General features: G+C 35.9%; 7 protein-coding genes across 7 annotated transcripts; 2 read left to right on the top strand and 5 right to left on the bottom strand.

Moving 5' to 3' along the window:
- Positions 1–2,786: 2,786 nt before the first annotated feature.
- Positions 2,787–5,941, bottom strand: GCK72_013135 (uncharacterized protein; the record flags this gene model as incomplete). The annotated part of the gene is made up of 10 exons (XM_053729671.1): positions 2,787–2,819; positions 2,863–3,009; positions 3,175–3,200; positions 3,374–3,787; positions 3,999–4,113; positions 4,394–4,520; positions 4,597–4,651; positions 4,700–4,773; positions 4,871–5,030; positions 5,908–5,941. The coding sequence occupies 10 exons, from the start codon at positions 5,939–5,941 to the stop codon at positions 2,787–2,789; spliced, it is 1,185 nt and encodes a 394-aa protein (XP_053584443.1).
- Positions 5,942–9,709: 3,768 nt separating this feature from the next.
- On the bottom strand, positions 9,710–13,216 carry GCK72_013136 (uncharacterized protein; the record flags this gene model as incomplete). Its single annotated transcript, XM_053729672.1, has 11 exons — positions 9,710–9,818; positions 9,931–10,088; positions 10,449–10,598; positions 10,696–10,792; positions 10,855–10,928; positions 10,973–11,280; positions 11,452–11,988; positions 12,527–12,647; positions 12,697–12,959; positions 13,003–13,140; positions 13,183–13,216. The coding sequence occupies 11 exons, from the start codon at positions 13,214–13,216 to the stop codon at positions 9,710–9,712; spliced, it is 1,989 nt and encodes a 662-aa protein (XP_053584444.1).
- Positions 13,217–15,482: 2,266 nt separating this feature from the next.
- Positions 15,483–26,355, bottom strand: GCK72_013137 (uncharacterized protein; the record flags this gene model as incomplete). Its single annotated transcript, XM_053729673.1, has 21 exons — positions 15,483–15,597; positions 15,807–15,868; positions 16,008–16,157; positions 16,252–16,338; positions 17,611–17,760; positions 17,855–17,941; positions 17,986–18,132; positions 18,233–18,324; positions 20,033–20,446; positions 20,626–20,752; positions 21,259–21,385; positions 21,463–21,517; positions 21,566–21,639; positions 24,239–24,396; positions 24,537–24,686; positions 24,784–24,870; positions 24,915–25,061; positions 25,149–25,240; positions 25,359–25,772; positions 25,922–26,048; positions 26,320–26,355. The coding sequence occupies 21 exons, from the start codon at positions 26,353–26,355 to the stop codon at positions 15,483–15,485; spliced, it is 2,898 nt and encodes a 965-aa protein (XP_053584445.1).
- GCK72_013138 (uncharacterized protein) lies at positions 22,000–23,248 on the top strand (the record flags this gene model as incomplete). The annotated part of the gene is made up of 3 exons (XM_053729674.1): positions 22,000–22,011; positions 22,926–23,021; positions 23,144–23,248. 3 exons carry the CDS (start codon positions 22,000–22,002, stop codon positions 23,246–23,248), a joined length of 213 nt encoding a protein of 70 aa, XP_053584446.1.
- Positions 26,356–26,434: 79 nt separating the features above from the next.
- On the top strand, positions 26,435–27,555 carry GCK72_013139 (uncharacterized protein; the record flags this gene model as incomplete). The annotated part of the gene is made up of 4 exons (XM_053729675.1): positions 26,435–26,527; positions 26,933–27,028; positions 27,146–27,232; positions 27,391–27,555. 4 exons carry the CDS (start codon positions 26,435–26,437, stop codon positions 27,553–27,555), a joined length of 441 nt encoding a protein of 146 aa, XP_053584447.1.
- A 9,042-nt stretch (positions 27,556–36,597) lies between these two features.
- GCK72_013140 (uncharacterized protein) lies at positions 36,598–39,126 on the bottom strand (the record flags this gene model as incomplete). The annotated part of the gene is made up of 1 exon (XM_053729676.1): positions 36,598–39,126. The coding sequence occupies one exon, from the start codon at positions 39,124–39,126 to the stop codon at positions 36,598–36,600; it is 2,529 nt and encodes an 842-aa protein (XP_053584448.1).
- Positions 39,127–39,219: 93 nt separating this feature from the next.
- GCK72_013141 (uncharacterized protein) lies at positions 39,220–47,222 on the bottom strand (the record flags this gene model as incomplete). The annotated part of the gene is made up of 9 exons (XM_053729677.1): positions 39,220–39,246; positions 41,090–41,665; positions 42,827–42,939; positions 43,051–43,190; positions 43,361–43,561; positions 44,416–44,840; positions 45,172–45,290; positions 46,336–46,456; positions 47,043–47,222. 9 exons carry the CDS (start codon positions 47,220–47,222, stop codon positions 39,220–39,222), a joined length of 1,902 nt encoding a protein of 633 aa, XP_053584449.1.
- Positions 47,223–51,396: the final 4,174 nt, after the last annotated feature.

The following is a 51,396-nucleotide window of genomic DNA, read 5'->3' on the forward strand; positions in this document are numbered from 1 at the left end:
GTTCGCGCCTGGGAATGGGTAACCTTCCAGAGTATTTAGAATCTTTCCAAAAATTAGTGGAATATAGCTGGTCTCAGGCAGTCAAATCCCGATCAAAAGCCGATTACGTCACCTATGTCAAAATATCAAAAAGATTCCGGAAAAAACTCTATAAATACCGTAGTAATTTGGAAATTTCTATGCTCAAAGAAAAAGGGCCTAGCAGGTTCTCAAATTTTGCAAAAATGGTTCTGAAACGGTCATCTAACATTGTTCCGGACATTAAAGACTCTCATGACACTTTACATATTTCGGATGAAGAGAAGTGTAAAGCGCTGGCGGCCCACTTCCAGGCTCAATATAAAAATAAGTACGATGGTAATTTTTCTGTTCCCGCGTATCACCGTTCTTTTCAAGACATTATATGTGTGACAGATGATGAAATCTTTAAACTTTTAAGTAAAATCAAGGGCAATAACACTTTGACTCCTGACGGAATTCCAGCCAGATTTTTAAAAATCATAAGTGCATTTATTGCTAGCCCCATAAGCCAACTCTGCAATTTTTCAATGATGAATGGAACGGTCCCAGATAGATGGAAAGAGTCTATAGTGTTTCCGTTGAAAAAGCAGGAAAATCCTACAAAAACTGTTCATTTTAGGCCAATTAGTCTTACCTCTATAATTTGTAGAGTCTATGAGAGGTGTATCTTACGTAGAATTTCTCATCACCTAGGTTCAATAAATTTCTGGAGTCCCGGGCAACATGGGTTCAGGCCTCAACGTTCAACGACCACATGTCTTCTCGAGTCCATGAATCAGTGGACATCTAGTTTAGAAAAAGGCGAACAAGTCGATGTAGTCTATTTCGACTATTCCAAAGCTTTTGATTCGGTGCCCATTGATCTTCTTCTAGTTAAACTTACCAGCATTGGTCTTAATGCATGTCTATTAAATTGGCTTCATTCTTTTTTAACCGGGAGGTCGTTTAAAGTAAAAATTAACTCTTCTTTTTCGGAGGTTAGAACAATATCGTGTGGGGTTCCTCAAGGTGGGGTCCTCTCCCCAGTTCTGTTTTGTATATACGTGAACGACATAGCTACTGTAATACCAAAATCTGTAACAGCTATGCAATTTGCTGATGATTTAAAAATTTTCTCATCCTTCCCAAAGCATAAAAACACACCGGATCTACAAATTGCTATTGATGCCATATCTAATTGGTCGAATTCTGCAAAACTTGAGCTGAACGTGGCTAAAACTCACTGCTTATCGATCGGAAAATCTCCAAAACATTATAATTATTTCCTAGATAGTAATTTGATAGATAGAAAATGCTGTGTACGAGATTTAGGATTTCTGGTTGATGAGAAGCTCACCTTTAAAGATCACTGGAGTACAGCAATACGAAAAGCAAATTTTGTCGCTTTTTCAGTATTTAAATCGTTCCATAGTAACAATATCCGACTTCTAACCCTGCTTTTCAAAATATTTGTGCGTCCAATACTGGAATACGGCACAGTTGTAACTAATCCAGGTAGTTGTAAAACAATTAAAAACATAGAATCAGTTCAAAGTAATTTCACGCGTAGGATTATGTTTAGAACCTGTGGTAAAAGAATACTGAGAACTGACCCAAAGTACGTCCAGGCAAACCAACGTTTAGTGAATTATCAACTTCAATCTTTATCTTCCCGACGAGCCGGATTTGATAAATTCTTCTTCGGTAAATTATTAATAGGAAAAATAGATATTGACTATACCAATTATTTTCAACTTTCATCTCACAATACCAGACGAGGCCACCTCTATCATTGGAAAACTCCAAGATCTAAAATTCGTGAGCATTTTTTCACTCACCGCGTCCTCAGTAAAATAGTTAGTCCTACGGCTCCATAAAACATTAAGCTTTCTCCAGTATTGCGGTACAACTGACATGAATAAGTAGTCGCCCATCCAATAACATTAACAATTCATTTACCTTCCACGTGTTCACTATTCTCCCTCTATTTCATTTCAAGTTCCCCCCCCCCCCCCCCCCCTATTGACCTTGCCACGTACTCTCACGTACGTATTTTAAATAAATAAATAAATAAATAAATACGAAGTGAACACCGGCCTGCAAATTATGTATTTTAAAAAGATATAGGTTTCAGGTAGGAATCAAAATTATTGTATTTTTTCTTAGTAATTGTTTGTAACAGCATTGTCAATATAACTTTTCCTCCATACCTGAAGAGGGTGGGTGTCCAAACTTTTGACAAATTATTCGAATTCATGACGGTCTTTGGTGAACATGACACTTTTGCAAGATGTTTGACTAGATACCGGAGAACTGTTTAGTTTGAATGGGGCAGGTGAGATAGGGCTTCACGGATTCCGTCGATTTTCTGAAAAAGGGGAAAAAAGTGAATCAGGAATAATCGGAATAATTGATTTTGTGAACAATTAGAAACCGAAAATGTCAAAATAATCCGTTTCACGTACTTCCTTAATTTTCGAAATCTAATGTGATGGACAATGGAATAGGCGTCACCTCCTTATCATCCGCAGCCATCATAACTTGTTTCCACCTTGAATGATAATCAGTTGGAATCAGAGATTCTGGAAGACAAGAGAAGAAACTTTTGAGGGGCAGGTGTATCGAATGAGGAGACGTCAAATTCGCCCTGGAAATATATATAATTGAATACATTTCAGTTTCAAAGTTGTTTTGAAAGGATCGATACGTTAAAATCATATTTTTTCAACTCACACTTTTCAAAAACCTCTTCTCCACCTCGCAAGATGTGCCTGGTTTCCAGGTACTCAATATAATCCTTCTTGTTCGAATCCTCCGTTCTGAATTTCAATGATCAGAATTGTTTAATTCTGGTAAGCTTACATTCTCAATGAACTCAATGCACTTCTCCAAGTAAATCGGAATTCCAGAAGTGGAAGTTGAGCATAACAATTCCAGATTCACATTCGATGCAATCACTCCTTGAGTACTGGTACTGGCTTGTGTGTAGCTAATTAGAGAGGTGCTTAGCTGGAATAAAAAAATATAGCGACAATCGTTTTCAGATTGATAAAGTTCAGAAAAGACTTCTTCGAGAAACTGAAAATTAAATGAAAATGGCAAATTACATCATGAGTTGCACTCTTATTCTTCATCAGTCGTTTTGAAAATGTTTGACGGGAGCCATGATAATACATTCGACACTTTTTCAGTCGTACTGTCTGAAATTATTCTGGATTTTAATGGTACAGAAGCGAATGCAATGTTGTGCATTGTTGAACTTAAGGCGTTTGTCGAAATATTTGAAATTCGAAACAGTTACTATTTCAGATTGTTCTTTTTCTCTTGCTATCAATCAAGGTTTAATTTCACACTTAATTAAATAATTACTCACTCAAAGACGAATACAACTTTGCTTTCCTATCAGTTCTCGGTGACTGTGGCAGAGATCTCGTTGCCATTTTCTCCAGAAACGAAGAGATTTGTTCAGGAGACGTTGTCACTGAGCTCTTCTTCTTATTCTCCTCTTTACTCTTTTTCTCCTCTCCATCCGTTTCCAACAGGTTTTTTCTCAGCCGGAATGACGTGGCAACTTTACGAACAAAACGATTTTCTTTCTCTTTTTCTGGAACTTTTGTTAGAGATTCAATCGAGAGGGATTTTTGTTTTTGTTCAGCTGTCATTGCAGTTTCTGGATGAAGTTGGAATAGATTTGATGTTCGATGCAGGCGATTTATGGAGTCAGTCGACAGAGAGACACACGAGGTACGGGAACGACGGGAGACATCAGCGGATACTGCTCGGGGTGCTGAAATACGTGAAGCAGGATATTACAGAATATTGAGAACATATCCCGCTCAATTTCAAAATAAGTTGAAACACATTATGAAGAAACAGTTTTACAGTTTCAGCAGCATTTAATCAAGAAAAACAAACACACTCCATAGTTCGTTGTATGTAGAGCATGGTTGTAAGAAGCGTTCCGTGCTAACTATCCATATAAAATTACGAAATCTCACCTGGACTCGATCTGGAAACAGTAGACGTCGTACTCCTTGTCTCCAGGGATGACTCATAGTTATGGTGGTAACTTGGCGGTGTCTTTGGAGATGACCCATTCACTTGGATTACGTCCTGAAAATATAATAGGTATTTCAGTTTCATACTATTTACAATTATTGAAAATTTCAAACAAGTTTACTCCGTGTTCCATAATCCATAATTTCTATACCTTCTTAACCTCACATACACTGGTTGTTCTATGCTTTGATGAAGAAGGTTTCTTCTCGCATAGGTACGAACCGGCAGAATATAGTTTCTAACGCGGATAACTTTTTTCCACACGCATTCATTATCTACTGTGTGAATTATACCTACTTTACTATGTTAGTGCTTTTTATGTGTGAAAACTCACATTAACCAACGAATAAGAAGGTGAGAAATCGACAGCTTCCGGTGTTGTCAATGGTACTGGTTGAATTTCAATAGGGGAACTATAGAAGTGTGACATGATTAGTGGATCTGTTCTGGTTACACGATTTCTGAAAATGCGACGACATTAGAACAAATTTCAAATCGAAGTGAATGATTTGTCAAGAGTCTGAAACTGTATCAAACCTAATATTGGAATTAACTGCTTTCTGTCGTCTACTTCGATTTGTAATGTCGGGTTCTGGAAGAAAAAAAGAATTATTTTCACTAATTAAGCTTCATTACTCACTTGTTAACAATTGTATTCCAGAAGTTGTGAAAGACGGTGCGAGTATTGAGGGTCGGCCATTTTCCAAACTGCTTCTGAAAATTAACAAAAAATTAACCCAGTTTCAAGTAGCTAACGAAGATTTAAAAAATCAAACGAATTCAGTTATGCGGATTTTTCTGTGTTACTCACATTTCCGAATTCGAAGTAGAGCTAATTGGTTGTACTTGTCCATCCAAAACATCGTGAAGAAACTCCATTAGTTTTTGGTTTAACACATTCGCTTTATTCTTTCGTTTTCTGAAGTCAATCACAGCGAACCGTGCACCGATGGATATTATTCCAAATCGAGCTGAAAAAGGTTTTCTTGGGATGAATGTACTTAGTGCGAAAATTTTCGAAGAATAGTTCATATCGGTTCTGTGAAACATAAAATTCATTGTGACTGAGGTGAGACAGAAAAAAAACACTTTTCTGACTTTCCAACATGCAAGCTACGAACTGGTCGTCTTTCTACGGTTTCAAAAACTGTATATTATATTCAGAGGGAGGAGAAAACTGATGTCTCTACGCCTGAAAAAGTAAAAAATCAGAGGTATCACCGACCTCTAAATATTGTGACAAGGAATCCGAAAAAAATTAAGATACTAAGTAAGACCACGGTTTCTATCAATCTAGTTTTTAGACGCAGCTAACAAAATCTTCTGAAAAAAAATCAATTTCCTTTTTACTGTGAAAAAAATAGAGTTTCGACAAGGATTTTCAAAAAAAATTTTGGCGGGAAAAACACTTTAGTTCGCAAATGCACTAAAGTGTTTTTCCCGCCAAAATTTTTTTGAAAATCCTTGTCGAAACTTTATTTTTTTCACAGTAGAGTAACGCACTCAAGAATTTCTGTTTTGTCTATTGTATATAAAGATTATATTCTATTTCCACCGCGTAACAACTAACATCTTCCAGTCAAAAACTTTACCTAATCTTTGAAAAAAATTGGAAAGTTCCACCAGATATCCTAAAAAATGAAAAGTACCATCTTTTTGCTATAGTTCCGTAACATTGCACCTGAAATATTTATGTTTTATCGACTGCTTATCAAAATCCGATATTCTGTTTTAAACAATTATACGATTATGTTTATACACCTCTTCCAGTCAAAAACATTACGTAATCTCCATAAGTTCTACTGATTCAAACGACATTCTTGAAAACTTATATTTTGTGATACTCACTTCTTTCCACGTACTCCTTCTTCTCATTCTTCATTGGACTGGAGTCATTGGAAAGAGGAATACTGATTGATTCTCTCTGTGTGTGAACTTTGTGTCATAATCATCTTACTTATTTTGAAAGAATTTCAAATTTTGAAAACGAAAAAAAGAGAAATAAAAAGTTGTTTTTTGAAATTTTGTGGGAATTGTTCCAGACTATCTTCCGTTTCTTAGAAGGTGGAAATATTTTAAGGCATAAGTGTGAAGACGATTCCAAAAAACGGATCGGAAGAAATGAATGCACAAATAATAAAGTTTTTTCTACTATTTTGTCATGTTAAAACTGATTTTTTCGGTTGCACAAAGTAACTTTGGGCGAAGTCAAATGATTTCAGGAATACCTTGATATAATACCAGTTACCTACTAAAAAAGTTTCTCGGTAGGCGTCTTACTTCTTGTCTCCGAGGGATGATTCATAGTTAGGTTGGTAACTTGATGGTGTCTTCTGAAGCAGCAACATATTAGTTCTGTTTCATATTTTCTATGTGAAACGGTTCATTTTTTCAGAAACCGTTCGTCGATGATTAAAATATCTGGGTGACTTGAAATCGGCAGCTTCCGGTGTTGTCAATGGTGCTGGTTGAATTTCTATAGAACAGTGACATGATTAGTGGATCTGTTCGGGTTACACGATTTCTGAAAATCCGGTCAACATCGGAACAATTTAAAATCGAGATGAATATTTTGTCAAGAGTCAGAAACTGTAACAAATCTGAAATAGAATTTAGGTGCTTTGTGTTTTTTTTTCTTCGCCGTGTGGGACCGGGAATTGGAAATTGAAAAAAAGTGCATTATTCAGAATCAAATGTTTCAAGAACCACTAAAATATTCAAGTTCCTATGGTATTGAGAATGTGTTGATAATTTTTTGAATTAGTTTGAGGAAATTTGAAATTTACCATAATACTCACTCCAATAATCAAGTTTCAAGTCATCTTTATTTAACATTAGATTTGCAAATTTTATTGCAGAACATGCAGCATGATATTAGCCGATACTGCTCGGGGTGCTGGAATACGTGAAACAGGATTTTGCAGAATATTGAGAATGTATCTTGCTCAATTAAAATACTATTTGAAACACATTATGAAAAAAAATTCTATAGTTGCACCATCATGCAATCAAGAAAGACACACATACTGCTATAATTCGTCTACCACCTGGCTGAAGTAAAATTTTAAAACTTTCGAAAATATAATATTTCAGTTTCATACTTAGCACACATATTAACCAATTTGAACACGTTTATTCCGTGGTCATTTAGCAAATGCTAAGAATAGTATTTAACAAGTTTTTTTTTCGCATCAGCACCGATACATAAAATTATTGCGTAATCCAGGCCCGTCAACCCGGCCGATGAATGCGAAATGGACAATCATTCTGGCAATCGTCATTCTTATCGTATTCACCGTTCTCCTTCTTCTCATTCTTCATTGGACTGGAGTCATTGGAAAGAGGAATAATAATTTATTTTCTGTGAGTGAATTTTGTATCATAATCAGGGTGCTCCACCGATACTTCAAAACCGATTAAAATCGGTTATTGGTAAGAAAATCGGTTAAAATATTCGTCGGTTTTTAGAAAAATAAATCGGTTTTTCTCCGGGGAAAAATCGGCAAAAATCGATTTTCTTCGATTGTGTTTTGAAAAAAAACCGTTCGGTTTCGGTTTTCATCGGTTTAGAAACCGGTTAAAAAACCGATTATTCTTCGATTTTTACCGATTTTTGCCCATTTTCATCGGTTTTTTCTTAAAGTTCAAGTTCTACAGTAGTTTGTCACGTTTCTATCATATTTTGCACTGTTCTCAATTTAGATTTTACGTTAAAATTGATAATTTCTCATCTTTTTTCAAATTTTCAATAAAAATAGAAAAAACGTGTGAAGTTATTGAAACGTGACAAACTGCCGTAGAATTTGAACTTTCAGAAAAAACCGATGAAAATCGGCAAAAATTGGCAAAAATCGAAGAATAATCGGTTTCTAAACCGATGAAAACCGAAACCGAACGGTTTTTTTTCAAAACACAATCGAAGAAAATCGATTTTTTCCGATTTTTGTTCGGTTTCAAACCGGTTTTTGTTTTGGAAAAACCGGTTGAATTTAATCGGTTGAGGAAACGATTTTCACCGGTTGAAAAAAACCGGTTTTCTTTGATTTTACCGCCGGTGGAGCACCCTGATCATAATCAACACTTATTTTTTGAAAATTGTTTAAAAAAAGAGAAATATGAAGTTCTTTTCCTGAAATTTCATGTGAAATTTTACAGACTATTCTCCATGTCTTAGAAGGTGGAAGTATTAGACTTTGGTGTGAAGACGATTTTCGTATGAAGCAAAAAAAAGAATGCGCTAACACTGAATTAGATAGTTCTGAGAATGAAATGAAACTCAAAAACTTCTACTATTTTTCCTTGTAAAAACTAACTTTTCGGTTTCAAAAATTGAATTTGAACAAAGTCTAAAAATTCTAGGAATTATTTTTTGGAATACGCAAATAACCTACTTCTGTTTTTATCGAAATATTCAGCTCAGGGTTCACGTAACTTATTTAAAAAATCTCACCCGGACTATGCCGTAGTCGTCCCACTTCTTGTCTCCGGAGATTACTCATAGTTAGGTTGGATCTGTTCGGGTTACACGATTTCTGCTAACACAATCATAATGTGAACGATTTCGAAATAAATTATTTGTCTAGAATCAGAAGCTGCAACAAACCTAAAATAGAAATCAGATGTTTTCCGTTGTCTCCTTCGACATATGGAAACGAGTATAGGTACTTGAAAAAAAAACGCATTATTCTGAATTCAATGTTTTATAAGCCGCTAAAATACTCAAGTTTCGAAGGTGTTGATAATGAAATGATAGTTTAAATGGTTAATTTGAGGACATTTCAGATTTACTATTAGCATAACGAGCGTAAGAAGTGTATGCAACTTTACTAAATAAAGTTTCAACATCAGTTTTTTAATATTTACTGTTTCACGATGCTTTTGCTTTTTAATTTAGTCCAATAATCAAGTTTTTAGTAATATTCATTTTACATTAGTTTTGCAAGCCTTATTGCTGAATACTCAGTATGAAAATTGAACAACAAGCTAAAACCCTAGAAATTTCGATCCACCAAAAACATCCTATTATGCACCGAAGACTCCTATTATACTATCACTTTTCTCTCACAATTCACAGAACTAAAATGCCAGAAAAGTCTATTCCCTACAAGGTTTGTGGAATATTTAAATTTTGGGGCAGTTAAAGTTATTTGGGTCGTTCTAGCTTGTATCGTTCATCAAAATATAGGAAATGGGTGTGATGTTCTAGAATTGCTATCGAGTTACATTCATACTTGTATTTTATTTTTCAGCACGTCAGAATTATTATACAAGAGATAAAGAAATTGTTTCACTATCGATCCTCCAAAAACTCCTGGAATTATGGATGAAACTGAACATTCTTTTCACTTTTAATGGGAATGCAATCTTTTATTATTATACAGTCTTCATGAAAAAAATATTCAAATCTGAATTTTTGAATTGTTTTATGAAACTGACGGTTTCAGAAGTTTCGTATTTGATCTACCAACTGGAATTTCCTAATTCACGAACGATATCTAAAATAAAAATTTAGCATTGCAAGCCAATATTGGCAAACATTTTCCATCCCCTCTTCATCCTGTTTTGAAGTCAAAAATTAACAAATTTATCATCAAAAGATTCAACAAATAATGCATAAGAAAATAATGGGCCCGAGTTTAATCGAATCACTTCACAGAAGCGTATTGAGAGAGAAAAGTGAATCGGAATTGATGATGAGTAGTTCCAATGCCAATTGAAATGCAATTATACCAGATGATAGTTCTTCATACCACACCGGTCTGAAAAATACGTATTTAAAAAAATTTAGGTTTCAGGTGGGAATCAAAAATATTTCATTTTTTCTTAGTAATGGTTTGTAGCGGCACTGTGAATTTAACTTTCCCAACATACCTGAAGAGAGTGGGTGTCCAAACTTTTGACAAATTATTCGAATTCATGACGGTCTTTGGTGAACATGACACTTTTGCAAGATGTTTGACTAGATACCGGAGAACTGTTTGGTTTGAATGGGGCAGGTGGGATAGGGCTTCACGGATTCCGTCGATTCTCTGGAAAATAGATCCATGTAAAATTTACAAATTAGTGCAAATTAGGAATCATAGATTTTATGAGCAATTAGAAACTGAAAATGTCAAAATAATCCGTTTCACCTACTTGATTTATTTTCAAGATTTTCTATGCCTTCTAATATTTCAATGATACTATATCTCTTACTTTCTCCACGGATTCCGTCGATTTTCTGGAAAACAGATAAAGAGTTGATGATGACGTATTAGACTTATTATAAATCATAGATTTTGTAAAAGATTAGAAACTCAAATGTCAAACTAATCCGTTTCACCAACTTTTTTTATTTTCAAGATTTTCTATAGCACCTAATATTGCGACCAAATATAATAACCGCTCACCTCCTTATCATCCGCAGCCATCATAACTTGTTTCCACCTTGAATGATAATCAGTTGGAATCAGAGATTCTGGAAGACAAGAGAAGAAACTTTTGAGCGCTGTAGCTGCCACGTGGACAGGTGTATCAAATGAGGAGACGTCGAATTCGCCCTGGAATTTTATATGATTGCATACATTTCAGTTTCAAAGATGTTTTGAAAGCATTGATACTTTAAAAGCAATGTTTTAACTCACACTTTTCAAAAACCTCTTCTCCACATCGGCTAGATGTGTTTACATGGTGAGAATCAACAACTAAGAGTTCTCGACGTCTTATATAGGCAGATCTTCTTGCCACGTGTGACCTCAGGGTTGGACGTTCACTAGGCTAGGCCATTGCTAGTTCACGCCACAACAGTTCAAAAACCTCTTCTCCACATCGGCTAGATGTGTTTGGTTTCCAGGCACCCGATATAATCCTTCTTGTTCGAATCCTCCGTTCTGAATTTCAATGATCAGAATTGTTTCAAATCAGGTAAGCTTACATTCTCAATAAACTCAATGCACTTCTCCAAGTAAACCGGAATCCCAGAAGTGGAAGTTGAGCATAACAATTCCAGATTCTCATTCGATGCAATCACTCCTTGAGTACTGGTACTGGCTGGTGTGTAGCTGATGAGGGAGGTACCGTTTTCAGATTGACAAAGTCCAGAAAAGACTGCTTTGTGAAACTGAAAGTTTGAATTGAAATAGAAACTTACATCATGAGTTGCACTTTTATTCTTCATCAGTCGTTTCGAGGATTTCGATGGAAGCCATGATAATACATTCGACACTTTTTCCGTCGTACTGTCTGATATTATTATGGATTTTAATGGTGCAGATGCTCAACAACTGTTGAAATGAGATGTTTGTCAAAAAATGTGAAATTCGAAACAGTATTTTTACGTAATTGTTTCAGATAGTTTTCTGTTTGTTTAGCTAAAAAATAAGCTCTAATTACACTCTTCCGGGTAGAACTCACTCAAAGACGAATACAACTTTGCCTTCCTATCAGTTCTCGGTGACTGTGGCAGAGATCTTGTTGCCATTTTCTCCAGAAACGAAGAGATTTGTTCAGGAGATGTTGTCACTGAGCTCTTCTTCTTATTCTCCTCTTTACTCTTTTTCTCCTCCCCATCCGTATCCAATAGGTTTTTTCTCAACCGGAATGACGTGGCAACTTTACGAACAAATCGATTTCCTTTCTCTTTTTCTGGAACTTTTGTTAGAGATTCAATCGAAAGGGATTTCTGTTTCTGTTCAGCAGTCATTGCAGTTTCTGGATGGAGTTGGAATAGATTTGATGTTCGATGCAGACGATTTATGGAGTCTGTTGACAGAGAGACACATGAGGTACGGGAACGACGGGAGACATCAGCGGATACTGCTCGGGGTGCTGGAATACCCTCTCCCGCGTAGTGATGTTGATATTTTTGGGTAATTGTTGTCAGACCACTTCCTAAGCCACCGCAATAAGAACCTTCCTCATCAAAACATTCATTGGATAAAGTGAAATTTGCTAAACATACAGCCATAAACAAACGACCAAAGAAATATGTACAATAGTGATCAGATATAGAAACTATGAAACATACCATTCCTCAAAACATAACTATCCTCAATATTTTGAGCCTATTTTCGTTATTTGAGTTACTATTTCCCAAAAAAAAAAACACGGAGTAAAGGTGCTATAACTTTTAAATATATGTGAATAGTATGAAACAGAAATATTGCATTTTCAGGACGCTGTACACACAATCATCCAAGTTAATGGATCATCTCCGAAAACACCGTCAAGCTACCACCATAACTATGAGTCATCTCCGGAGACAAGGAGTACGACGTCTACTGTTTCCGGATCGAGTCCAGGTGAGAGTTTTAGAATTTTACCAGTTTACAGCGGACATTATGGTAGAAATCTATTATTATTATTTTGTATGACGATGAAACTGTTAATTTTTTCATAATGTGTTTCAACTTATTTTGAAATTGAGCGGGATATGTTTTCAATATTCTGTAATATCCCGCTTCACGTAAATTGATTGTAACTGACACACGACATTTCACGCATTTTTCTCGTTTTTCCTTCTTCTTGCATCCACAACGGTTACAGTAGTAATGTGTTTTCCGAATTAGTGATTTTTCAACATGACCAATTAGCCGCAAAACATCTTTTTTCTGAAATAAAACATGAATACTTCTTTTTTCGTTCGGGTTGTTGGGTTACTGTGAAAATTGGCGATGATCCATATAAAACGGTCATCAAATTATCCAATCTATCAATGGACTCATTAGAAAGTTTTTCCTGACACACGAAATTGACGTAACATCGCAGTCGATAGTCCGCTTCGTCCACTTCGTCTACTTTTTCTTCTGACCAATTCCCGTCCAAATTGATATCATCGTCAGCTATTCCTATCGAAACCATTGTATTCTCATGAACACTCGCGCTCCTCTCTTCATCCCATTCTTCCCAATATTCATTATTATCTGAAAACATACAGTAATTCAATGCTGAAGTTTTTCGAATTACCTCCAGTTTCGTTCTCTTCTTGACTACTGTGATAAAAATTTGTTGAATCATTCACGTCCGATTCGCTACCGTCATCTTCCTCGAGGCTTGGATCACGCATCTCCTCGTTATTTAAATGATTAACTTCACCGAACAACTCTGATAAATTGAATTATTTATTGTAAAACTTGAACCACTCACTTATTCTATCGACCTTCCTACTTGGATCCTTCATATCGGAAATATTTTTATTCGAAAAGTTGAATGTAGTAGATTGCGAGAATAAATGAAGAAAGAGATGATAAGAATGAAAAAATACTTTAAAAGTTTAAATGAAGAATTTGCGCGCAATCAACAGGATCGGTGCCAAAAGCTGATCCTTTGCGCCTGCCGTTTAGCTGCCACCTAGCCGCCACCTAGCCGCCACATAGGTGCCGTTTAGGTGCCACCACCTAGCCGCCGCATGGGTGCCGGTTAGCTGCCAAACGCCACTTAGATGCCAGATACTCCCCGACTTGACCTTATTCGCCGTTTCGATCCCATTTCGGTGCCACACCGGCTAACTCCCATTTACTTCGGCTAACTGCCATTTTTCACGGCTAACTGCCGTTTCCAGCGGCTAACTCCCGAAACTCGTGGCTAACTCCCAGATAGGTGCCACCCACGCGCCAAAAATTACGTGAGTATGTAATTTGAAAATGTTTAGGTTTCAGGTAGGAATCAAAATTATTTCATTTTTTCTTAGCAATATTTTCTATTTCGCTTTACATGTTATACTAAAATTGATCTAATTGTTCAACCAATAGGAGAAATTACCAAAAGTGGAGTCTTCCATCGACACACTATAAGTGATTGAGTTCACAACTTTGAGAAATGTGATTTTTCTGTAGTTAAAGTATCACATACTAAAAGACCATATCAACAGGAGTTGTACATTCTGTGAGTTGTAGAGGAGGAGTATTCATTCCAGTCTTTCTGTGAATTATCAATGACAATCCACACTATTTAATACCACAGTCGAAAACTTTTTGAAATGTGTTGGCAAGGATGAAAATTGTGACATGAATTCGGCATCTTTTTCCGAGTTAAACCTTCAGCGAAGGGTAGTTCTGCGACTTCAATTCCTCTGTTCGCCTCCAAATTACAATTGATTTAACCCTCGTTTAGTTTTAACAGGAAGTTGGTATTGTACAGTAATCACCACAGAAAAGTCAAGTGACTCGGCCTAGATCGAACCCCAGCAGACATCGTCGAACGAAAACGATGACAAATGAAATTTATGCCTTCCCTGCACAACGTATATAACTGGAATCTTCTAGACAAAAGCAAAACTATGATCTAAAGCTACTGCTATTTCAATATGCAAAAAAAGAAAGCTATTCGCGAGTCCTCAGCTCCACGCGGTCAAAAAGTCCACCACCTCCATGATGTTGCTCATCCGCATATTACACAACCGACAACGTATATTCTCACTTATATTTGCAAAATAGTTCCTGCTCAGATAAATTTCAGCTGTAACCTTCCTCTAACGAATTATAATACATTCGGGGTAATCCAGCGTGTTACCGCTGAACAGGACTTCGAAACTTGAAATCAAGTCGAGAAATGGGTCAAAGTTTATTTTAGCTTGTAATAACCGGAGTTTTGGCAGGAGGATATCGGGAACGTACCCAGTAAACATCAGACTGATGTGTACCAAGATAGTCACTACGTATGCTATTGGGCATGCTTTCTGTCTGAATAGGAATGACTTGAGTTATGGTCAAAAACTTTCTTGCCAACCTAATACATTCGATACTTTTTCAGTCGTACTGTCTGAAATTATTCTGGAGATATTCCGAATCGAGCTGAAAAAGGTTTCGTTGGGATGAATGTACTTAGTGCGAAAACTTTCGAAGAATAGTTCATATCGGTTCTGTGAAACATAAAATTCATGGTGACTGAGGTGAGACAGAAAAAACACTTTTCTGACTTTCCAACATGATAACTACGAACTGGGTTCTTTCTACGGTTTCAAAAACTGTATATTATATTCAGAAGGAGGAGAAAACTGATGTCTCTACGGTTCCAATCAATACGTTCCCATATTTGTAGTTTCAGTTTCAACACTCCAGAATTACTGCACAAACGACAAAGAAGCCCCTATCGATCATCCAACAATATACTGGCATTACGATTGGGTTGAAACTGAACATTCTTCACATTTTTAGTAGGAATGCGAACCAAATATTCTAATCTGAATTTTCGAGTTGGTTTACAAAATTGACGGTTTCAAAAGTTTCGTATTTTATTTACCAACTTGCATTTTCTAATTGACTTCGGCCGGATAATTCAGATTTAAAATGTGGCAAAAATGTTTTTTTCCTAAATGTTTTTGGGACGGGAAACAATATTCAAATCAAAATTTAACGTCAGACTATAAAAAAGTAACAAATTTATTATCAAAAGATTCAACAAATAATGCATAAGAAAATAATGGGCCCGAGTTTAATCGAATCACTTCACAGAAGCGTATTGAGAGAGAAAAGTGAATCGGAATTGATGATGAGTAGTTCCAATGCCAATTGAAATGCAATTATACCAGATGATAGTTCTTGATACGAAGTGAACACCGGTCTGCAAATTAGTTTTTGAATAAAAATTTTGGTTTCAATTAAGAATCAAAATTATTGTCTTTTTTCTTATTTTAGTAATAGCAATATTTCTGTTGTCAATCCAACTTTTCCTCCATACCTGAAGAGGGTGGGTGTCCAAACTTTTGACAAATTATTCGAATTCATGACGGTGGTGAACATGACACTTTTGCAAGATGTTTGACTAGATACCGGAGAACTGTTTGGTTTGAATGAGGCAGCTGAGATAGGGCTTCACGGATTCCGTCGATTTTCTGGAAAATATGGAATTAGGCATATTAGGAATCATAGATTTTATGAGCAAGTAGAAACTGAAAATGTCAAAATAATCCGTTTCATCTACTTCTTTTATTTTTAAGATTCTCTATTTTATCTAATTATATGAGCCCTCACCTCTTTATCATCCGCAGCGATCATAACTTGTTTCCATCTCGAATGATAATCCGTTGGAATCAGAGATTCTGGAAGACAAGAGAAGAAAGTTTTGAGAGCTGTAGCTGCCACGTGGACAGGTGTATCGAATGAGGAGACGTCGAATTCACCCTAAAAATGTACATGATTGAATGAAAAGCAGTTTCAAAATTGTTTTAAAAGCATTGATACTTCAAAAATAGTTGTTTGTCAGTTGAAAACATACACTTTTCAAAAACCTCTTCTCCACTTCGGCGAGATGTGTTTGGTTTCCAGGTACCCGATACAATCCTTCTTGCTCGAATCCTCCGTTCTAAATTTCAATTTTAAGTACAATTTCAGTTTCGGTAACGATACTTTTTCAGTCGTACTGTCTGAAATTATTCTGGAGATATTCCGAATCGAGCTGAAAAAGGTTTCGTTGGGATGAATGTACTTAGTGCGAAAACTTTCGAAGAATAGTTCATATCGGTTCTGTGAAACATAAAATTCATGGTGACTGAGGTGAGACAGAAAAAACACTTTTCTGACTTTCCAACATGATAACTACGAACTGGGTTCTTTCTACGGTTTCAAAAACTGTATATTATATTCAGAAGGAGGAGAAAACTGATGTCTCTACGGTTCCAATCAATACGTTCCCATATTTGTAGTTTCAGTTTCAACACTCCAGAATTACTGCACAAACGACAAAGAAGCCCCTATCGATCATCCAACAATATACTGGCATTACGATTGGGTTGAAACTGAACATTCTTCACATTTTTAGTAGGAATGCGAACCAAATATTCTAATCTGAATTTTCGAGTTGGTTTACAAAATTGACGGTTTCAAAAGTTTCGTATTTTATTTACCAACTTGCATTTTCTAATTGACTTCGGCCGGATAATTCAGATTTAAAATGTGGCAAAAATGTTTTTTTCCTAAATGTTTTTGGGACGGGAAACAATATTCAAATCAAAATTTAACGTCAGACTATAAAAAAGTAACAAATTTATTATCAAAAGATTCAACAAATAATGCATAAGAAAATAATGGGCCCGAGTTTAATCGAATCACTTCACAGAAGCGTATTGAGAGAGAAAAGTGAATCGGAATTGATGATGAGTAGTTCCAATGCCAATTGAAATGCAATTATACCAGATGATAGTTCTTGATACGAAGTGAACACCGGTCTGCAAATTAGTTTTTGAATAAAAATTTTGGTTTCAATTAAGAATCAAAATTATTGTCTTTTTTCTTATTTTAGTAATAGCAATATTTCTGTTGTCAATCCAACTTTTCCTCCATACCTGAAGAGGGTGGGTGTCCAAACTTTTGACAAATTATTCGAATTCATGACGGTGGTGAACATGACACTTTTGCAAGATGTTTGACTAGATACCGGAGAACTGTTTGGTTTGAATGAGGCAGCTGAGATAGGGCTTCACGGATTCCGTCGATTTTCTGGAAAATATGGAATTAGGCATATTAGGAATCATAGATTTTATGAGCAAGTAGAAACTGAAAATGTCAAAATAATCCGTTTCATCTACTTCTTTTATTTTTAAGATTCTCTATTTTATCTAATTATATGAGCCCTCACCTCTTTATCATCCGCAGCGATCATAACTTGTTTCCATCTCGAATGATAATCCGTTGGAATCAGAGATTCTGGAAGACAAGAGAAGAAAGTTTTGAGAGCTGTAGCTGCCACGTGGACAGGTGTATCGAATGAGGAGACGTCGAATTCACCCTAAAAATGTACATGATTGAATGAAAAGCAGTTTCAAAATTGTTTTAAAAGCATTGATACTTCAAAAATAGTTGTTTGTCAGTTGAAAACATACACTTTTCAAAAACCTCTTCTCCACTTCGGCGAGATGTGTTTGGTTTCCAGGTACCCGATACAATCCTTCTTGCTCGAATCCTCCGTTCTAAATTTCAATTTTAAGTACAATTTCAGTTTCGGTAAGCTTACATTCTCAATGAACTGAATGCATTTCTCCAAGTAAACCGGAATTCCAGAAGTGGAAGTTGAGCATAACAATTCCAGATTCTCATTCGATGCAATCACTCCTTGAGTACTGGTACTGGCTGGTGTGTAGCTGATGAGGGAGGTGCTTAGCTGGAATGGATAATAATGAAATGAGATCGTTTTCAGATTGACAAAGTCCAGAAAATATTGTTTCGAGAAACTGAAAGTTTGAGTTGAAATAGAAACTTACATCATGAGTTGCACTCTTATTCTTCATCAGTCGTTTTGAAGATTTCGATGGAAACCATGATAATACATTCGACACTTTTTCCGTCGTACAGTCTGAAATTCACGGCGTCGCCACAACGACGGTGGCCGCGAAAATTGCAAAAGTTTGGCCACCACTGTTAAGCACATGAAATTTCGTACTTTTTTCTCTCGCGATTTCTCAAAAAGTTATTAGTCAAAGTGAGATTTTCAAGCATAAATATGTTGATCAAAACACGAGTAATCCAAATATGGCAAAATTGACAAGGGTTACCGACTTCGTTTTTGCGCTGTTGCTTCGAGAAAAAAGCTGATTTTCAGCGCCAAAAGGAAAATGCGTTCAGATTTGATCATCGATATCTCGAAAAATTATTTGTCAAAATTATTAAAAATCATATAAATTTGTAGCTTGAAGCATACTGAATCCAAAAATGTAAAAAATTGTATAGGCTGCCAATTTCATTTTCGAGATCGGGCCGTAACAATCTTAGCTATTTCCCAGTGAATTCTACTAAACAGTGCAAAAAGTCAGAGTATTAAATAATGGATTGTAAACATTTCCGAAAGCTAGAAATGAAGATATATACTGATTATGTCACAATAAATCGATATTTTGGAAGAAGAATATATTTTTAGCGTTTCGTTTTTGCGAATCCGGCTCAAATTTCTCAGCGAAATTTCGAAATCGCAACAAAATTGAGTGTTTTGAATGTCGAATTTCTCAAAAAGTTATTAGTCCAGATTTTATTTTTTGGTGTTAAATAAAAGATAAAATCACGCTAATTTTGAATTTATAAAAATATATGGGTGTTGCCTACTTCGATTTTGCGCTAGAGCTCGACCAAGAAGTGCAACTTTTTAATGCTGTAACCGACAGTTTTTACTCAAAAAATTACGTTCGTGACATGAAAACTGGCTGAAGAGATATTGTAAACCTAATAAAACTGTTTTATGTTTATTTATTGCGTTTTGCGACTCTAATTTCGAGAAATTCGGTTTTTTGGCAAAAATTCTGCAAAGAAAGTTATGCGACAAAGTCGAAATTCTTTGAAAACTGATTTCTCGGTGCTTCTTTTGTCTAACTCAATGAAATTTTACCGGAAGATAGAAAAAAGAGTGCTCTAAGTTTTGGAATAAAAAATTATAAGTGTTTACGGCTTAATTTTGGAGCTTTTGTGAAAAATATCTGAAAAATTCAACAAAACTGCTGCGCGTCGGTAACACGAAAATCGATTCTTTGAAAAACTCGGCTCAAATTCTGAAAAAGCTTGTTTATATACATTTTTGAGCATTTTAAACACGTTCCAGCAAAAAAAATACACGAAAATGTCTGTATTCTTGAGATATCAGTTGTTGAATGCACAAATCTCTTAATGCTCATTTCCCTGTTTTTTGTAAATTTTTCACAAATGTTTTTTTCATCAAAAAATCAAAATTAGTGTTATCAACGTTTCTAGTGGAGCTTTTCATCAAATTTCATTCGAAATTCGGAGATCGACAAGCTTTTCGATACTCGAAAAAATATTTTTTCGGGTTACTGTACTTTTCGCTGCGTACCTCCGCTGAGTATCTATCGCACGATTTTTCTAGTCCCTCGTCGTTTTGGCGACGCCGTGAATTATTCTGGATTTTAATGGTGCAGATGCTCAAAAACTGTTGAAATGAGATGTTTGTCAAAAAATGTAAAATTTGAAACAGTATTTTTACGTAATTCCTTCAGATAGTTCTTTGTTTTTCTAGCTAAAAATTAAGCTTTAATTACACTCTTCCGGGTAGAACTCACTCAACGACGAATAAAACTTCGCCTTCCTATCAGTTCTCGGTGAATGTGGCAGAGATCTCGTTGCCATTTTCTCCAGAAACGAAGAAATTTGTTCAGGAGACGTTGTCACTGAGCTCTTCTTCTTATTCTCCTCTTTACTCTTTTTCTCCTCCCCGTCCGTTTCCAACAGGTTTTTTCTCAGCCGGAATGACGTGGCAACTTTACGAACAAATCGATTTCCTTTCTCTTTTTCTGGAACTTTCGTAAGGGATTCAATCGAGAGGGATTTCTGTTTTTGTTCAGCAGTCATTGCAGTTTCTGGATGGAGTTGGAATAGATTTGATGTTCGATGCAGGCGATTTATGGAGTCAGTCGACAGAGAGACACACGAGGTACGGGAACGACGGGAGACATCAGCGGATACTGCTCGGGGTGCTGGAATACGTGAAACAGGATTTTGCAGAATATTGAGAATGTATCTTGCTCAATTAAAATACTATTTGAAACACATTATGAAAATTTTTTTAACAGTTTCATCATTATGCAAAAAAGAAAAACATACATACTACCACAGTTCGTTAAGTGTTTGAAGAAATACAATTTCAAAATCTCACCTGGACTCGATCCGGAAACAGTAGACGTTGTGCTCCTTGTTTCCGGGGATGACTCATAGTTATGGTGGTAACTTGTCGCTGTCTTTGGAGATGATCCATTCACTTGGATGATTGTGTGTACAGCGTCCTGAAAATGCAATATTTCTGTTTTATACTATTCACACATATTAAACTTTTTGAACAAGTTTACTCCGTGCTTCATTGTTAGACGTAGTAGCTCAAAAAACGAAACTTGGTTCAAAATATTGAGGATAGTTATGTTTTGAGGAATGGTATGTTTCATAGTTTCTATATCTGATCACTATTGTACATATTTCTTTGGTCGTTTGTTTATGGCTGTATGTTTAGCAAAATTCACTTTATCCAATGAATGCTTTGATGAGGAAGGTTCTTATTGCAGTGGCTTAGGAAGTCGGTCTGACAACAATTACCCAAAATATCAACCTCACTACGCGGGAGAGGGAAACATTATACCAAACACGAAAAAAATCTGTTTCATAATTTCTATACCTTCTTAAAGTCGTACACGGTTACTTGATCGAGTTTCGCGATAAAAATAGCTGTCATACATATTCAATAATTGCTTACTACTCTTTTCATAAGTTGATGGCTCAACCATGAGAAGAAACTCACATTAACCAACGAATAAGCAGGTGAGAAATCGACAGCTTCCGGTGTTGCCAATGGTGCTGGTTGAATTTCAATAGGGGAACTATAGAAGTGTGACATGATTAGTGAATCTGTTCGGGTTACACGATTCCTGAAATTTAGCTCATTAGAAAAACTAATTTCAAATCGAACTGAATGAATTGTGAAGAGTCAGAAACTGTAACAAACCTAATATTGGAATTAACTGCTTTCTGTCGTCTACTTCGATTTGTAATGTCGGGTTCTGGAAGAAAAAACGAATTATTTTCACTAATTAAGCTTCATTACTCACTTGTTAACAGTTGTATTCCAGAAGTTGTGAAAGAAGGTGCGAGTATTGAGGGTCGGTCATTTTCCAAACTGCTTCTGAAAATCAACAAGAAAATTAATCCAGTTTCAAGTAGCTGATAAAATCGAAAAAATCAAACAAGTTCAATGGTCCTCTGTTCCTAGCTATAACTCAATTCAAAGTAGAGCTAATTGGTTGTACTTGTCCATCCAAAACATCGTGAAGGAACTCCATTAGTTGTTGATTTGACACATTCGATTTGTTCTTTCGTTCTCTGAAGTCAATCACTGCGAACCGTGCACCGATGGATTTGCAGAGCTCTGCACCTTCTGTGAGATATTCCAAATCGAGCTGAAAAAGGTTTCGTTGGGATGAATGTACTTAGTGCGAAAATTTTCGAAGAATAGTTCATATCGGTTCTGTGAAACATAAAATTCATGGTGACTGAGGTGAGACAGAGAAAACACTTTTCTGACTTTCCAACATGCAAGCTACGAACTGGTCGTCTTTCTACGGTCTCAAAAACTGTTCAGAGGGAGGAGAAAACTGATGTCTCTACGCCTGAAAAAGTAAAAAATCAGAGGTATCACCGACCTCTAAATATTGTGACAAGGAATCCGAAGAAAATTAACATACTAAAGTAAGACCACGGTTTTTATCAATCTAGTTTTTAGACGCAGCTAACAAAATCTTCTGAAAAAAAATCAATTTCCTTTTTAAAGTAACGCACTCAAGAATTTCTGTTCTGTCTATTGTATATAAAGATCATATTTTATTTCCACCGCGTAACAACTAACATCTTCCAATCAAAAACATTACCTAATCTTTGAAAAAAAAAATTGAAAATTCCACTAAATATCGTAAAAAATGAAAAGTACCACTTTTTTACTATTATTCCGTAACATTGTACCTGAAATATTTCCGTTTTATCGACTGCTTATCAAAATCCGATATTCTGTTTGAAACAGTCAGACGAGCGAATAACCAATAACCATTGTTGTCAAGGCCCGGCCAAATCATTTTAAATCAAACAAAAAATAATCATTTTATCCCAAATTTGAAATTTTATGTGGCCATTTTTGATGCTTTTTCAGAAATTCTTCTACTTCTGAGTGATAGTCGAAAATTTGACTTTTTCGCGAAAAAAATTCAAAAATTCGAAAAAAATTAGAATGTTTGAATTTGGCGCCAATTTTCCGGGCCGGGTCGGGCCGGGCTTTGTCAACTATGCCAATAACCAAAATCTTCCAGTCAAAAACACGTAATTTTCATAATTTCTACTGGTTCGAACTGCCTTCTTGAATACATATAAATTTTGTTACTCACTGGTTCGAAGAATTGTTCCTAAACCCATTTTTTTCAGTCAATTGAGAACGATAACAGTAACAGGATAAGCGGCAATGTCCAGCAACAAGAGAAAATGCAGAATTTGAGGAATCAAGTGGATTCTGTTAAAGCGGTTAGTTGGATGGAATTCTGAATCGTAATACTAGCTTTTAGATCTGAATACTCCAGTTTCAAGTACTTTTTGAAACAGTGGGAGCAAAAGAAAAACAATTCTAGTTATCCTTTTAATTCCAGGTGATAGTGGACAACGTGGAACGAATTCTGGAACGAGGAGAACGATTAGACAATATCGAGAGAAGAACAGAGCAGTTGAATGCAACGGTTTGTGTTCATTTTTAGTTTCGAGAATTCCAGTATTGTATAAAATGAAAAGTATCACCTTTTTACTACTGTTCCGTAACATTATTATCTGAAATGACATTTTAACGGAGCAATGTTTGATTTTCATTGCCAATTTCAAATTCACCGCCCGTAAAGTGCAACGAAAGTTCTGTATGTTGAATGCGAAATGGACAATCATTCTGGCAATCGTCATTCTTATCGTATTCACCGTACTCCTCCTTCTCATTCTTCATTGGACTGGAGTCATCGGAAAGAGGAATAATCTCTCTGTGTGTGAATTTTGTGTCATTATCGTACTTATTTTGAGAAAATTGTAAAAAAAGAAAAGTAAAGAGTATTTTTTCTGAAACTTGATGGGAAAATTCACAGACTATTCTCCGTTTCTTAGAAGGTGGAAATGATTTTGATCTAGGTGTGAAGACGATTCCACCACATCACATTGGCTAGTGAAAAAAAGAAATGCACAAACAATGAACTTCAAAAATAGATAGTAGCTACGAACACGTGGTAATTATTAGTTTGTAAATATAGTAGAAACTCAGCTGGAGATAATTCACTCCAATAAGTTTCCAGAAATCTTCATTAGTTATTTTTGTATTTTATTCGTCTTATGGACGTTCCAACAACAAACTAAAACCCTTGGTGGCTTTGACTGAACTTTGATACAGCAAAAAAATCATTCATAATAAATTTATTACCGTAATGAAATTCAACAAATAATGCAAAAAAAAATAATGGGCCCGAGTTAATCGAATCACTTCACAGAAAGGTATTGAGAGAGAAAAGTGAATCGGAATTGATGATGAGTAGTTCCAATGCCAATTGAAATGCAATTATACCAGATGATAGTTCTTCATACGAAGTGAACACCGGTCTGCAAAATATGTATTTAAAAAAAATTTAGGTTTCAGGTGGGAATCAAAAATATTCCATTTTTTCTTAGTAATTGTTTGTAGCGGCATTGTGAATTTAACTTTCCCAACATACCTGAAGAGGGTGGGTGTCCAAACTTTTGACAAATTATTCGAATTCATGACGGTCTTTGGTGAACATGACACTATTGCAAGATGTTTGACTAGATACCGGAGAACTGTTTGGTTTGAATGAGGCAGGTGGGATAGGGCTTCACGGATTCCGTCGATTTTCTGGAAAATATGGAATTATGCATATTAGGAATCATAGATTTTGCGAACAATTCAAAACTAAAAGTGTCAAAATATTCCGTTTCACCTATTTATTTCATTTTCAAGATTCTCTATTCCATCTAATCAGGAGAGATCCTAACCTCCTTATCATCCGCAGCCATCATCACTTGTTTCCACCTTGAATGATAATCAGTTGGAATCAGAGATTCTGGAAGACAAGAGAAGAAACTTTTGAGAGCTGTAGCTGCCACGTGAACAGGTGTGTCGAATGAGGAGACGTCGAATTCGCCCTGGAAATATATATAATTGAATACATTTCAGTTTCAAAATTGTTTTGAAAGCATCGATACTTCAAAATTAATAGTTGTTTGTCAGTTGATAACTCACACTTTTCAAAAACCTCTTCTCCACCTCGGCGAGATGTGTCTGGTTTCCAGGTACCCGATACAATCCTTCTTGCTCGAATCCTCCATTCTGAATTTCAATGATCAGTACAATTTCAAATCCCGTGCGCTTACATTCTCAATAAACTCAATGCATTTCTCCAAATAAATCGGAATTCCAGAAGTGGAAGTTGAGCATAACAGTTCCAGATTCTCATTCGATGCAATCACTCCTTGAGTACTGGTACTGGCTGGTGTGTAGCTGATGAGGGAGGTGCTTAGCTGGAATTGAATAATGTCTTGAAATCGTTTTTAGATTAACAAAGTCCAGAAAATACTGCTTCGTAAACTGAAAATTTAACAACTTACATCATGAGTTGCACTCTTATTCTTCATCAGTCGTTTTGAAGATTTCGATGGAAGCCATGATAATGCATTCGACACTTTTTCCGTCGTACTGTCTGAAATTATTCTGGACGTTAATGGTACAGAAGCGAAACAGTTACTATTTCAGAATGCTCGTTTTTTTCTTGCTAACAATTAAGTTTTAATTAAACATTAAATTGGTTAATAACTCACTCAACGACGAATACAACTTTGCCTTCCTATCAGTTCTCGGTGACTGTGGCAGAGATCTCGTTGCCATTTTCTCCAGAAACGAGGATATTTGTTCAGGAGACGTTGTCACTGAGCTCTTCTTCTTATTCTCCTCTTTGCTCTTTTTCTCTTCCCCATCCGTTTCCAACAGGTTTTTTCTCAGCCGGAATGACGTGGAAACTTTACGAACAAATCGATTTCCTTTCTCTTTTTCTGGAACTTTTGTTAGAGATTCAATCGAGAGAGATTTCTGTTTTTGTTCAGCAGTCCTTGCAGTTTCTGGATGGAGTTGGAATAGATTTGATGTTCGATGCAGACGATTTATGGAGTCTGTTGACAGAGAGACACATGAGGTACGGGAACGACGGGAGACATCAGCGGATACTGCTCGGGGTGCTGAAATACGTGAAGCGGGATATTACAGAAAAGGATATTACAGAAACACATTATGAAAAAATTAACAGTTTCATCGTCGTACAAAATAATAATAATAGATTCTACCATAATTCGTCCGCTGTAAACTGGTAAAATTCTAAAACTCCCACCTGGACTTGATCCGGAAACAGTAGACGTTGTGCTCCTTGTCTCCGGGGATGACTCATAGTTATGGTGGTAACTTGGCGGTGTCTTTGGAGATGACCCATTCACTTGGATTATAGTATGTACAGCGTCCTGAAAACATAATATTTCAGTTTCATACTATTCACAACTAATAAACATTAGCTTAGGAATAAGTTTTGACAAGTTTTTCGAATCTTCACCGATACACAAATGAGATTCTATTGATTTCATAATAAATACAGCTAAACTCATATTTACCAAGTTTTTATTGCATAGGCTTAGGAAATTCGTCTGAGTACAAATATTCAAACGTATCAACCTCGCTACGCAGATGAAGTTACAAATATATGTACCAGAAAGTTATGTTTCATAATTTTTATACATTCTCAATGTCGTGTACACGGTCACTTGATAACATATTAACCAATGAAGAATATTTTGAGGAAGGCTTCTTCTCACATGGTATTTAACGCGAAAAATAATACTTTTATCAGTCAATGGGGAACGACAACAGTAACAAGAAAAACGACAATGTCCAGCAACAAGAGAAAATGCAGAATTTGAGGAATCAAGTGGATTCTGTTAAAGCGGTTAGTTCGTCTGGGTAGTACTCAATTCTGAAATTATCTGTTTCAAGTAGTCTTTGAAACAGTGAAAAAAAAAGAAAAACCAGACTTGTCACGGGCCGGTCCGAAATCAAACATATTCTCGGGCTGTTTTGAAACATTTTTTGAAACATTTTTGAAAGTTTGATGTTTTTTTGGAAATTTTTTGAAAAAAAAGTTTTCGAATAAAAATGCAAAATTCAATAGAAAGGTAAATATGTATGATAATTTAAGCATTATTACTCTAAATTTTCGAAAAATTTCAGAAAATTATGTTACAAAATGAGTACACATCTTTGAATCCGGGGTGACGGGCGGGCCGGGTCGAGATAAATTTCGGCCCGGCCGGCCCGATTTTTGACAAGTATGCTAATAACTACTTTTTTCCAGTCAATGGAGAACGACAACAGTAAAAAGAAAAACGACAATGTCCAACAGCAAGAGAAAATGCAGAATTTGAGGAATCAAGTGGATTCTGTTAAAGAGGTTAGTTTCTTGGAAGCACCACTAATAGTTTTTATCTCTGAGAACTTCGGTTTCAATGTACTTTTTGAAACAGTGGGAGAGAAAAAGAAAAACAATTCGAGCCTTTTCAAATTCCAGGTGATGGTGGACAATGTGGAACGAATTCTGGAACGAGGAGAGCGATTAGACAATATCGAGAGAAGAACAGAGCAGTTGAATGCAACGGTTCGTGTCTATTTTCAAAAAAAGGGCCCCTGAGAAAAGTGCTGAAAAGCAAAATCAGTAAAAATTATAGTAAAAAAGAAAAGTAGCACATTACTGTTCCGTAACATCTTTGTCTGAAATGATATCTGACCTAACCAGTTTTTCATTTTCATTTCCAGAGTGCCAATTTCAAATTCACCGCCCGTAAAGTGCAACGAAAGTTCTGTATGTTGAATGCGAAATGGACAATCATTCTGGCAATCGTCATTCTTATCGTATTCACCGTACTCCTTCTTCTCATTCTTCATTGGACTGGAGTCATTGGAAAGAGGAATAATGATTGATTCTCTCTGTGTGAATTTTGTGTCATTATCGTACTTATTTTGAGAAAATTTTGAAAAAAGAGAAATAAAAAGATTGTTTTCTGAAACTTGATGGGAAAATTCAAAGACTATTCTCCGTTTCTTAGAAGGTGGAAATGATTTTGATCTAGGTGTAAAGACGATTCCACCACATCACATTGGCTAGTGAAAAAAAGAAATGCACAAACAATGAACTTCAAAAATAGATAGTTCACAAATTTAATTTGAACAGAGACGAGCCAAGTAACATAGTTCTGTTGTTATCGAGATTAGTTTGTAAATATAGAAGAAACTCACTAGGGAAGGCCTCCAGGTGGTGACCGTGGAGATGTGGGTCGTGACCTATATCGTTGGAAAGCTGAGAAAACGCCACACGCTACACGCTAAACACGCTAAACACGCTAAACACGGTAAACACGCTAAATGTAGCTACGAACACGTGGTAATTATTAGTTTGTAAATATAGTAGAAACTCAGCTGGAGATAATTCACTCCAATAATCAGGTTTCCAGAAATCTTCATTAGTTATTTTTGTATTTTATTCGTCTTATGGACGTTCCAACAACAAACTAAAATCCTTGGAGGCTTTGACTGAACTTTGATACAGCAAAAAAATCATACATAACACGGTCTCCCAAAGTCATATTCGATCTCCCCTCACTAAACGAAAAATTTGATAAATTTGCAGGTCTAAAAGTGAATTTTTTAATTTTTAGCGTAAAGCTAAAGATGAAAAAAAAAATTCACAGAACTAAAATGTCAGAAAAATCTATCCCCTAGAAGGTTTGTGGAATTTTTAAGTTTTGAGGGCAGCTAAAGTTATTTGGGTCGTTCTAACCTGTATCGTTCATTAAAATATAGGAGAATGGATATGATTTCCTTTCATCCAAAAACTACTGGTATTATGGTTGGGATGAAACTGAACATTCTTTTCACTTTTAATGGGAATGCAATCTTTCATTATTATACAATTTTCATGAAAATGAATATTCAAGTCTGAATTTTTGAGTTGTTTAATGAAACTCGCGGTTTCAGAAGGCTTGTATTAGATCTACCAACTTGATTTTATAATCAGCGATGTGCAACTTTTCAAATAAAATTGTGACAATCGGAAACATTGGCAACGATTTTCCCTCCCTAATGTTTTGGGAACGCAAAAATTGAAATTTCAAGTCTGACAATGAAAAGTAACAAATTTATTATCAAAAGATCCAACAAATAATGCATAAGAAAATAATGGGCCCGAGTTTAATCGAGTCACTTCACAGAAGCGTATTGAGAGAGAAAAGTGAATCGGAATTGATGATGAGTAGTTCCAATGCCAATTGAAATGCAATTATACCAGATGATAGTTCTTCATACGAAGTGAACACCGGTCTGCAAAATATGTATTATAAAAAGATTTAGGTTTCAGGTGGGAATCAAAAATATTCCATTTTTTCTTAGCAATTGTTTGTCGCGGCATTGTGAATTTAACTTTTCCAACATACCTGAAGAGGGTGGGTGTCCAAACTTTTGACAAATTATTCGAATTCATGACGGTCTTTGGTGAACATGACACTTTTGCAAGATGTTTGACTAGATACCGGAGAACTGTTTGGTTTGAATGGGGCAGGTGGGATAGGGCTTCACGGATTCCGTCGATTTTCTGGAAAATATGGAATTAGGCATATTATGAACCATGGATTTTGTGAACAACTAGAAACTGAAAATGTTAAAATAATCCGTTTCATCTAATTCCTTTATTTTCATGATTCTCTGTAGCACCTAATATTACGATCGAATACAACTGCTCACTTCCTTATCATCCGCAGCCATCATCACTTGTTTCCACCTTGAATGATAATCAGTTGGAATCAGAGATTCTGGAAGACAAGAGAAGAAACTTTTGAGCGCTGTAGCTGCCACGTGGACAGGTGTGTCGAATGACGAGACGTCGAATTCGCCCTGGAAATATATATAATTGAATACATTTCAGTTTCAAAATTGTTTTGAAAGCATCGATACTTCAAAATTAATAGTTGTTTGTCAGTTGATAACTCACACTTTTCAAAAACCTCTTCTCCACCTCGGCTAGATGTGTTTGGTTTCCAGGTACCCGATATAATCCCTCTTGCTCGAATCCTCCGTTCTGAATTTCAATTTTAAGTATTGTTTCAAATCAGGAAAGCTTACATTCTCAATAAACTCAATACACTTCTCCAAGTAAACCGGAATTCCAGAAGTGGAAGTTGAGCATAACAATTCCAGATTCTCATTTGATGCAATCACTCCTTGAGTACTGGTACTGGCTGGTGTGTAGCTGATGAGGGAGGTGCTTAGCTGGAATGGGTAATAATGAAATGAGATCGTTTTCTGGTTGACCAAGTCCAGAAAAAACTGCTTGGAGAAACTGAAAAGTAAATGAAAATGGCAACTTACATCATGAGTTGCACTCTTATTCTTCATCAGTCGTTTTGAAGATTTCGATGGAAGCCATGATAATACATTCGACACTTTTTCCGTCGTACTGTCTGAAAATTTTCTGGTTTTTGATTATTCAAATGTTCGCATAATGTTGAGCTGGGGCATTTGTCAAAAGATGTAAGATTCGAAACAGTTACTATTTCAGATACTTATTTTCTTCTCGCTAACAAATATGGTTTCATTAAACACTCAATTAATTGATAACTCACTCAAAGACGAATACAATTTTGCCTTCCTATCCGTTCTCGGTGACTGTGGCAGAGATCTCGTTGCCATTTTCTCCAAAAACGAAGAGATTTGTTCAGGAGACGTTGTCACTGAGCTCTTCTTCTTATTCTCCTCTTTGCTCTTTTTCTCTTCCCCATCCGTTTCCAACAGGTTTTTTCTCAGCCGGAATGACGTGGCAACTTTACGAACAAATCGATTTCCTTTCTCTTTTTCTGGAACTTTCGTTAGAGATTCAATCGAGAGAGATTTCTGTTTTTGTTCAGCAGTCATTGCAGTTTCTGGATGGAGTTGGAATAGATTTGATGTTCGATGCAGACGATTTATAGAGTCAGTCGACAGAGAGACACATGAGGTACGGGAACGACGGGAGACATCAGCGGATACTGCTCGGGGTGCTGGAATACGTGAAGCGGGATTATACAGAATATTGAAAACATATCCCGCTCAATTTCAAAATAAGGTGAAACACATTATGAAAAAATTAACAGTTTCATCGTCATACAAAATAATAATAATAGATTCTACCATAATTCGTCCGCTGTTTGAACGGGTAAAATTCTAAAACTCCCACCTGGACTTGATCCGGAAACAGTAGACGTCGTACTCCTTGTTTCCGGAGATGACTCATAGTTATGGTGGTAATTTGGCGGTGTCTTTGGAGATGCCCCATTCACTTGGATTATTGTGTGCAAGGCGTCCTGAAAAAATAATAATTCAGTTTCCCACTTCCTACATCTCTTACACATTTTGAACACGTTTGCTCCTTGTTTGACTAGTTTTTTCGTATCAGGACACACGAGAGAGATGCTATTAGTTTCATCATTATTACAAACATATTTCATAGTTTCTATATCTGATCACTATTGTACATATTTCTTTGGTCGTTTGTTTATGGCTGTATGTTTAGCAAAATTCACTTTATCCGATAAATACTTTGATGAGGAGGGTTCTTATTGCAGAGGCTTAGGAAATCGGTATGACAACAATTACCCAAAAATATCAACCTCACTACGCGGGAGAGGGAAACATTGTACCAAACACGAAAAAGTTCTGCTTCATAATTTCTATACCTTCTTAAAGTCGTACACGGTTACTTGATCGAGTTTCGCGATAAAAATAGCTGTCATACATATTTAATAATTGCTAGATACACTGTTCCTAACGTTAATTTCTCTACTGAAAGAAACTCACATTAACCAACGAATAAGCAGGTGAGAAATCGACAGCTTCCGGTGTTGCCAATGGTGCTGGTTGAATTTCAATAGGTGAACTATAGAAGTGTGACATGATTAGCGGATCTGTTCGGGTTACACGATTCCTGAAATTTAGCTCATTAGAAAAACTAATTTCAAATCGAACTGAATGAATTGTGAAGAGTCAGAAACTGTAACTAACCTAATATTGGAATTAACTGCTTTCTGTCGTCTACTTCGATTTGTAATGTCGGGTTCTGGAAGAAAAAACGAATTATTTTCACTAATTAAGCTTTATTACTAACTTGTTAAAAACTGTATTCCAGAAGTTGTGAAAGAAGGTGCGAGTATTGAGGGTCGGTCATTTTCCAAACTGCTTCTGAAAATTAACAACAAAATTAATTCAGTTTCTAGTAGCTAATGAAGTTAAAAGAAACAAACAAGTTTAATGAGCACGCTCTTGTTACTCACATTTCCGAATTCGAAGTAGAGCTAATTGGTTGTACTTGACCATCCAAAACATCGTGTAGAAACTCCATTAGTTGTTGGTTTAACACATTCGATTTGTTCTTTCGTTTTCTAAAGTCAATCACTGCGAACCGTGCACCGATGGATTTGCAGAGCTCAGCGCCTTCAGTGAGATATTCCAAATCGAGCTGAAAAAGTTTTTGTGAAGTAGGTTTCGCAGTGCGAAAGATTTTCGGAGAATAGTTCATATCAGATTTCTGGGAAAAATAGCATTTATGGTGACTGAGATGGGGGCATTTCTTCACTGAAAGAGATCTATATCTTTTCAGACTTTTCAATTTCAGTTCTACGACCTCCAAGCTAACAAAGGAAACAACAGACAAACTAATTGATCTTCTCTCTACAGTTTCAAAAACTGTAAATTATTTTCAGTGCAAGCGCTAAACTATTATTACTACTCTAATTCTTGTTGTCTAAAAAAGTCAAAAATCAGAGGTATAGAGAGCGAAAAAAAGGGAAACGAGCTTTAGCTAGCCGCCTTGTCAAAGTAAACAAAAAGAAGGGAGAAATGGACGGTTTGTATCCACTCCTCTGTGCTCTCTCAAGTAGTTTTCTCTTCTCTTTTCCTCTCTATCTCTCGAATTTTACTCACGAACAGTCATCATTTACACATGCACATTGTCTCTATGGGACACAGGTTAACAATCAACTCGGACTGGCTGATATGACTGGTTTCTTTTCAGCAGGAAGCGTCTGGCATGTTTGAACAATATACTAGTGGAAATGATCATAGGCAATTGTTATGTTGGACATGAAACTTTGATTTTTTACTGTGTCAGATAGTTGTTTTCTAAATTGTTATGACTAGGTCACCGATTTAATTTCCAGTTTAGAGAACCGATGCAGAACGGAAATGACTAATGCTAATTTTTTTCAGAAATAGAAAAGTGAAATAACAGTCTTCGAACTTCGATCATTTTGTGACTGTATTGAAACCGTGTCACGTTGGTTACTCGAGAAATAAAGTTTGCCTGATATTCACTAGATAACTTATCTTGGGCTACTGGACTCATGGCCGTTTGCGCATCGGGACAAAATTGCGATAACGCTTAGTTTACAGAGAAAAAATATGCCGTCTTCCTTTTTTTTTCTTTTTTGTTTTTCAAATGATTTCACCAATTACGAATAGAACTTCTTTCGATACAAATAGTTTAGGAATAAAAAAAAGAAAGCTAAAAGTTCTGTTTCATAATCATTTCATTTTCAGATTCATTTTTGTAAATCTAATCCCTGAGATGAACAATGGCATCTAAAGAGCCTGTGTGCTGTCACATAATCTCTAAATCTGCTGAAAATACGAAAACTCCACAAATCACCGTTTCGAACGCTCATTTAAAGACAAACTAGCCATGCAGGAAGATTTGTGATCTGTCCAAACCAGCACGGTCAAACTTGCTTCGAAATAAAAATTGATACTCGAACAACAAAATATAGGGACGCACAATTTCGGTGAGATGTGACACAATCTTGTCAGGCTTAACAATTATAAACGGATCGTTGACCAGGCCAGTATAACTATTTTCATAATTGGGTCCCATATTTTGCGACCGAACGAAACGGTACATATTTTTTTAGTAGTCAAGCCAAAGTCAAGCAAAAATTTGTCGGTTCCAGCAACCAGAATTAGCTGACTCCGGAAAGATTGTAATATTGGTAGGATATCATAAAGCAGTTCAATGGCACTTGTTAATTTTAGTAGTCAAGCCAGGCAAGACTGTAAAAAATTGTCGGTTCCAGTAAACTTAGTTAATTGGCTTGTGGAAAGATTACCGTAGTAAAAGATTTGGATTGGTAGGAAATTACACAAATTCTCTCCAAAAATAGCAAAGAATTACTGTTTAAGAAAGTTTTCTAAAAGTGATCGGATTCAATTCTCACAGCCCAGGCTTTATAAAGCAATAACAACAAAATTTCAGAATTTCAAAATTTCAGAGCAAAAGGACCAATTTCAGACATTAAACAACAACAAAAATCAGACAGAAATTTCCTAAAACTTGCGTGGGAGCTTTCCAAATAAATACACACATTTACTATTTCCATTCATGACCCTGCCCCCCTCTGTGTTGCTCCAAACATTTCTATTGACTCACCTTCATTGAATCACTACCGCCTCCCTCCACAACGGCCACCACCAAAATACAATCGAAATTCACGGAATTCGTCTCGGACAGTTTTTCAATTGCACACCGTGCATAGTTGAAACTTGACGCCCTTTTCGAGTTGTACACGAATAAATAGCCATCAGTAAACTCAATGAATTGCTTCGGGTTTGTGTCATTCTTGTGGTGCCATGAGTGATAACTGCTCATTGAGATTTCGAGGGTGTTCCAGTTTTGAGTTGGCTCATCGAAGACTTCTAGGTAGTTAGACCCGTCAGAGGAATAGTTGAGATTTGATGATTTGATGAAGTCATTATGAAATAGAGCAGTGGCAAGCGAGTCAATGGATAACCGGTCACCACACATCGCACAGATCTGAAAAATGGGTAATGTGTGGAAAATGGGTAATGTGCGCTAGTAAAGACCAAATTGGCATGGGGTTTCAATGTGAAGGTTCTTTCCTTTGCACCAAGAAACCGATGTCAACTCACCGAGAAAACAGACATTAAAAACAAAACAGTCACGTGCTTCTGGCAAAACCAATAGTTTGGAAACTGTTGTAATTTTGTAAGAAAACGTTCAAACGAGTGTATAAGTTGTGCACTGCACAGTCTCCCAGACCCACAGTACCCCGCGACGGGAATTTTTCAGAAAAAAAATTTGAATGTTCGCAAAGGTGCGCGTTTGCATACCCCTCAATTTTCAGTTGATTTTTTAGCGTTATTTTTAGAAGGGCTATATTTCTTCAGAATCGAATATTTTTAAGTAAATTGACCCAATAAGTTATGAAGACAACCTTAAATTATCGATTTTTCACAATCTTTTCAGTTTTTATTGTTTTTCCAATGAGGAGATAGGTTTTTCCCGAGACATGGTGGAATCGCGTGTGAGTTCTCTTGTTTCGTTCTGTTTAAATTAGAAATATTTGTGTTTTTATATGAAATATAGTCGAAATACACATATGCGAAGAAGAAACTCTGAAAATAGAAAGAATTTTCAAACTAAATCCCCTTTTTAACAGAAAAAAAGGAGTAAAAGTGAATTTGTGGTCTCTTTCACGTACCTCTACATCGACTGTGAAGATGTCACTGAATTCGTCAAATATTCAGTAATTCGTACGTTTATGTATTAACTGTCGAAGTTATTTGATGTTTTGGAGCCTACAGCGATGTGCTGTTTATCGAAATTTGTCAAGAATTTTACTCTTTCGTTGTTTTTTCTTATTTTTCTCTTCTTCTATGCTTGATTATAACAATTGTAAGCTAAATCCGACTTGTAATTACAGAATGAACAAAAAAATCAGAAAGAATGGTGACAACAAACTTCAGTAGTTACTTGTATCTAGTCGGATGATACGTTTGTTAGGTTAATGAAAATTCTGTAATTACAAGTCGGATTTAGCTTACGATTGTTATAATCAAGCATAGAAGAAGAGAAAAATAAGAAAAAACAACGAAAGAGTAAAATTCTTGACAAATTTCGATAAACAGCACATCGCTGTAGGCTCCAAAACATCAAATAACTTCGACAGTTAATACATAAACGTACGAATTACTGAATATTTGACGAATTCAGTGACATCTTCACAGTCGATGTAGAGGTACGTGAAAGAGACCACAAATTCACTTTTACTCCTTTTTTTCTGTTAAAAAGGGGATTTAGTTTGAAAATTCTTTCTATTTTCAGAGTTTCTTCTTCGCATATGTGTATTTCGACTATATTTCTTATAAAAACACAAATATTTCTAATTTAAACAGAACGAAACAAGAGAACTCACACGCGATTCCACCATGTCTCGGGAAAAACCTATCTCCTCATTGGAAAAACAATAAAAACTGAAAAGATTGTGAAAAATCGATTATTTAAGGTTGTCTTCATAACTTATTGGGTCAATTTACTTAAAAATATTCGATTCTGAAGAAATATAGCCCTTCTAAAAATAACGCTAAAAAATCAACTGAAAATTGAGGGGTATGCAAACGCGCACCTTTGCGAACATTCAAATTTTTTTCTGAAAAATTCCCGTCGCGGGGTACTGTGAGACCGAAGAAAACAACTGCAAGTCCAATGGAGCGCATACGCATACCCCAGTCGGCGGCAAATTATTTTTTAACGTACGAATGTTGTATTTTCACTTTTTTTCGTTCTAATATTGCTTTTTCGTGTATTTTTTCACTGTCTGATAAAGTTTTTAATATTTCAGTGCAATCATCGTGCAAATTATGTTCATGGCAGTTTCGAAAGACGAGAAATGGCGGAAAATAGCGATATTTCCCGAAAAAATTTGTTTTGCGGTTAGTTAAACGATCACAACAGGTTATTCTTCTCCGATAAAATTTTTCAGAATTGTTACACCAGCTACATCATCAATAATCAATATATTTCAACGAATTTACGCCTCATTTGGCTTGCGGTTAGAAAGAATCAACTCTAAATACTTCTCCGCCCGTTATTTTCAGATTTCGTCGGAATTCACTTGCTGGAAACAAAAATTTATTCGAAGAAATCTTCTATTCCTCTTTGAACCAAGAAGAACCAATATCAAAAATAAGATTGAAATGGGATAATCGATCGACGATAAGAGTAGCTTTCTGGATCGGATCCCGAACAGCGGCAAATCGAACGTTGAGCCTGTTGAAGATAGCATGCAAGCTTTCGATTCCTTGCTCAGTCACTCTTCCCCAACTACGATAACGCTTCAGATATGGAATGAGATGAGACGACAATAAATGAAGCTTTGGAGTCACAGAAGCATCTGGTTGAGCTTCACGAAGATTTCCAACAAATCTCTCCAAAACTCTCTCAATTTCATCAATCTCGTCATCATTTTTCACTGAATTCGAAGCGGCCGACATCAATGTAGCAAGATCCAACATCACTGATCGCATCAAATCGATTTTTACTTTTTCTGAAGCGTTTGGAGCTCTTCTGCTGTTAGAAGTGAAAACCGCAAGCACTTTATCAATGGAAGAATGACGGAGAAACTTTCGAGCCTGGTTCCCTGTCAAATCTTGGTACCAAATTCTACTGTCACATCCGATACTTCTGAGAGCAGCTTCGAGAAGTTGACGAGTCGACACTTCAGTTTGAATACGGGAGCCTTTAAGATGTTGCTCCAATTTCAATCTCTCATTATCAGCAACTTCTAAGATATCCTGAGCTTGAAGGAGCTGCTCGTTCACCGATTTCAAAATTTCAAGGGCCAGAGAGAGACGATCGGGAATCGACGGAATCATTCCATGACGACAATCCAAGCAAACTGCATTCGATTGGTCCATCAGAAGTCGCTGCTCTTCAGTAATGTAAAATGCACAAACATCGTGAACGGCAGCTTTACACGAAGTGCACTGGAAGATAGAAGAATCCCGAAAAGATGACTTTTTAGAAGATCCAACAATACAAAACGAAGATGTGCAGTGAAAAGAATTCGTTTGTTTTGGCTTAGTAGTCTTGCAGTTTTTTTGAATGGTAGTCACGGCATCGTTAATTCTTTCCAGTGAACTTTCTAGAGAATCAACTAAATTAGTTGTTTCTTCTGTTTCCAAAACCAGTTTCTTCAAGTCTTTCTTTAGTTGTTTCAGATTTGCTGGAGATGATGAGCCAGTGTCAAAGTTGATAGCCATTGCAATGAGCCAATCGATACAATAATACTGACAAATTCCAAGAATTGTGTGAACTCCAGGAGGGCCAGCGTTCAAAGGATCAACATCGAGAAGAGGAACGCCGGTTTTTTTGAGATCGGAAAGAGTACGAATTTCTCCGGACAACTCAAAATCGAAATTCTCAAGACTGGCAGTATCGGATCTGTGTGTAGACCATGCTAAATTGCACACATAGCAAGGCGTTTTGGAGTTTTGTCCTGCGTGACCGTACATTGCCGACACAAACTTGCAGTCTCCCAGTGGCTTCATGACAACAGCTTTTTCAACATTATTGCTTCCATCAAAATATCGAACACTATGAAGTTGGTTTAATTGATCGAAAACTGATGCAAAATTCTGTTTCAAAAGGGAGTGACTGTCGTTGCCAGTGTAAAGGCCAAGGAGGAGTACTGCATGGGGATCATTGGGACTGTCGACGTTTTCGATGACGATGACAAGTTTGGTTGTGTCAGAACCCTTATCTCCACCGACTCCAATAACGATGCTGTCTTTTGTGCCATCATCGAAAAGAAGACGTCCATGCCGACTCAACACTTCCAATCGTCTGCACAGTAGCTCGTGGACATCATTGGCCTTTACAAGCGCGGTTTCTGCCATGACTTGCTTCCCACTTCGTGATGGTTTCATTACAGTCTGACGTTCAAACGTGTAATATTTAGAAGTTGCGAACTTCTTCTTTACTTCCTCAATTTTCTGACGAGATGCAAAAATATCAATATGCAAATGCTCTTTTGTGAATTGCTTGAAATCTTTTAAAAATCCGTCTGATAGTTGATGTTTGACTGCAATGAAGAAGCAATTCCAGGGAGACAACCTCATAGTGAAATTCAATTCCTCATCTTCGTCTGCCATCTTCAAGAAGTCATACAAGAAGGCGTCAACATTGAGATGTCCCACAAATGAAGAAATCATTTTAATAATTCTTTCATAACGATCTTTCTTGGTGCTGGTAGCCTTAATCATACTATATTCTTTCAGGCATTTTCCGCGGCTTGGCGACTCCTCGACCAATGTGTTAACACGTTTCTGTAGTTGGTCAGCTCTACATTTGAGATCGATGCCTTCTTTTTGTTTCTCGAGAAGCGAAGATGAAAATTGATCATTTTCGTACTTTCTTGTTGCAATAAGAATATCGTGTTCACTTTTCAATCTTTTTATTTCCAGTTGTGCATCTAGCAGATTTTGGTTAGAAGATTTCAGATTTTCCTTCAGTTCTTCTACTTCCTTTTTCAGATAAAACACTTCATTTTTCAGTCTCGGCAATAAAACTTCTTTTTCTGCTTCGTGTTGAATCTCTACGTTTTTTGCTTGTTTGAAAATAGATGCTTGCTTTGCATTTTCTTTTCTAACTGTTGCCTTTTTTCGTGGTGGTGCCATTATTCTGAAATCGTTACCACTAAACTATGATTCAAATTTGATTTTACACTAACCAATTCGAACGAATTCTATTCTTCTGGCACTGGACCCGTTTTACAATGTACCCAATTGCATGAACTTCTGGAAAATCATAGATTTTAGAGAAAAATTGAGATTTCATATCACATAACACGTGATTTTTGAGCAAAAAACAAGAAAATTTCGTATAAATAAAGGTTAATGTGATGAATACATCAAGAAAAAACAATCATTCTTCTAAAAACCATGATTTTATGTCTTTTATGTATTGTATTTGATAATTTTTCTATTTCTTGACGTTTCCACCTCTATTATAGCTCAAAAAATTCGCAATAAATAGATCTTCATTTATTATGGATGGGTCACTTTTTTGCCGAATAAGTTTCGAGAAATAAGGGAAAAACCTATTTTTCAGGCCAAAACTTCGATCTGTATCAGCGCCTTTATTTTTGCTCTAAAAATGGTTTTCTTTCTTTCATAATGCTGCTTTTGCTTTTCTCGTTCTTTGTTATGGACGATTTTCACTTTTTATTGCCTTTATTGTTTGTAATTTAAACAAAATCAAAATTTTCAGTTGAAAAATAAAGAAAAAATTTATTCTGACTACTGTAGCGCGCGGCATTCGCGCTCCGCTGAGAACTTTCGATTGCAGCCTTTTTTTTTGGTGGGGGAGACTGTGCACTGTGATACATTGTTTTGAAAATGTTCCCGAACTCGTATATTGCGATCCGAGAACTACGTATTTTTTTCAACCGGTTTTTACAGAAAACGTATTTTATGTTTCACACACTCTGTTAATACATTTCTAATTGGATGTTTTTGCTGTGTGTCATATTGTCGCGTCAAAAAAGTTCCGACATTTTTTACCGACGCGTGTTTGCGGACTAAGTGCTAAATTATTAAAATTGTCCGCAAACACGCGTCGGTAAAAAATGTCGGAACTTTTTTATTTCGATAATAAGCAATATCAATTTCTAAAAAGCAATTACAATACGTCAACTTGAAGAGCTAAAATTTCTTATCGAAACAGCAAACTTATTGAGTGATGTGAAACAAAAATTGTAGGCCCTGTACGAAAATTGGTAAATTATTGATCATGTTTGAAATTCTTTGGTAGTCTTTTTAATTGATCTAGTATTGCACTTGATCCAATGAAGTTGTGTTATGTAATGCTTTCGGTATTCAGATAAAATTTCACGAGAGCACGAAGTACTATTATTGAGTACTCAGAAGTTTTTACAATTTTTCGGTTACAGTAAATTTTTTAATAATCTCCGATGAAAATTATTAATGATAGGTCGCAAGCAGGGGAATCTCAAAAATGTTAGTTCAGTTACCCAAATATCCTAAAAACCGGTAAACTGAATAAAAAATTCCAAGGGATACGTGGCGAGCTTATAAGTTTATTCTAGCAAAACTTGCTCGGTCGGCGGATTTAGAAAATTAGAAAATACGAATTGATGAAAAATAAATTTTTGTGTATTTCGTCAGCACTTTAAAAGATGTAAACACAGTTTCAGAAATATTACTCATTTCAAAGACTTCAGGCTCTTCGTTTAGTTGAATAATAAAACAATAAAACATATGTAACTATAATTAGTTCATTGTCTTCTGTTGGATGTTTTGAATAATGGGTTTCAGTCGATTATTATTTTCTAACAAAACGGAATACGAAAAATCCAGAACTTTTCCAAGCGAAACTTTGGTACTAAAGTAATTAGCACGTTGTGAGTTTCGAAATTTTCCAGTTTCAGTAAATCTACAAAAAGTGTACATAGTTCAGCGGAAATGATGTATCCGCTAAACGTTATGGGCAACTACATATATAGAACAATTGTTTTGCAGTTCTCATGGAGTACTTCTTCCATTTACGAAAAATGATAAACTAATTTTATAATGTAGCACCAAGTTCCTCTCCTCTCAGAAACAGAGCAAAAACGCTCACCTGAATCCTTGGTATTTTCTTCCCCGAATTCTTTCTCGTCGCCTCAAAACATTCCGAAAATCCAGAAGATCCTCCAAAAGTGCTCGTTTGTTCAGAGAAATCATTCAGTATCGAAGTACCAACAATATCGATACACATATCAGATGAAGGGCAGTTGAGTGGGGAAGCATTGAAAATGAATGGGAGAAATGAGAGAATGATTCGATCTCTCTCCATTTCCATCAACTTCATCCACTCGTATCTTTCATCTCCTTCCAAATAATTCCTTACATTTTCCATCTTTTTGAAATCCACATGGATGTATTCTGATGATTTCCAGGAGTTCTGAATAGACGAAGAAGCTTCCAGAAGGCACTCTTCCAGTTGAGTTCTTGCATTATCCATTAGCTTTTGTTGGAATCTATCGTATACTTCTGCGATCAGATCTGGTGTCAGTTTCTTGACTATTCCAAAGTTTTGAAAATAGGGATAAGATGAGTCAAGGGATGCTCCGGGAAGAATTTGAGGGATTTCCGGGAGGAGATACTCGAATTCTTGGCCCAGTTGATGCACAAGACGTAAGTTTTGAGTCGTCACCTGAAACAATGACACTTGATATTTTCAGATTCAGAGAGACCCTATGTTTGACTGACTGAGTTCAAACACGTTATGTTCACCAACACCTACTGCGTCTAATGCATTTATGAACAATTTTGTGAGTTTCTGAAAATTTCAAATGAAAAAAGCTCAAACTCAACGAAATTTTCAGTTTCAGATAGCAGATAAATTGTTAGATTTTCATTCTACAATAATTCGGTACATCGTGAGTGCGTTTTATAATTACAAATTCGTACTTGACAAACAGAAACCGATCGGGCAGATTCTTTTTCAAAGTTAAACAAGGTCTTGTTAACTGAGGAAGGTTATGGAGTCAGTATGGACATATGGGACGTGACCTATATCATCCCACAGCGACTGATTAATTTAAAGGATTACTGACGTCATGTTTTTAATGTATTATTTTGCCCGAGAAGAACAATTATGACTTCAGTCCGCCTTTAAGAACAATTTATTTTGAGTTTCTAGAAATTTCGAATGAAAGAAGCTCAAGCTTTGCGAAATTTTCATTTTCAGATAACAGATAAATGGAAAGGTTTTTATTTACACAACGATATGATAGCTTGACAAAAGTTTCTTTGTTAACAAATGTATTGTTGTAAAAAGACTCTAAAGATGGTTATATTTGTGTTAAATTTTGTCTTTTGGTAAAAACTGATAGCTTTGCTGCAAAAGACTCAAACATATCAGTCGAGTAGTTGAACAACTTTTTTCAATCTGAAATCTTCTAAGAAGGAAATAATCTGGAAAGCGGAAGGTGGAATTCCGCTCAATCCTGATTTAGAAATGTCATATGTTCGGTCTTGACAAAACAGAAACCGATCGGACAGATTATTTTTGAAAGCTAAACAAGGATTTGATACTTTTTGGCTGATCTTTTGGACAGTTGTTTTAGGAGTGTTTTACATAAAAATATGTTTAAACAAATTTAAGGATCTAGCGAGTAATAAAACATCACCCTTTTTTGTGATGTTTGAGAAACATGCATTTTTCTTGTTTCTACTGTCTTGCTTCTATAGCATCCTCGATGTGCTTTTCTATCATGTCAGATGCAAAAATGTTCTGTTTCGAACAAGAAGTTTCAGTACCAATATCTTCTCCGGATGCTAGTTTTTTTCAAATAAAATCACTTTAACTCACCCTAAACTGTTCGAAAACCTTCGCAGCTTCTGGAAGAAGTAGAATTTCCGCAGGAAGTCTAGACTTCTCATCCACGTTGAACGTCTTGGGTGTCCACATATCCAAGTCGTATTCTGGAAAACGTTAATCGTGAAAATATTTCACGGTTTCGAAAGCCCGTAAAAAATTATTCATCATCAAGCGTGTCAATGGGTCAGAAAAATATTTCAGAAAGTTTAACCCACCATTCGACTCAAAAAGAACATTGAATAGTGGATGACATCTCATGTAATCTCTCGCCATGTTCCATTCCATTTCAGTCAAATCGATGACGTCGAGAAACACTTGGAATATATCAAAAAGGCGGGGCACCATGGATCGCAGTCTGAAAAATATGATCATTGTGGTGGACAATTAATAGGTATGCGAACAAAGGCGCAAGTATTTAATCACACAAATCACTTTTCGGGAACAGATAATTTTTTTGAAAACTTCTGTTCCAAGTTTTTGATTTTAATATGGATATTTCTAACTCATTGATGTGTTCACCCTCACCTATTCATTGCCCACAATTCCTTCGCTTCAGACACATATCTCTCGTACATTTCGAATGCAACCCGACTTCCGAATACTGTCACAAAATTCATGAGATCAGGATGGCGATCGATATCGGCTAGAACTTGTTTCCAACTGAGACACTTTTTTGGGTAGACGCAGAGGGGAACCGCTTGGGAGAGAAGGGTCGAGAAGCAGCATCTAAATCGAAATGGTTAGATTTCGTGTAGCACTGAAACTCTTGAACAATGGAAATCAGACAGGGTTGGAACAGTGAATAATCATCTGTTTCACTTTTATGTGTTATTTTCCGAACTTTTCAAAGTATCTATGTAGTTGAATGATCTGAAGGAGAATATCAAAATTTTTCCAGCAAAATGATCTGTTTCAGGACTGTGTTATAGTGTCCTTCTGTTTAGGAGGAACTAATAACTCAGAGCTACGATAACAATTGTAAGAGTCACAAGGAACTTTAATTTTGTGATTTATGATGAAAAACACAGTTTCATTCTTATCATTGTTGCTTCAGACTATATTCTGAACTAATGATTTATTGATAAACAAGGCAAGTCAAAAAAATGAATCGAAGACCAAGTGACGACCCACAAAATTCTACTGTTACAACAATTCATTGAAAGTTGACTGAGTTTTTTTGTAACTATTGCAGATAGGTTTGTCGTGCTCTTATCTGGGACACCTTTAATTTTAAAGGTAATTTTATAGGTTTTAAGATTTGGAGTCCCGTTTTCTTTTTAAAATCTCTCCTCAGGAATAAAGTACGCCTTTTATTAACACGAGAATAATTTTTACCCGAACTTATTCTCAGTCTGAACTTATTCTCAGTCAAACCACAAATTCAAAATGTGGTTCAAAACGGACCAGGCCGTGTGATGTCTGATTTTTTTCCATCGGCATCATTCGTACAGAATATCATTCTAAACAAAAAAAAAAACTCTAACAGCACGTTGAAACATATATTTTATATAGTTTGCTCTTTCCTATCACAACACTGAACATTTTAGAGTTTTGAAAAGTTTCAATAATCAAAAACTCACTTGACATGCAGATTCCTTTGCTCCACAAAAAGTGACGCCTCCTGATATCCTAACGGTTTCTTCACCAACTTCTGAGATCTTAGACACAACAAAGCCATCGTTCCGAACAAATACTCCACATTCACGTTCTTCACTGAAGACGTTTCCACTGGGGGTAAATTACATAAAACATGTTTCAACTCCTTGGTTGTCAGAAATAAATTCATGTAATGTCTCTTGCTGTCTTCACTTAATTCATCACATTTTGTCAGTGCAATGAGAATTGGTTTCTTGGTTTTCGATATTGATTTGGCGATGTTCAAGACATGATTCGAGTGGAGTGGGGAGTCCTTGGACACGGCACATGCTAGGATAAAGCCGTCGACGTTGAACTTTCCATCAGGGAGGAGGTGTTGGGGGAATTCAGATTCCAGACCGAGTTGTTCCTGCAAGAGATACAAAATTACCTATTGTAAGTCGAAATAGACTTTTTGATATACTAAAATCTATTTGTATTGTTTTTAATATTTTTTTTTGAAGATAGAGAGCTTACATTTTGTGCCTCCATTATCAGAAACCAATTTTATTCATTTAAAAAAATGGCTGATTCACATTGTGTTTAAAACAGTTTTTGATACAAAAGTTCAATCCAAAGCGTCAGAGAAGTTTGTTCTTTTATCGAAAAATCAACATTCGATGTCATTGACCATCCTACTATTTAAAAAATATTTCAATCTACAAATAAGAACAATCTGAAACAGTCAAATGCTAACTCACTTTCTGTATATACATCAACTTGTCCCGACTCTGTAAACTCGTCCTGCTGCATCTCTGACTGTAGTTTTCAGATTTCGAACATCCAGCGATGGTTTCGAACGTTTCGTCATCCAGGAATTCTGTAAATTAATATAAAATTCGGTTTCATACTGATTTGAAAGTCAGTGAAATATTGAAATAGGTGTTTCATGCGGAGTTGATTGCTAGATTGTTTTTGGTCAGTGAGATACCAAAGAAAGGGTTTCGCAGTGCGCTAACTTCGCACTAACTAAAAAAAAAGACAAATCAGTACTGCGTTGATTTTTCGATTCCTAGAACGAACTATCTTGACGCAAGTTTATTCCTATGAAACTGTTAGCAAATACAGTAATTTTTTTTGAATTTTTGCAATATGCTTTGAGAAAAAATTTTCCGTTTCGCTGATGTGTGAAATCAAACTTTATTAGATGATCACTCAATGGGTTATTTGTAAACTTTATAACAGTACCAACCCTTTGCATAACAGGGACTTGTGATCCGTGTTACCGATTCCTAGCCAACAAAAAAAACGGAAAGTTTACCAGAAAATTTAAAAATTGGCACGGTGAAAACTTCTTTACCATAACCATAAAGACCAACTACCCTGTGGCTTTCTGTTTCAATCACAGCTTTTATGATACTAACCTTCTAAGTTCTCAATACGGACATATCATACAAAATTTACATTGTAAATCCATCTAACTGAAGCTTCTCCTCATTTGGTGATTTTTCAATTTTTCGGTTTCAGTTAAGTCTCGATTTTGAGTTTCATGCATAATGTATGATAAATGTTCCACGGCTTACCATTGGCACTGGGTCTGGGGATGAGTACTGAAATCGAACGCGGTCCACTAGACATTGGCGGCAAATTCAAATTTCAATTTTTCTCAATTAGAATGTTTTGATACGCAGCTTAATCGACCACTTTTGAGCCGATTTATATCCATTTTCACGAATTTTTGGCCGGTTTTTCGACTGTCTCGTGCCTTTTCCAGATCAATTCTATTAAAAAAAAATTTTAACTTTTATTAAAAAATTAATTTTGAATTTCGCGCTAAAATTTTCGGCGATTTCAGCGGAACGCGTTATTTTCAGTACTGCTTCTCCAGACCCCGTGCATTGACAAAAAGTTGAAAAACCCCTTACCTGTCTGCTCGGCGACCCGAATGACAACACTTGGAGTTGAACCCTCTGGACAGTTCAACAAACGACTTCCCCAGTATAACCAATGGTCTTTGTTGATGACTGGACTACCGCAGAAGTCTATCTGAAAATTATAAAGAGTAGAGATTGGCTTCAATTGATAGTTGTATTCTTAAACAGAAAGTGTGAGACAGCGAATAATTCGAATTCAGCAGCATCGAAATGTTATTTCACCATGCAAACTTCGTAATCCGGTAAACAGGAAACGGATATTTTTTTCAATACGTTTTTAGATTATCCTAAAAACTACCGTTATGTTTTCAACTTGTAATTGAAAGACCTTTTCCAAATGTGCTTGTATTATCGTGTTGAGCTTAAAATTACATTCGTGTAATTACTTTTCACAGAACCTGCTAATGAAGTGGAGCATTTGAAACCGCTCGAAAATATTTTTAGATAAAATTTTAAAAATATGTGTTCCTTCTAATCTAGCATTAGTTATTATCAATTTTTTATCAAAATTATTTGTCGATGTATCCTCACACTACTGTCCATATGTGAAATGTGGATAAGGTAAAACCACATTGAAACGGAAAACTCGAAGGAAAATTTGCTTTTTTTTCATTTTTACTTTTCTCTTTCTCAGCGCTATTAAACTATCAGTATGTTGAAATACTTACTAGTCAACTTTAAACACCCTCCCCCCTTACCTGTGACAAAACCGATGAATGTTCTCTATGAAATTCATCTGCTGCAGGTCGGACGAATCGATTGCAAAGAAGAGATTTCCCAACTCCAGACGGCCCTTTGACGGTTTCCGAACCACTAACACCAACCACGATCACATTGATTTCTTTGATTTTGTTTGAGGTTGAAGAGGAAGAAGACATCCACGATTTACATGCTGGAAATGAACAGTTTAAGCAGAACATAATGGAAAAAGTGAAGAAAGAAATGAAGAGGCAATGAAAAAGCAACATTTATCATTTTGCACAATTGGTCTGTGTAAAATAAAAATGAATGATCAGTTGAGATTTGATTTTAATATTTGTGCGAAACAGTTTTGTACGTAATTATATATGAATTCACAGCAGTAAGATGATAGTTTTATCGATTTCAGAAATCTCATTAGAGAATTCAGCGAAACTAGTTGATATTGGATCATCGAGTCCATTTAATTTGAAAATCATTCAGAAAAACAAGGACAGATGAGTGAGACAACGAGTAACAAAAAGTTTTTCCTGAAAATTGAAGACAATTCTATAGGTTACCATAGAAGAGCACGTAATTTTGAGACGTTTGAAACATTAAATATCTTTCAAAAACCGTTTAAAGACAAAACAACAAATAGTGAGAACGAGGTTCGACGTTTGTTTTAATTTGCAGCAGCAGAGTGGGGCGAGGAGTAAGGTCCGCAACAAAAATATTTAAAATCAGACAGACATAAGACAAACAACCAAAAAAAAACCATCCTAAAACATCCTAAAACATCAACGAAAAAATTTCAGAAACTGAGCAACACTCGATTAATCCGTGACCTCCGTGGGCAAGTGACTGTCTTCAAAATTCAGTTGGAAGAACTTCAGTACAATTACTAGAAAGAAATTGAAGAAATCAAATGTTATTAGTATTCCGAAACAGAAAAAAAAACTGTTCAAAGGCGTAAAATTGTACTGTGTACTCGTAATATCTATGCCAATCAGTTAATTTCTGTTTCAAAGAAGGCTGATCCCTTGAAAGTTCGAATAACAAAAGTTGGTTCTTATCAAAACGAAATTTTCAGATGATCGGAAGAGAATAATAAGACAGCGGAAAAGCTTTTCCAGAAACAAAAATGATGATTCGATCATGCGACAGAAAATCAATTTAAGAGAAGATAAAATTGAAAGGGTGAACGATCACTATAGAAACACTTGTCAATAATAGAAAACGCGAAACAGGAAAAAAGGATTTCACAACTGTTAAGGAGCAAGTAACCAACAAATAAGCAGTAGAAACTGTGAATTCCGCACACACTACATAAAAATAAGTTAATCTAATATGTAGAGAAATTGAAACATGATGCAAATTCTACTGTTTCAATACTGCAGGAAATAACATGAGATTTAGTAAATGATTTAGTAAACCATTCAAAAAAAATGGAGAGCCTCAATTTTAAATGATTCAAAAAGTTTAGAAAATAAAAAAGGAAAACGTTGTTAACAGTCTTTTGCCAGGAGACAAAAAATACAAAAATATTCTCGAAGTAAGATTTTGAATCGCCGAAGTAACAAGGTTCATAGAAATTTAAATTACGATTACTAGTTCCAAATATCACTCATTCGAGAAAAATTTAGGGTATCAATGAAAAAAAATCGAGAAAAATAGAAATGGCAGGAAGTTCTCTTTAAGCCCCAATTATCGTAGGAACAGAAATCCGTGAACACAAAAAAGCTTATTGAAACAGAAAAATTAAGAAACCCAGACCACGAGAATGAAATATTCACAGAATAATTTGAGAACGAGAGCGTAAATTATAGCGAACTAACCAGTTTATATGGATAATACTAGAATTAAATATGTTACAAATTAGGAATTTCTCCGCAAGTCTCGTTTAGATATGAATTATATAATTTACCAGTCGGTTAACGCAGCCTAACGGCTGCTCAACCTCCTTTTCTACACCACCCTTTTGGGTGTTACAGCGCCTGTGGCGTCTCTCAAATTGTTCAGAGTATCGAGGTCTCAGAATTTTCTCCTTCCCCTGGATCGTATTAATTTTCTTCACTTGCCGGTAGTTTTTGTTAGCTAAACAGCTCGTTCCGGTAGAGAAAAATTAAAACATCTCTTCTTTTCTGATACGATTTCGACAAATTTACTCAAGGACATTTCTACCCTGATCAAAAATGGATTTCAATATGAGCAGTTTTCAATTCACTATTCAGAACTGTATTCATTTTTTTCTTTATCTAACATACTATTTTAAAAGAACAGGAACTTTTCTCCTTTTCTCCCTCCTCAAGAGGCGAGTGATCTTTCAAATATTAATGTCAAATTTCGGCGGCAATGCCGTCTCCCTCTATGAATATGGCAGACTAAGACCATGTTTTAACAAATCCTCATCCTAGAAGTTATTGCCATTTGAAGGTAATCGATCAACGACAAATTTACTTATTCACAAATCACCATCACTTTTTGAGTAATGTTTTTTTCATTCAATTTATTTCTATTAAGCTTCTGACTGTTGCAACTTCTTTAATAATGGAGACATATGAAGTCTCAGAATGAATTGTACTAAACACAGAAAATGACCAACTCCTTTACTGAAGCTTTGAAATTTGGAAACTTTCCTATTCACATCTTTAAAAAATTAACTTAAAGTATTACTTTTAAGTTTTTGACTGATCGGCAGCAATGCCGCTTCCCCCCCCCCCCCCCCCCCCCAAAATCTTTCAAAATTGTTTTTCATATACACGGAAATCTTCTCTTCAGTCTGGTTTGATCTGAAAAGTTTTGTTTCCTGAATTTTTTCTCTGAAAGACTTCAAAACTATTCTACATATTTCTAAGTTTAAAAGTTAGACAGCCGCTAAAAATGGAGTACAGTAATGGCTATAAATCAAACAACTTTGACCGTTTTCAGTTAAAATGTCCAACTTTGAAAGAGTGTCAAGAAAAAAAGACTATATTGAAAACTCGAACGTCTCAAAAAACACTAAGACGTTCCTTAAACATTTAAGCACCTTTTAAAACACTTAGACATCCCTCAAAACATTTAAACGTTCTTTGGGGTCCTAAAACCGTTTAGATGTCCCATAAAATATTTAGACGTTCCTTGAAATCCTGAAATTTGCTTTAACTAATTAGTTGTCCAAAAAATATTCGGACGTCCTTTGAACTTTCAAAACCAAGAGATTGCTGTGACACCTATAAGTAGTGATTGTCTAAAAACAAAAACGTCTTTGAATCTTGGCACGGTTCTTAGGCTCCGCACACGGAAGTAGTGGATTTCTTAACACAGAAACATCAAGTTTAAAGTTATGGAAAAAAGTGCAAGCAAGTATCAGTGTGTCTCTGTTTTAAGGAAACCACTACTTCCAGGGTGCTGAGCCTTTGGAATTTCTTGGAGACGTCTAAACATTTTATGGAACTTTTAAACATTTTTTGGGACGTTTAAACATTCGAAAGGACGTTTTAACTTTCGGAAAAAAATTAGGTCATGATAGGACGTTTAAGTGTTTCAAGGGACGTCTAAGTGTTTCATGGAACGTTCGAGTTTTCAAAGGACATCTAACCTGGAATAAAGCCAAAAAATAGTTTGAAACCCACGCATTTTCTAGACGATTTGAAGAAATGAATTTATTTGAAGAATGAAAAGTTTCTATAACTATTTTTCCCGTGAACTCCTATTTCCCTATTTCGAAAATGGAAGGCAATGAAAGGCTTGAAAACCACGTTTTTTCACGTAGTGACCTATTTTCGAACTATTCTATCTAAAAAAAATAGACGGGCATCATCCGGGGAAAATTTCCAAGCGATCTGTGTAAGTTTCATTAAAAACGGTTCAGTACAGAAGGCGCTGGAGTCGGCGACAGACGGACAGACAAACGGATCTGCTGAATATTATTAGTAAAGATTGACGAAGAAATAGAATTTCAAGTGAGCTGTGCGCAATTAATGTTCAAATTTGTCAACGCCAACTTCACTTTATAGTGAAAGAGAAAAATTTTAAACTTTCAGAAGTACATATCTCTAAAATTTTTTTTACAGATTCAGAGAGCACGTATGTTAGTGAAAAACTAAAATGTTACACTTCGAAGTCAGAATGAGTTAGAAAATTAATTTGTCATGTGCCATAAAATTTTAAAATGGTTCAAAGCAATCCTTCAAACGTGAAACAGTTTTTTAACGCTGAAAAACTGAGAATCAGATAACGAGCCGTTAAAAACGGCGAGTGTGCTCTAATGAGAAGGAAGTCTTTAACGACGTCATTCAAAAATAATGAGGCACTGATAACGTGCGAGAGTCGGTTACGTGTGGGCCAAGGTCAGTCGTGGGTCAGCTAGTAAGGAGCTTATACTCATTT

This window comes from Caenorhabditis remanei, chromosome IV (genome assembly GCF_010183535.1).
Source record: "Caenorhabditis remanei strain PX506 chromosome IV, whole genome shotgun sequence".
In the NCBI taxonomy this organism is placed as follows: domain Eukaryota; kingdom Metazoa; phylum Nematoda; class Chromadorea; order Rhabditida; family Rhabditidae; genus Caenorhabditis; species Caenorhabditis remanei.